Raw genomic sequence first — 58,138 nt, 5'->3', positions numbered from 1 at the left:
AACAGTTTGTCATCGCAACTCCTCTGAAACCATACAACATAATTTCATGAAACTTTGTAGATAATAAGGAAATACTATGTAGATGTGCATATTGACAGGAAATTATGATTCATTTTTTTTTTCTTATACAATTTTTTTTTCTTACACATATTTTATTTCTCCAATGACAATGTGGGGACGTGGGGTATGTGAGCGCGCTCACTAAGGTTCTTTAATTTTATATTAACTCATTGAATCTATCCAAAGCACAAAAATACTAACAACACCAGAAAAGACACAAAGTACAGATCTGAGAGTACTCGTTACTGAAAACTAGTTCAAAGCCCATAACAACTAATAAAACAATCATGCATCTAAGACTAAAATATCAGTCAGTACATATCCAATAGATTTAGTATAAAGACGTCATTTACAGTCAGAGAAAAGCATGACCTTGTGCAATGCCAAGATACAGATTTTGACAGATTGTAGGACCGTGAATGTACATATATGTGTATAACAATTATATTTAGTTCGGCTTTAATCAATACTTATTAAAATTTCAGATCTATCTTAACTCGCGTGCTCGTATATATAATGAGGATAACGAAATCAAAGATCTATATTTTGCTTAGATTGGGTTTTAATTTATCGATAACAAAATCAATTTTTATACCGATAAAACAATATTCAAAGATCTAACTACAGTGTTGAATTGTCCACCTTTTAGATTAAGTTTATTTAAAGAATCGATAAGTTTACCCGGATCGTATTTAAATTTACAGGCTCGGTAATCCGGTACTGTAAAATTAGGATGTACTAACCCGTTAAGACTGTATGTTGCTCTCGATTTGTCTCAGTTCGGTTTTTTGTGTCGTTGGGCTACTGTCATATTGACATACCTACTGTTTTTTTTATTCAGTGGAGTAGAAGGGAGGGAACGGAAAAGTAGGGGGGCAAAATTATAAAAGCGAAAACAAGCTTATCTTGTGTTGTGAGTTAGTGTCTCTATCATTTTCATTTTCAATAAATGCAGTTGTCCCCTTCCCATCGACTACTAAGACAATATTTATTATATATATACGGCATTGTTTTTTAATACTAATGGTCAGATTTAAAAGCCACTATTTCAATCTGTTTTTATCTCTTAGCCAACTAGATACTCAATGTATCTCTGATTCTCGAAATATTAACGCTGTGGATTTAAAGGAAGCATATTCTGTGTGTGAAAATAACATAGAAATATACACAAAATGTTTGTTCCAATACTTAAACTATTCACAGACTAGAGCAGACCAATGAATGCATCATAGGGCCTGGGTTCATACACTCGATCACAGTTTTAATAAGAATCTGATAACGACCTTACTCATATCATTAAAGTCAAGGAAGTTAAGTATATATATATTACATCTATTTAGGAAGATATGTTATTTATGTTTTCAAATCTAATTTTATGTATCTGCATGGGGTTTTACGTGTACCTGCATTATACAAGCTAAAGTTTTTCGTTGTAACCTGATTGTAAATCTTACCGACCTTGTATGGGGCCACTTAAGATCACTTAATGTCAGATTGGACAATTTAAAAAAAAAAATCCAAAACTGTTCATTTGCATCCTTGTATCGTTTAACTACACAATAATTGGTCGCAAAAACTTTGAAACTGTTTACTAAAGGACGAGATTACCGAGATATGATAATATAATTCCCAATTAGACATTCTTCGGCCGAAATCGATTATAAATACAAATCGGCTGACGTGTCCATCAAGAAGTCACTTAAATAGTTTAAACCGTTGCAAACAAGAAGGGAGACTTATCTCCCTTGCCCTTCATGTGAACAAGAAGGGGAGACTTATCTCACTTGCCTTTTATGTGAACAAAAAGGGGGTGACTTATCTCCCTTGCCCTTCATGTGAACAAGAAGGGGGTGACTTATCTCACTTTGTGAACAAGAAGGGGGTGGCTTATCTCACTTGACTTCATGCGTTCTTTTTAATTGTTACATTGTGTTGTGTACCATTTAACAGAAATAAGAATAAAGACTATAAAAATAAAATATATTTTCGACAGATTTAAAACATTTGTAATTCAGACAATGCTTCCAACAGAAGATTGAAAGGATTAAGCAAGTAACACTAAAATTAACATGGGAATAAAACGAAAGGCACAAATTAAAATGTACAAGTACAATTCGTTCAACATGTTCAAGCTAATGTGTGTACCCGATATGTTACTTTGAATAAAACGTAAAAGATTATTACAACCGTAAAATGTGATTTCTATTGTACATGTGTTGTTTTAAAATTAAACAAAACGCTTTAAAAACAAGGAATGTATGTCCGATGATTTCCCGTATAAAATACAGGTCACTTATCTACTGACACGATTTACTGACACCATCTTATCGAATAAGTACTGAAAAGAACTGTAAAAGTTTGTTAAGGAACAGTCATGAACACTTCCGGTCAAGAAAGACGGCATTAAGTCTATCAGCAGATTTAAGTGTGAATAAAGTTGGACAAAGTTCTCCTTTCTCAATAATGTGAGTAAAACTATGGAAGCGGATAGGATTTCGTCACAGCAAACCATACTTTCTATAGAAGAATGTCGCTTTCTAGACTTTAATTTAGTGACTTTTCTGTTGACCAGTCGATAGGCCCTGGTCATGCATTTTAATTTTTCCACAACTGCGGCTGTCTCGATGCAGTGGTCAAGCTCCTTACCTGCTGGCTGTAGCACCTCGTTGATAGTTGGTTGTTCACCGGAAACTTTCGCGTACAAACTTGCCCTATCGTTCTCATTAATGTCCGAGCATTTTTCTAGTCCGTTTTCGAATAAACTTGATGGGTTGCTTTCACTCTCCTCTTGATCATAAAAAACATCGCTATTTCTTTCATCGTCAAGGGGACAATCTATGAACGAAGGAATGTCCTGACAGTCATTTTTCGCGGACTGATACAACTCGTCAAGAGTCATACGCCCAAGGGTAATGCTCAATCCAGATTTGAGAGAGGCACCCTTTTTGGCAATTGCGCATGCCCCTCTATTTGATTCAAATCGGTCCGGTTGGCTTTCAATACACTCCTCATTTAACCACGGCTCGTCTATACCAAGTTCTAGTAAACTCTTCTTCAACAGGAATTCATAAAGTTTATTTGCCACATCACTGTAAGACTCATGATAAAGCTGTGCCAACGGATTCATTATTTGACCGTAAAGTTGCACTTCATAACAAATCCATACTTTATGCGGAAGTTCCACATTGAGTATTTTCCCCTTCTCCATGTATGAGTTTATGTCCATTGTAGTCATTAACCATCTACTCTGCTCTTCGATATGTTTCAGTATATCTTCTTTGATAGCATTTGTGAATGGTCGGTATCCGCTCGATATTCTGCTGTCTATAGTCTGACTGTGTTGGATGGCAATACTGTCCAAGTATGAAATGTTTACAAATTCATCATTGTCTTCGCCATCATTACCTTTAATGCAGGTCTCGTCGGGATCGCGAGAATTTAGAAAGAATTCGTTTTCCTTCATAAAAGCTGTGATTTTAGTTGTAACAGAATCACAGAAAGATTTGAATGCCAATGCAGGACCCGAAGACCCATCAAAAAGAGTGCTTTTGACTTTGTCTTCAACGGTTTGCCATTTTGATGGCTTTTCGTCGCTTGTTTCAAGGACATCTGTTGAAGTTCCTGGACCTTCCCGTGATGTTTGAAAACCACAGCTTTCACCTCTTTGTAACAATTCGTCACGGACCTGCATTATTGCCTCTCGAACTGACGCAATCTTCAACTTCTGATCGCAGCAGTTTTTAACAATCTTTTTTTCTTTCATTAGTCTACCTTTAAGTTCCAAGTATATTTCATGAAAGACATTCGGTTTAACCTTACTGCGTCTCTTTGATCGATTTTCTCGCACTGTCACGTTTTTTATTGTCTCTCGGACACTTTGATATTTCTGAACAGAAATGAAAATCTCATCTCTCACATTCCGAATTTTTTGGAGGTTTTCTTTCCCCTCATCTGTCACAGCATCTCGAATTCTTTCAACTTCAGCCTGTCGAGACTCCAGTTCATAATTCATGGATTCGATATCTCTTTCAACATCGACTAAAACTTCACGCAGGAAGTTATCATTGCAAGTAATTAAATACTTTTCACTCTCGAAATTATCTAAACTAAATAACTTATCACGTTGTGTTCTAAGCGAATTTTCGGTCAAACAAATTCCACGGTCTTTTCTTTGTATATCTTCAGAAATAATGCCTATACTATGTTCAACATTTTCTAACGCATCTTGTAGAAGAGTGACATCTTGGAGTTTCAATACAATTTCTGGCAGGACGTATAGGTGTAAAATTCTCAAGATTTCTTGTGCTCGCTGTCCTTCACTCAGCGATTTACTTTCTACTTTATTCAGAAGTTTTACAACTGAGTCAAACAGTTCAAAGTCTTCACAATCCCCTTCATCATAGACTGCCCTTGTCATACGAGGAACAACCCGAGTAGATTCCGTGTCTAATTCGATTTCGGATTCGTCGTGCGTACATTTTTCTCGCCAATATACGTTTCTAACATCGCACTCAATTAAAACTGAGTTAATAATCAATGTTTTGAACCAAATGGCTGGTTCAACAGTGTGGTCAATTTCGATTTGCTCGACTGCTGGTGTGTGGAAATCTTTAAGATGAATGCCAGATATTGAAGATAATTTCTTACCATGCTGTAGGTAGAGATACATTTTACGTAAGTTGATCTTTGAAATCATACAACATAGCGGACATCTATGTAACCTACTATTTCCGATGACATAAGTTGTCGTTTTACTTAGTACACTTAGTATGGGAAAAACCAACAAGGAAGTAAACAAAACAATCATAATATACAAATCGTCACTGGTGTGTATGACTTCGGAAAAATATTATGGAGCTTAATCTAGCCTGTGACGTAGTCAAACAAACAATGATAAATTAAAAAAATGATAAATAATAGTTTAAAAAATCACTGTTAAGTAAATAATGTGATGAGATTACTACAGAACACATTTAAGACCCGGGTAGCCGTTACAGCTCATTTTTAATTCAGTAATGTATAAATTTACTAACTTAATTTACGACATTTACAAACCGCGTTAAACTCTAATGATGAATCACTTTTTCAATCATTGTATCCGTTCTCATGTTCATGTTGCCATCTTGGACTCGGATGCTTATCAAAAACCTTTCGGAATTTAGGTCATCCTTGCTCTTTTAGAGTTTATAATTTGGCCTTTTTAAACCTTTTTTGATTCGAGCGTCACTAATGAGTCTTTTGTAGACGAAAAGCGCGTCTAGCGTACACAAATTTTAAGCTTGGTATCTATGATGAGTTTATGATCTGTCGGGAATTGTTCAATGTTTACTCTTTAATCGATGAAATTTTCTACATACACATTAAGAGATGTGGTTGATTGCCTATGAGACAACTATACCAACCAAGTTCAAATGAGGTTTATGTAGGCAAATGTAGGTCTCCGTAACAACTTTCAGCCATGAGAAATGCCCATCTACAAAAGGCCGCGGCATGACAAAATGTGAAACAGTTCGAACGAGAAAACGAAGACTTGATTTATTTAAAACAATAAAGGAAAAATCAATAATGACAGACATAAACCAACTTAGTTTATTACAATGTGATTCCAATTGTTTTTGTTTTGTTTTTTATTTTCTCTTTAGGTTAATTGAAAAAAAACTGTTTAAAAATATAAAGCTTTAAATTGACTCTAACATATTTTTTTTCAAAATATCTTCGGAAAAAAATAACAGATCACTTCCAATGCTGAGCTTTGAGTTCAAGAATGCACCAGAACCGTAATTAAACAAACAGAAACCTGTCAATTTTCAAAAAGCCGTCTTTCCGAACCTATGAATGGGATATATGATTCTGATATCTTAACTGGACAAATTAACGGGTACATGTCCGTTGCAAACTTTATAGGTGTCAGACCACCAATTCAAAATCCCTATCTATTCAACCAAAATTTGCAATTTTCATAGCTTTCTTAATATTTTACCATAAGTTAACTTCATAGAAATCAGGTATATCGCGAATTGTACATGTATCACCTTTCTACATTCCAATTTTCAACCCATGTTTAAAGACTGCTAAGAAAGAACTGCCTTTCGGAAGACAAGTACTACTAAAAATAACCCCTGGTTTTCTGGAAATCTTAAATTAGGATACTATGGAGCGCATTAATCCTCAATTTTTAATGCAAACTCAAAGTAAATTTTGGATCAGAATGGTCTAAATATATTTCTCTTTCACCAAAAGTTTCATTTCTGCAAATTTGTTGGTTAGTTTAAGTTAATGGCAGTGACATCAAACACAATATTTTGTGTCAGAGTAGGGCTACTTTTACATACGTTCTAAATTGGAGGGAGTGAATTGGTGGTCTGACACCTTTATAGGAAATTCGATGTTCTTGATGAGGGGTGGACAGGGGTGTACCCTTCTCCCACCTCCCGCCCCTATCTCCCACCTCCCACTTTTAGAATTTTTTTTTCACTCCCACCTATTTTTTGTCTCCCACCTCCCTCAAAAGCTGTCCACCCCCTCCTTGATAGATCAGTTCTAAAGGGGGTGTTCTGAAAGATATTTGTTATTTCCAGCTTTTGTTAATTTTTTTATTTAAAATGTTATTCGAATTGACCTTTATTACTTCCACCAATCTTCTAAAACTTTTCTCTGAATACACCTGGTTAAGTTTTCACCCGTTCCACAGAATTTGGGTAGTATAGAATTACGAGATACATTAATTAATCTTGTACACGATCTGAGATTACTTTATTGTTATAGTAATTTGAGACACGATGTAAGATTCTTTTTAACAGATTTCACATATGTATAATGCGAATATAAATTTAAGACATATTACATAAATATTCAGATGGCATATTTTATGCTTATGTCCCTCTATGAGATCTGGATGGGGGATTCTCCATTTCTGTATTCTTTTATTTTTAGGCCATTTTTTTTTTCAATTCTTTATACTTTTTGCCCATTATTCTTTATATTTTAGCACCTAATTATTCTCTATTCTCTATTTCATTTTGGTCCATTTTTCTCTATTCTTTATATTTTTGTCCATTATTTCTATTCTGTAAACCCCCGTCCACACCCTCCTCCATAGAGTAGTTATAGTTCGTGTTGAATTAAGTTTGTGTTTGAGAAAACTTAGCGTAATTTTTTAAGCATAAGGTAAAAAATTCGAAATAATAATCGAATTATAGTAGCAGTTCGACTTAATGTGGAAGTTAAAACTTCAAACGACTGTTTGGGGTGCATTCTGGTAGTTAAATATCAATAATTTTGCAGAAGAGACACGTACGCTCTATTTATTGTGAGGACACATTAAACTATGCTACTTTTCGCATTTTAAGGGATATAACTTTGGTATTGACAATTTAACAGCTAGAAGATCGTTGCAACTCCTTTCAAAACCATGGATGGGCTGGTGCTGGGAGTGTAAAAATCAAAGTGCTGGATAGCACCTGTGGAAAGTTTGCAACGGTAGATGTGTATTATTTAAAATAGGTTGTAGATGTGTATTATTTAAAATAGGTTGTAGATGTGTATTATTTAAAATAGGTTGTAAATGTGTATTATTTCAACTATGTATTTAATCACATGTTTTTTTTTCCGAAACCATTGTTTAATCAGCAATTATCAAAAATCACTTTTTTCATATGTTTGTCATGTAAAATTTTTATAATTTCTATTGCAACCTTAAACTGTAGATTTAAAATAATCAAATATACAGAAAGCTCTGTTAATGTCTTTCAGTGCCCATCCCATGTAAACGGCCTGTGATTTTAGTTTTTTTTATTGATTTAGGTCCTTCATATTTGTTTTTAGTAAATTGTATTATTACTAATTAAGCAGTTAGTTTTCTTGTTTGAATTGTTCCACATTTATTTTTATATCAGGGCCTTTTATAGCTTACTATATGGTATGAGTTTAACTCATTGTTGACGACCTATGGTGACCTATAATTGTTTATATATCTTCCTCCTTTGAACTCTCTTGAATACCTGGTTCATTCGCAAAAATTACCACATCTCTTAATTTAAATAAGATAGCAAACTTAAATCAATACAACTGTAACGAAAGAGAATTTATATGAAAGGCTTTAATCAACAATGGCAATATGTAGACAGGAATAAAAAGTTAATATACACTAGATTCATAGCGGTACTTTATTTTATAACCATGTAATACATTTTAGTTGTTGCTGTGAAATTCAGCATTGAGGTAATGACATTTTGAGATTTTTGGTTTTCAGCCATTCATTTGATATTATCTTTGCCTCTGTGTTGAGTTGACACATTGTTTACAAGAAATAATTGTAACAGGATGCTGTTACGAAGTCTCCCAAACAAAGCTCCCATAATTCGTCATTCCCATGGTTGCCTGACATTCGGCAAAGTCCAGTACAAATTGGTTTGGTCTAGTAAAGTGATATGCGTAAGCTTAAGTGACGCCTAGGGATTGACCCTGTATGTCATTCAAATCTTCTTGAAATGACGAACAGGAATATATATGGTTTAGGGGTGGGGATCTCGACCGTTTACAAGTTCTTAAAAAGGGGGGATCCCCAGGGGACTCGCCCTTTATTTCATTTGATTCGGTTTTTTTTTGTCCCATATAAGAGTATATATGGTTTCGGGGTGGGGATCTCGACCGTTTACAAGTTTTCAAAAAGAAGGGGGGTGTTGTGACCCCCGTGGACTTCCCCTATATTTCATTTGATTTGTTTTATTGTCCCATACAAGAATATATATGGTTTTGGGGTGGGGATCTCGACCGTTCACAAGTTTTCAAACAGGAGGGGGTGGGGTGACCCCAAGGGACTCCCCTTATATTTAATTTGATTTGTTTTATTGTCCCATACAAGAATATATATGGTTTCGGGGTGGGGATCTCGACCGTTTGCAAGTTTTCAAACAGGAAGGGGTGGTAGTGACCCCAGGGGACTAAACTTTTATTTCATTTGATTTGTTTTATTGTCCCATACAAGAGTATATATGGTTTCGGGGTGGGGATCTCAACCGTTTACAAGTTTTCAAAACGGGGATTGGGGTGACCCCCTTGGACTTCCCCTATATTTCATTTGATTTTTTTTATTGTCCCATACAAGAGTATATATGGTTTCAGGGTGGGGATCTCGACCGTTTACAAGTTTTCAAACAGGAGGGGGTGGGGTGACCCCCAGGAACTCCTCTATATTTAATTTGATTTGTTTTATTGTCTCATACAAGAATATTTATGGTTTCGGGGTGGGGATCTCGACCGTTTACAAGTTTTCAAAAAGAGGGGGGGGGTGTGACCACCGTGGACTTCCACTATATTTTATTTGATTTGTTTTATTGTTCCATACAATAATATTTATGGCCAAAGGACACCCCCAATATTTCATTTGATTTGTTTTATTGTCCCATACAAGAATATATATGGTTTAGGGGTGGGGATCTCGACCGTTTACAAGATAAAAGCACATTTTTAAATTGAAGGGGGGTTGGGGTGACCCCCATGGACTCACCCTATATATTTTTATATTGTCCTGTGATCATTACTGAAGACCGTGTGTGTCTATCACTTACTGTTTTCAAGTTATAGTCATTTGAAAATTTAAAAAAAACTAGATATCATTAAGATGGGAGCCATCTCTGTGGGCCCTGCTATGAATAATGTGTGGTAAAAAATTTGTATCTTTATCATTGGACATGGGGTTGTCAAATGAAACCAAAGTTTTTGACCTTGACCTTTGACCTAGGAAGTTGTACATAAATTATGACACACCCTCTGGTGTTGGTTTATATACATATCAAGTATAAACTTTGAACTCATAACGGTTCTCAAGATATAGAGCGGACACGATATTTACCCTAACACATGGGGTTGTCAACTAAAACCAAGGTTTTTGACCTTGACCTTTGACCTAGGAAGTTGTACATACATTATGACACACCCTCTGGTGTTGGTTAATATACATATCAAGTATAAACTTTGAAATCATAACGGTTCTCAAGATATAGAGCAGACACGATCTTTACCATAGGACATGGGGTTGTCAACTAAAACCAAAGTTTTTGACCTTGACCTTTGACCTAGGAAGTTGAACATACATTATGACACACCCTCTGGTGTTGGTTAATATACATGTCAAGTATAAACTTTGAAATCATAACGGTTCTCTATAACTAGTATTCAAACACTAGTACTACATTATCTAGGAGTAGGACACACATCATATAGTAAGATAGTTCGTCCAACTTCCAGTTTGAGGCCGATGCCATAGGAAAGTTTATTGCTATAGCAAGCTATAGCAAACTTTCCAATTAGACAAAGGAGAAAGTATGATCAGGCCACTTTTTTGGCCACTTGGATGTAAAAAATAAATCTGTCAGATATCAGTATTTTATTTTTTAAATTTTGTCCTACATATTTGCGTTAGGGCTTCTAACTTCTTGAACAAACAGTCAAAATAGCCTCATTTTGAGATTTTGGAGTTACTATTTAGATATGAACAACATCTGTTCACCCAAACGGCAAACCATAATATAAAGATAAGAAAATTCTGACATCATTTATTATCTACAATCATGCTTATTGTTATGATTACAGTTATTCATTACAGCTCATATATATTTGCCAACAGAACAATCACCTGCAAAAAGAGATCTTCTAGCGGTTCAATTAAACTATATATCATGGTAGTCAATATATAAGGGTGCAATTTCAAGTGCCCCCACCCCCCAAAAAAAAGTTCAATAAAAAAGAAGTCATCTTTAAAGGCAAACATGATTATATGGCACAATTTCAGTATTTTTACTGCATGCTCAAATAAAAATAAATCTATGAACTTCTTTTATTGTGATTTATAATCTCACAGTAAACCTGAAGGCGCCGACATGAAAATGAAAAACAATTAAGAGAATACCAACAGCTTAATTTATAACAATATAATTTACGAAAAACAAATATGACAGGCATTAACAGGCTCCTAAAATGGGACGGTCACATAAAGAATGTGACGGAGTTACATGTTTGTGAGCGCTCAACCCTCCACTAAACCCTGGTCAGTGAGTGCCTGTGGTGTAACAGCATAAATTAAGAACAAACAGTTACTGTAAAATTCAGTTGCAAATGGCTTCACTCGATGGATCGATACGAAGCACAAAAAACTAACATAAAAATAATAGACACAATAAACTGTGTACACGAGTACTTGCAATTACTTAATTAAAGCTAGTTCACTAATAAATGACACATGCTCGTCCAGACTATCAAATAGTACACATCCAATGAATTTTTCTAAAAAAAAAGATTTTTTCATACACCGAAAATATATAGTTAAAGATTAATCTTGGTTTTTAAATAATCCACAGTAAACAAATGTTTTGTACGTTTTATCATGCAGTAACTTAATTTATACTTCAATTTTAAATATGGACAAAAGGAAAGAGGATATCTTTGAATAACAGTTTTAAAATTCACGTTTTTCTATCGACGTTTGCTTATACTTTACGTATGGATATTTATATCTCTATAACATCCTCTTACATAGGGGTAATATTGGCAAGTATAATGGTGTAAAATCAAAAGGGGCCTTAATTATCACTGCACAGGTGTGTAATCTAGACCCGATAGGTTGAACAATATGTAGAGCGTAGTAAAATTTATTAGACAGACATTATGATTACTTTAACCCGAATAATTCATTCCCGACTCGTAATCGATCTCTCCTACTTGCAAGTTAATGAAGAAATCGTAGATCAGCGGAATATAACGACTGAATTATTCGGGTTATAATTACTTGTGTACATCTTTAACGGGGCATTAGCTGTCAAATTCATGTTCACCGATTTGACTCAAACTCTCATATTTGATTTATAACATACTAAAACGTATATCTAAATTGCAAAAAAAGTGTAAGACAATTTACAATGCATGGGCTCGATAATATGTATCGTGTATTTCAGTCTAGACGCCATCTAACTAACTATTGAGGTCACTGGTGACCTCCGAAGACTGCCGACGGTCATATAACCCGATATAAACATAAATATACATATAAATAGATAGCGAGATCGTGCAATTGGATTTTTCTAGGTCTGTTTGATTTCATATAATAGATTAAAAATATATGTGAATCATCGTTTTTACCTTATAAGAATGAGTTTTTGTGAACGAATCAGTCAATCAAATGGTTTACCCTTGTTTCACTTTCAATGTTGGCATTCTTTTCCTTTTACTAACTGAACACGCCTAATTCATGTGTAACCCATCTCTAGCTAAGGGTTTAAATTGAAGGTCACATGAATACGGATTCAATGAGGTCGAATTATTCACTTGCAAGTGAATAATTCATCAGCGATGTTTCTAAGCTTATTTTGACAAAATTGATCCAAACTGGTTCTAAAAGCGAATTATTATTTCGCTATTTCACTTTCATTAATGATTGAACAAAAAAAACTTTTTTTATATCTTTTAGCTAATGCCCCTTTAAACAATGTACCAAACCATCTCTAAGAAGTTGGAGATGGAAAACATGTGTCGTGCCCTGAGAAATCGGCGAAGGAAAACTAATGTTGTGCGCTGAGAAAATTAGAGAACCAAAAAAAAACATGTGTCGTGCACTGAGGATTTGGAAAAGAAAAGAAAAAATGTGGATAGTGTCCACATGTGGACACAGATGATGCCCCCCGCTTGCATATCATATAGTTATAAAGGGACATAACTGAAGAACGGTAAAAGTGACGCTACCCAAATTTGAACTTGGTCTGAGTTTTGTGGTAATAAGCATTGTGTGTAAGTCTCATAACATTTGGTTGAGGCTAACTTAAGTAGAGAACAGAAACTAAAAATTCAGCAATTTTTCTATTTGTAAACACGCATAACTCTAGAAGGTTGTGTATAAGTTTTATAACATTTCGTTGAGAAAAACTAAAGTTAGAGAACGGAAACAAAAAAATCAGCAATTTTTATGTTAATTAATGGAAATAACTCCAGAATGGTAAAAGTGTCGCACCAAATTTCGTACTTAATCTGTATTATGTAGTAATAAGCATTGTGTATAAGTTTCATAACATTTGGTTGAGGCAAACTAAAGTTAGAAAACGGAAACAAAAAATTTGTACTTGATCTTAGTTTTGTGGTAATAAATACTGTGTATAGGTTTCATAATGTTTGGTTGGGGCAAACTTAAGTTCCAGAATGGAAACTCAAAATTTTGCAATCTTTCGATTTATAAAGGGCATAACTCAATAATGGTTAAAGTGACACTACCCAAATTCAACTTGATCTGTGTTTTATCAGTGGAAGTCAAAATTAAACATTGCATTGTGTAAAGTATTGGTTGTAGTTGATTCAACTATAATCATGGACAAAGGAAGATAACACCAATTTTAAAAATTACTTGATATTTAGAAGAAAATAAATATTTTGCAATTTTTCCATTTATAAAGGGGCATAACTCTAGAACAGTTAAAGTGACGCCACCAAAATTCAAACTTGATCTGTGTTTTGTGGTAATAAGCATTGTGTATAAGTTTCATAACATTTGGTTGAGGCAAACTTAAGTTAGAGAACGGAAATGAATAAAACCCCATAACTCTGAAGCGTAAAATCTACAATTTATAAAAAACGAAAGGGAGCTCATCATGGACATGTCAATAGATATAAACAATTCACCAAAATTTCTTGCAATTGGTGAAAGCATTTTTGAGTTATTGTCCGTAACTGGAAAACCCCCCTTTTTTTCATGAATAAAACCCCATAACTCTGAAACGTAAAATTTAAAAATTTTAAAATACGAAAGGGAGCTCACGTCAATAGATATAAACAACTCACCAAAATTATATGCAAATTGGTTAAAGCGTTTTTGAGTTAATGTCCGACATGTTGATGACAGACAGACGGACGGACAACGCTATACCATAATACGTCCCGTAAACGGGCGTATAAAAATGGAAAGATATCTTTTAAACTCAAAAGTACAGATAATAATACTATGCCATTGACATCTCATCAAAGTAAAGCATAATAATCCCTAGTTCCAATGTAGGAAGAGTACCAGATACTGGCAATGACATTTGGAAATATCCGTAGTTAACTGTGGGATAGATATTCCATAGCATTTAATTAAATCATGGTGGCGTCCAAAACAAAAAAAACTTTTGGAGGGTGGAACTCTTTGTTCAGAAGCTTCATTGTAAGCAGCAATCCGTTAACTAGGAAATCATGACAGGAAATGCAAGCTCTTGAATTTTGTATCAACTTGGAGATATATAATCCATTTGCAGGCGCTGCTTGAATGTTGATACATAGAAATGGAAAGTTCACAATAGGAAAACTTTATCTATTTTATCATAACGTTTAGTTCTCAACCGATTCTCGTCGCCAATTTCTAGATGTAAGTAAAGATATTTTTAAATTTTTCTTTATTTATTTTGCCCATTATTCTTTATACTTTATATTTCAGCACCCCATTATTCTTTTCTTTATTCTTTTTGCTTATTTTTCTCTACTCTTTATTTCATTTTACCCTTTATTCTGCACGTTTTGTCCATTATTCTCTATTCTTTAAACCCCGTCTAGATCCTCTTACATTATTAAGCGTAACTTATGTCAACTTTATGTCCTGTCTAAAGATGTTGATATTTCAATAAAATCTATTATCGCTATTTTACAAATTTTTCCTTTGATCTTGCTGACTGATAATTTCCGTTCTCAGCGGAGTCGAGTGATATGAAAACGGAGGCGAGTGATATGAAAATTATCGCTAGAAACTAAGGGAACACGTGCTGTTGTCAAGGAACATAACAATGTCTTCATATGTAAAATAGTGAGAAACAGATTATCATTGGTCATCTCAACTCGATTGCTTTTCTCACTTTCGCCGTATCGGCTCAAGTGAGAAAATCAATCTTGTTGAGATAACCAACGATAATCTATAACTATTCTTTGTATTCGGTAGATTCAATGACACATACAATGAATACACACTTTCTCCAGTAGACACTAATTAAATATATAATGAAAATTCTCTGAAGTTCTACCTATCTTCTACACAGGTAAGCATCTCTATGCAACAAAGCTTTTGATTGGTTAATTGATGAATGCTGATTTTCCAGCTTCAACTTTCACATGCATATTCAGATCTATATTATGTAAATGAGGTATCAATATACCTATCAATCTACTCAAACACATTTTTATGAATCCAAGCAGATTGCTCTTACAACTCTTCAATGCTATGTGCTTGGTAGAATACCATCCACAATGCAGTGGATACAATACCACCTCCAATGAATATTACTAAGATGCATAACAAAACATGATTTTTCAAATTTATTCAAAATTTGCAATGATATGGAACAAGTTGTGTACTTTTCTCAAATAAGTTTTTGACATAAATTATAAGAGAATACATTTTTGGCATAAACAAAGAAAAATTAAAATAATATGCATTTTTGTTTTTGCAATGATGAGTTTCCAAATTGAACTCATTTCTAAACAAACTTAACAAATACAACCATACCACACTTTTCAATATCACATTAAATTAAAACATTTTAAAAACTATTTAAAAACAAAATCCATTTCGTAATATCTTAACAAATATACTTAATATGAGGGTCTGGATGGGGTTTACAATATAGAGAATAATAAGCAAAATGTGCAGAATAAAGAGCAACATAAATAAAGAATAGAGAAAAATGGACCAAAAAAAATAAAGAATAGAGAATAATGTGCCAAAAAATATGAATAATGGAGAAAAACTGGCTAAAAAATAAAAAATACAGAAATGAAGGAACCCCCCCCCCATCCAGACCCTCAAATATCAAGTCTGGAACTTGACATAACAGATGTTTAATTTTAAAGCATTACATTTTGGTACCATGAATATCATTATTTTAAACATATAACCATTGACTAGAACAAAGTCTTTATCTCTTTCACCGTACATTGCATAACACTAATTTACTGTACACACAAAATTCAAACGGATTCAATCAAAATATCACCAGCCACAACTGTGAAAGCTTACCAACATCAATATTTTCACATTAAGCACCTTCTGTGTTCCGTATATTCTGTAAACCATGTTACCTCAGTATACAATGGAACGGAATCAACAGTGGAAGATAAGAATGTGGAACTTTTGCTTTGTAAAAGATGGTTAATATTTCTATGTTCAAGCCTTCAAAAGTCCTCTGTTTACTTTAGAGGACCCAACCCATATAAGGCTATACTAATTACTATACTGAATTTATCCTTACACTAAAACTTACAAATGTGAATGCTATAATAACTATTAGTTCAACTTTTATTACATGAATTTTGCATGCAATTGAAAGGCAATACTAATTAATGCAATATCAGAAAATGTTGCATTCAAATATGGGGCTCAAGTGGGGTTTCTCCCTTATGTCTCATTCAAAATTACCTCATTTTACCAGGTAACTTTAAGCAAATTTAAGATAGTAGTTTTAAACATTTTTTGAGCCAGAATATTGCCATTGCAATCTTTAATGCAAGTTTTTTTGCAGTAATGATACATCACAAAAAATTCAGAATTACAGTATTCTGGTGCATGTGGCAACACAATCACCTGAACTGAGATGCAAATATGTTTCATGATTGATTAGTAAGTTTTTACATAATGTACAATTCTGTATGTAAAGCAGAATCACATTTATTAAGAATATTTAGATTTATTTCCATTCAAAATATCACTTAGTGCATAGGAATCAAGTAAACCAAGATATTATTCATAGGTAATTCTAACACCTGACAATGATTTTTGTGCACAAGTCACATGGTCCTAAAAGTATATATTTACACTCAGATATAATTTTGGCTTTTTGTTTGGATTAACTTAAATGTGTAAAGAAAATAACCTAGAGGTTGATTCATAAAAAGCACTTTAAATCTCTTTATCTAGTAAATATGTTAACATGGAACAGTTTCAATCACTTGAAAGTTTTCCTATTAAAAAAAGTACAGTATTTGTTATTTTATTGGAAGAATTGGATACTGTTTTATATATATATATATTTATATTTATATGGGTTGATGAAATCCACTGTAATGTACTATAGCCTATCAACAATATGGTAAGGGTTAAGTCTGGATCCAGTATAATGACAATGTTATAGATGGGCCTCAACAATTTGTATGCATAATAATAATTAAAAAAAATATTCATGTTTTCTGTTTTTCAAATAACTCAAACCCTCTTGTAAACATTCAAAAGGAAAGTAATAAAATAATTTAAAAATAGCCATTATAATCATAGAGTCAATGCCTTGCAGGTTAGTGGTTTATCCCAGCCAATTTTGATTGGAATTTCTTTTACCACTACATGTACATGTATTAAGTTCAAATAAAGGAATTAAAAATTTGAAATATGAGATCTCATGTAATGTATACTTTTACGTAGCCGCCATATTGATTTATTTTTTATAACATACCATGTTACCAAACAATCAAGTAGTTCAAATTACGGAATTCAAAAATTTGAAGATTGAGATCTCATGTGATCTATAAAGCCACCATATTGATTTATTTTGTATGGCATACATTGTAGTCTAGTAGTACTAGTAGCATACTCTCTTTTCAGCATATATATATAACAAGCTTCTTTCTTTTAATTGACATAATTGATTTAACTATATCTTATATAGCTATGTGTTAAAATCCCCCTGTAACCATTCATCACAATTCATCATAATCTCCACTTGGTTGTGAAGGGACATCATTTAAAAAAGTTTCTAAATCTTCTTCATCTGAATCTTTCTTTTTCTTCTTCTTTTCTTTTTTTGTTTTACTTTTGTCTTTCTTTTTACTTTTTTTCTTGTCATCATCAACCTGAAAATGAAAGAGAATTTGATAAACAGTTGTTTGCATGGATGTTTAAAAGCTTACATTTTAAGGGTTTATCCACTTTGAATGAGATAATGGTAATAAGGAAAGTCTGTAAATTTCAACTGAAAAAAGCTAAGTCCATCTTTCAGTAAAATACTGAAAAATTAAAAATAAAATACACATATTTTCAAATTTTGCTTCAGACATTATCTCTTAATCATAAAATAAGGGATAATAGAAAAAAATATTTGCATTACTTTGCAGTGGAATTTTGATAATAAAAATAAGCTTCTGACCAATTTACGTAAAATTCTATGAGTTTTGACATAGTTATAAACTTATTGATGACTATGAAAAAAACATTTCTGTCACCCACTGTTTCTATATATATGTCACTAAACTCCGTAGAATACAATTTAAATTAGCCGATGTATACTGTGGAATCATTTTTATTCGTGGTATACCAATTTTTCGTGGGTTTCGTGGGTCACAGCGAACCACGAATTTAAGAATTCAACGAAGAATAATCCTGAGAAATGTGTATGGAGTTGGATGTTTATTTCCGGTTATGTTATGCAGTTCTAGTATAGTGTTGACTAGCGATAAACATTGTAACATAACACGTGTTTTTAATGAAAGAAGATACAAGTATTTTGATTAAATCAATAATAAAAATATCGAATATCAGTGATAATTTACTTTTTAAAATTGATTAAAACTGTTCATGGAAAATAACTGCAAGTTGTTAATTACCGTGTCATAGTTTGGTTTACTGGTGATTAAAAATCAATAGGATTAAGTACGGGGATATTGCCCGTAGGTAATATTGTTTATGACAGGAACATTTATTTTTACACCTTTTACTTATATGACTGTTTATTATATCGTGATTAGGGAAATGAGCTTTCAATCATAGAGTTTTGAATGCCTTATAAAATTCCGACAAGAATTTATAAATTGTAAAACAAACAAATAATTAGTTGTCTCTGTCCATTATTGTAATAGTTTTCAATGAACACTTTAACCTAGAATGACCAAGCGAGGATTTTGATAATTCAAAACTTTTTCAATGAATTCCTTCCTTCTTTTTTGTTTGTTTTATTATTGATCAAACCAAGGAGGTTATATGATCTCCTAAATCAAAAAGAAATCCACGAATTACGTATCTGATTTTTTTTTTTTTTTTGGTAATCAGCGATCCACGAATTTACGTATACCACGAAACGTCTTTTTTTCTCTATCCACGAAAATTGATACCCACAAAAATAAATGAATCCACAGTATATTCTTTAAATTGGAAATGAACTAACCCTCCCTGAGACGATCGAACATCATGGGTGTCGTGAATAGCGTATTGATTTCATAATTCTCTTTTATGATAAATTTGCTCCATTCTAAATGATGTAATTTAATGATTCTTTCATTGTCCTTTATATAACTCTGTTCATTTTATATGATTTCTTTTCAATGGAGAAATGGAATGGAAATTTTGTATACTATAAATGACATTATCCTGTGATTTGAGGGTTAGAGTTAAAATAAATGTAATAAAGTGATTTTGAGTTATGTCTATTTAATTCCATTGATTGTGTTAACAAGGACCTATGCAACAATGAGAGGATTGAAACCCAAAGTGGTACCTAACCCATCAAAAGATAAAACCTGCATGGTAAGGGTTAATAAACACATCATTTAGTATGACATGCTTTTTGACATGATACAGAGAATTGAAGAGATGAATTTCATAGAATACATATGGGAATTCAATGTTATCCTTCACAGGATTTAATACTGAATAAGTACAAACACCTGAAAGACTGAAGTTTGATTTTTTGCTTAAAATCATAACTTATTGCAAACACTCAATTCTATTTATTTTTTTTTAAAGTTGAATAAATACAAATGTGGATAACTTCCTATGGCTTTACCATTTCTTCTTTGTCTCTTTTCTTCTTTTTCTTTTTCTTTATTACATCAGTACCAAGCACATCAACTGAAACAAAACATTAATGGGTATTGTTAAACTTCCAGCAATAAGACCATGAGATTCCAAGATACTGATATTTTTGTTTGTTCTAACTTAGTAAAACATTCTTATGCATCGTAAAACATCAGCCACTCCACACACTATGAAACCTTTTGAATTGTTTCCAATAATCACAAGCATTGAAGCTTCACAGTGTAGCTCACAAATTATATTTTACAATGTCAATTGAAAGAATATCAGATAATCTATAATATCAGAGCTCTAGCTACATAAACTATATGGACACCATAAAACATAAAATTCTAACTTTTCATTACATTTAAAATTGGTGAACAATTCTTTATTATTTTCATTTTTTTTCTGTGTTCACACAGACATAAAAAAACAACCTTACCTCAAACCCTGGATCCACCCCTTCTCTAGGACATTTAAAACATTACTGTCATCACTGTGGAAAACAGCTCATAAATAATGCTGTGAGATTGTATTACATATTATGGTGTAGGTACATTGTTTTTTGTAAAAAGAAACATGAATTGAGAAATAATGGATTACTAGATGTCAATTTTTTGGCTGTTTTTATTCAAGCATGTTTACACAATGAACCTTTCCCATTCAAGGATGACAACTTCCTATTATGGCTTACATGCTGTCCACGAATTGAAGGAAATCTAAGGGCCTGCATAATCACTAGATAAAATAAAATAAAATCATCTGACTTCTCATTAAAAATCATCTGACTGCTCATTAAAAATCATCTGAATGCTCATTAAAAATCATCTCAGAAGAAGCAATTCAAACAGAAACTAAAAAAATGTTTTGTTTGGAGCTTGGAATATGTCACATATTGTAAAATCACAATATTATTTTTTTATCTGCATTGGTTTTTTTACACCTGTTAATATTATCTTACTCACTTTTGTCTTTTGAAACGTGACTAGTTTTTGCATCCTTTTTATTCTGCAATAAAAAAATGTATATTTCTATTTTGAATAATGATGTCCTGATGACGCCGATCTAATAGACGAAACATGTCGACAATAAAAGATGCAGTTTACTTAAGTGTTGTTGTCAATGTAGTGGTATTTTGAATAATGTAAGCTATGCATCCTTGTATAACTATTTATCTTTTATTCAGCAGCTCTGGCATTAGCCAATATGTTTGTTTTTTTATTAAATACTATAAATTAAACTTTCTATTGAAATTGGTATCAACATATATTTTGCATTTATACATATATATATCAATATATTTAAGTTCAAAGTACACCTTAAAAACCAAAATTTGAAAATTAGCTAGGTATCAGTCTGTCTGTCTTTCTGTCTGTCAGTTGGAACTTTTTCTATACATCTTATGGAATTATTTGACGCTTGAAATGGTATAAGCAATGCTTTGGATATATGTATGTTCTACTCCAGATCTTTTTTCTAATTCACATCAAAACATGAAACTTGGTAGATAGATCATATCAAAAATATATGTATGTAGTAATGGTTTAAAAGGATTTTAACTTTTTAATAAGTTTGGAAAAACCTGTTTCAAAATTAGCGAAATCTTCCATTATATAGAAAAAGTTTTATGAGCTGGATAAAAGTCCCCTCATTTATATTTACCGGATTTACAAATTTCCATTGTCTAAGCCAAAATGTTTTTACTAATACTTCCCACACTTACTTTACTTTCTAACGTATCTAGCCAATCACCAAAATCAGGTTGCTGTCCAAGGTCAGAATCACTTCTAAGTCGTTGGTCTGCTGTAGTATTTTCTGTCACATTATTCATTTCCTTGTCTTTATCTACAGTGTCATCGTCACTAATATCCTGATCAGCGGCAACAGTCACATGACTATCCAAATTTTCATCAATGTCTGACACATCGTCAGTAACTAACACTTGACTGTTCACATTTTCTTCTATGTCTGAATCATCAGCAGCAACTGTTACCTGAGTGACTGGATTATCATCAATATCTGATTCATCCTTAGTTACTGGAATGTTATGATCAGAGTCTTCACTCTCAATTTCTTTTGCGTTTGATTCAGTGTTATTAAAATGATTTACATCTGACTCAGTGCTCTGTTTCCTTTGAATGTTTGATTTAGATTGAATCTGCATATTATCATGATCAGAGTCACTATCATCACTTGCAACTTGTGTAGGAATAAAATTATCATCAGAGTCTAAATCATCTTGGAATCCTGCTACCATTGGATTACCTTCATCCTCACTGTGGAATGAAAAATCATTATTACTTAAGAGCTGCAACTTTTGTAGTACTTGTGGAAAGTGTGACAAAAATTTAAAGTTTATTCATCATATTGAAAAATTGAAAATATCAGCAAATAGTAAGTAGGTGTCTGACAGATCTGAAAAGTGCCGAAACGTCACAACTTATCCTTGTCAAGCTGCTGACTAAACATGAGGTCATCCTGTTCAGTAGTACCTGAGAAAAGTGTGACGATAAATATAAATTCTTCAACATATTGAAAATTCAAAGTGTGGGCAAACAAGAAGTGGTGTTTGACAGATCCAAAAGGTCCTCACACGTTACAACTCAGCACTGACAAGCTGCTGACATAATATGAAGTCATTCTGTTCAGTAGTATCTGATAAAAGTGTGACAAAAATATTTGTTGGACAATCAGACAGAATAATGGACAAACGAGCAAGGCGAATGTTAAGAGTAGGAGTATAATAATTACAGACTTAAAGCAGTCAGTATCAATTATTTTGAACTGTATTTGATGGTTGCAATATTACAACGATCTTAGCTCATAGCTAACTAATTTTATCGTCCTGAAACCAGTTGAGGGCAATTTAAGTGTCTCAACTCCCAAAAACCAATTGGTCATCAGTGAATTTCAAACTTGACCTGTATTTCATGCATTTCATGGTAGGTACATGTATTAGTTTTGTACCCAAAAAGTAATTTATAAAAATCTGCAAATAATTTGCTTCAGGGGGATAGAAAGACAAAGCAGTGTCTATATGCTCACTTAGAATTATGCTAGGAATATTATAAAAATTCAATGAAACCAGAGATAAAAGAATCTTATCTCAAAATTTTCTGAAACAATTTGGATAAAACACAATACCTATCACTTTCTTCCACATTCTTAATTTTTCCACTATCCTTAGTGTCTTTGGAATCATCCAAGAAGCTAGCATCAATTGCCCCTCCATCTGGAATGAACTCATCCACATTTGTAACTGGATCATCTTCCTTTATTTTTTCTGAAACACCAAATGTAAACTAAATACTATACACATACATTTTCTTAAACAGAATTCCACATGAAAATCATGCTTCTAATCTTAATTTTTGTTGTTTGAGGTTGGTGTCCATCAGAAACTCTTTTTACACAACACAAAAGATTAAATAAGGGGACTATCAAATGTGAATGTCTTTTCAGGCATTATTAAGAACTGTCATGGGCTTGATCATATTTAAAAAAAATCTTATGCCTATGGGAATAAATTCTCCATAAAACAAGCATTCTGAGAGTATTGCATGGCAATACATAGTCCCCTACCGGGTAAAAATACATTATACTGGAACAAAATGCTAACTTGTTCTATAACTTGTCATGGTGTAAACAAAAAGTAAATATCATGTCAATATCTTCAAGCATGACTAAAAACAGTGTGGAAAACTGATTATATAAGTGAATTTTTCAAGTCCAAGGACCATAACTCTGCACAAAATTTTAAGACCGAAACAAAAATTTGAACTTGATCTGTAACTTGTCATGATAAAACTATATACCAATTATCAATCAATATCTTATAAGCATGATGAAAAAAACATTAGATATGATTAATAGTTCTCTAAAATCCAATATGATGTAATACAGTGTATATCTATTTTCAAATTATAATCAGATATAATTAATAGTTCCAAATATTTTTTTCTTTCATTTGTCACAAACTAATATAGATTTGTAACTTATCTATAAAATGTCAACAATTTTTATCTACACAATGTAATGTATTGAAATATATACATTAAATAAAATAGATTATTATCTAATTAAAGGATTTCTCTTCATAATTTTTTTTTTATATATAGCATTCAGAAAATTAGTTTATAATAACTAACAAACAAACCTGTCAAAAAATTCTTCAAATAATTTAACAAAGAATGTCTTTTAAAAAATGAGTTATCTCCCTTTGTACAGAAATATGGTTTAACATAGTACTCTCATTAGATATGGTCTAGAGTTATGGTCCATAACTCTGGACTAAATCATCAGACAGGAACAAAATTTGAACTTGGTCTATAACTTGTCATGATAAAACTATATACCAAATATCAAATCAATATCTTCAAAAACGAAGAAAAAAAGTGTGGAAAGCTGATTTGCCGGACTGACGGATGGACAGACGGACAGACGGACGGAGTGCAAACCTAAAGTCCCTTTCGACTTCGTCGGTAGGGGACTAAAAAACTTGAACATCATGGTGATGTACGTGAAAAATAAAGAAAGTAATCACCTTTACCCTTTTATATAGCAGTGGTCGGCACTAGTAACATCTAAAGGATTAGGTCAAGCTATTTATTGCAGAAGCTTTGATGAAAAAATGTTCATCGTCTAATTGAATATATTGGGGAAATTGGATATTTTTGGCTGACATTTTGAGAATCTAAAGTCTACTGTATATAACAGCCTCATAACAATTAAAAACCCTTAAACATTTTTTTTCAAAGAAATTTTATTCTCATCAATCATAGTGCAGTAGACTCCAGCAAATCGGATACCCAAAATGTCAGCTAAAAATATCCCATTACTCGATATATTCAAATAGACGATAAATGTATATTCATTGAATATTCTGCAATAATGAGTAGACCTGATCCTGAGATGGTACTAGCCCTGACCACTGCTATTTATATGAAAGGGCTGGAGTGATTTTTATCAGTTACATCACCACGATGTTTGTGTAAAAAATTATCAGCTGGTTATGTAATGCTCATATTTGTTTTCAGTTTTTAAATCCTATATTTATTAAAATAAATCAAATGTCCTAAAATATTTATGTGAATAAATATCTACCATCCATAGTTTGCGTCTTTATTTGTTTTGTAAACAAATAAATATCCATTATTTACATTATCACAGGTAAGCCAATTTCGGCTATAAATAGATCAAAGCATGTTCTGTGTTGTCTCTAAACTAAAATCGTATTTGTTAGATATTTAATTTTTTTTAAATAATCAAATTTAAATTTATGAAAATAATCAGGATTGATAAAGTATTATAGCATCAAGTTTAAGTTTTCTGAAGACTGTTTATGTTTAGGTCATGGTTCTAGAGGCTTCCTTCAAATTTTGTAAACAATGCACATGTAACAAAATTTTATCTGACAAAAGTCTAATTTCTCTTGTCAAAAGGGATTTATATGTATATTGCAATAAATCATTCAGAAGGAGGTACATTCAGTTTAAATTATATTTCTGATTCTGTGAGCATTTAGAGTTTTATCAAAATTCTCCCAACAGCAACGTACTGCTCTTGATATTTTATAAATAAATTCAAACCATTTGAATTTAAAGGGCATCTAATTCACATAACAAAGGAAGACAATGAATAAAGACAACAATTTATTAAGAAATAGTTCCTTTTTATTTAGTCAAAACTAAATTTTCTTGTCTGCAAGACTGTAATTTCATAACTTCCGGGTACATTTCCTGTCAGAAAAAACATTGAAATATCCGATTGTGCATGGTTTTGAACAAAATTTCCTGAATATTCTTATCCTATTTGCCAATATATTCTTATATCTGATATTCGATTACATGATAAAATTAACATGAAACATATAGGGAAGGGTTTGGTGTTTTGAAATAATATTACAATAACCGATATATTCGTTTAGCCAATATCCGATTAGGTGGAGTCTACTGTACAATCATATGTATGCTATCACATTTTCTGCATAAGGTGGTAAGAAAGTTGTACCATTTGTCATTACCTTTTACATCTTTTTTCTCCACATGAGTTTCTTTACTCTTAAAAAGTCTGGAAAAGAAACCAGTTTTTTGCTCTGGTTCTGTTGGTTTGGCCGGAGTCTGATTTGGTGATTTGACTTGTTTTGCTGGTTTTTCTTCAGGAGAACTAACGGGAGGAACTGATTCCTGGTTTGTTGGTGTTTTTGATTCAGATTTATTAGAAATAGTTGTCTGTTGTAAAGCCGGCATAGATAATGATTTTGGCACTGAAATTAACATCAATTATGTAATTATTAGAAACTTTATTTAATGTGATTACAAGTAAATTAATACAAATAAAAAAGTCAATATTTTCTTTAATTCAGTTATCACATTGATCTATATTTAGAATCCCAGATTATCTTTTTTTAAAGTCATCTATAAAACTATTACATAATCATACTTTTTACTGTAAAATTAGATTTAACTCTCACCATATATTTTTTTATCAGATTTTATTTTGATTACATATTATGCATAATATTGTCACTGCATTTACTGAACAATATGCACTTTTATAGACTCAGGAAGATTAAGAAGTTAACATATATTGTTAATTGTATGTTGCCCTTTAAATGTCTTGTGTTCTGAATCATTGGTGTATAACCCACATCTCCTTATAAAATATAAAGATAAAAGGAAATTTGCAAATATGGCTACACAACAAAAAATATTATTTTCTTTCTTATGTAGACAAGATGTGCCATATTCAATCTAAAAAAATCACCAAATCAAAATTAACAACACGTTAATTAGAACACACAATACTTAATAACAGTTGCACATGTACATTAGAAGCTACATAAGTCGCAAATCCATGCCAGTAAAATTTTCTTACCTCCACTGGCTGAAGAGTTCTCTATGATAACCTCTTGTTTGAGATCAGACTCTGACGTAGCTGACCCAGAAAATTTGTCTTGTTGCTGTCTTCTTTTATTGCTTAAATTATCAATGAACCTGAATAATAATGTACATATAATATATAACTTATAAGTTATGATAAACTAAATTTAATCAAGTTATACAGTTATCATGGTACAGATTACCATATTCTTTATTTCCTGAAAACTTTACTTTGTATTTAATATACAGTCAATAGAAAATATATGTGTCTGTACATAAAAGCATAACAAATCACCATTAGAGGGTATAAATATTTTATAACAGTGTACAGGGTAGAATAAGTTTAAAATTAGTACGAAAACCTGGAATGACATTGCACAGCGAAGCATGTCTCCATCTGTTACACCAAATATTATAAATGTTAGTTTACTGGTATGCAATTTTCGTCTACCCAAACTTACACATCATAATTTTGTTCTTCTGATTCTTCATGGATATCCAATTCTTCTACAGTTGACCTAAAGTCTTCTGAATTGACCTCTAGCTGCTTCAATAAGGATTCTCTCTGCAATATAGCATTTTGTTTCATGTTATAATATTTTGTGTTTTTGTTTTAAGATATAAGATATGATAATATTGCCCTCATTTCTGTTACAATAAAGAACAATTAGTCCTGCAACATGTTTATGTTAATTTATGACAAAGCATGTTTTCATTTCCTAAACCATTAAACAGTATGTGAAAAATATTGTGTGTGCTGCAATTATTGTTCGAAATAACTTTAGAAATTTCAACTCAAAATTGGAGAATAATGTCCAGTGTTTAAAAGATCATTTCCTTAGTCAATTCGAATGAATAATATTGACCGGTGAAAAAATGTTACATAATATTTTAGTACCCATCAAAAACAATCTTATTTCATAGTTTGGGAAAACTTTTGTTTTAGATAGCCTTGACACAAAATCATTTAACCCTATACTGATATGCCCATCGAGTGGATGTACATATGTACAGAAATCTACATTAGATATAGTTCAGATATCAACAACTCCTCTCCAATGGTTTCTGGTATCCTTCTTCAAAATATTTAAAGTTTTCTGTAACTTGTCTTAATTTTTTTCACTTCTTTGTTGATTTGTAAATTACTGACCTAACCAAAAGGTGTTGTTGTGTTTCCCAAATCTCTAGCTTCTTAAAATGAATGGTGCTTTGTTGAACCCTTTCAAATGATACAAGTTGAAGGTTTTGATACCACAATGATAAGTAAAGCTGACAGCCTGACAGTTAAAGAACGTTTTTCATACAAAATTGAGATATGACCGTCATTAGTAGACTCATTACCCATTTAGACTATCAGCTGTTAAGCTTGATTTTATATTGGCATTGGTTTGGACTTCGGACTCGAGAAATTACTTTGGAGTTTACTTAAATTGTTATTTCCTAATTTTTACTGATTTAGACTAGGGTTTTGCTAATTGCTGAAGGCTGTACAGTGACCTATATTTGTTAACCTCGGTGTTAGGTCTCTGATGGAGAGTTGTCCCATTGGCAATTATACCACATCGTCTTATTTTTATATAACAAGAAAAGTTTATGAATTTATAAGATATATGGTATAATTGCCAACCAGACATCTATTTAACATAGTCCAAATGGCATGGATTTAAGCAACTTCAGTTACAGAATTTCTGAAAGTCTTCAAAGGAAAACTATACCTGGAGCTGTAGATAAGGCAGATTGAAGAACTTGTGCAGATATCTCAGACCAAAGCCATTACACATAGACGATTCAGCATACCTCACTTCACCTGAACCCTCTGGTCTGAAAACAAAAATCATTAAATGAAATAAACTGTTGACACAGAGATAGCTCAGAACAAAGCCATTACAAATAGAAGATTCAGCATACCTCACCTCAACTGAACCCTCTGGTCTGAAAACAAAAATCATTAAATGTAAAAAACTGTTGACACAGAGATATCTCAGACCAAAGCTATTACACATAGAAGATTCAGCATACCTCACTTCACCTGAACCCTCTGGTCTGAAAACAAAAATCATTAAATGAAATAAACTGTTGACACAGAGATATCTCAGACCAAAGCCATTACACATAGAAGATTCAGCATACCTCACTTCACCTGAACCCTCTGGTCTGAAAACAAAAATCATTAAATGAAATAAACTGTTGACACAGAGATATCTCAGACCAAAGCCATTACACATAGAAGATTCAGCATACCTCACTTCACCTGAACCCTCTGGTCTGAAAACAAAAATCATTAAATGTAATAAATGTTGACACAGAGATATCTCAGACCAAAGCCATTACACATAGAAGATTCAGCATACCTCACTTCACCTGAACCCTCTGTTCTTTAAATGAAATCATTATATAGAAAAAGATAAGTTTTAACAATTTCTTATATAAAAGCTGTTAAACCTTTTTATGATGGACATAACATTGATGTGATACTGTATTATATGTTATTCAGGATCTTCACAGGGGATATGGACCTTTGTCAACATACTAATACTGAGCTGATCCATTATGGTTTTGACAATCTTATACATAAAAATATAAAATTTGTGTATACTTCACACATACAGGTTTACTGACATATTATATTACATGGATTTTATGTTATCGTAATATTATCCCCGTTAATCACATATCCAAAAATACATTATAAAGCTGAAATACTGTTTTTTTGCTTTTATGTAATCTTGTCACAAATTCGATGATCATCTGCATAAATATAAAGTAGATTTTGGAACTGCATAGAAAGATGTGAAAATAACACTTTATAAATTTTGTGTGTCTGAAACACTTTTCTTGATTCACCCTCATCAGATTGATTTGATTTTTGGTGTTTTAACGCCAATTTTAAGCATCGCTTTTGGGCTATTTCGTGGCGGCCAGTTTTTATTGGTGGAGGAAGCCGGAGTGCCCGGAGAAAACCACTGACCTTCGATAGGAAAACTGACAATCCTAGTCAATTAAGATTGGAGTCGAGTGCATCTGCACGAGCGGGGTTCGAACTCACAACCTGAGTGTTGACTGGCTAGTGATTACAGTAGTAACTACTTAGACCACTCGGCCACCGAGGCCCCCTACCCTCATCAGGAATGCTCAAACATTAACATTCTTCTTACAGTTGTAGTGTTTATTTTCCCTAACACAAATGATATGTGCTGTACTGAAGTGATCGACACATAAATAAATTGTGTGATAATTATACCCACACAAAATGTACAAGACATAAGTTTGTGAAAACTTCTGTGGTATATTCTTAAAGAATATTAACCTGTGATAATGCTGGCAGTAATAGCGAGCTTTATCTTCTGTGACTGTACGATGATGTCCCATGTCCCTATGGTTACCTAGAACTAACCTGTCATAATGCTGGCAGTAATAGCGAGCTTTATCTTCTGTGACTGTAAGATGATGTCCCATGTCCCTATGGTTACCTAGAACTTACCTGTCATAATGCTGGCAGTAATAGCGAGCTTTATTTTCCGTGACTGTATGATGATGTCCCATGTCCCTATGATTACCTAGAACTAACCTGTCATAATACAGGCAGTAATAGCGAGCTTTATCTTCCGTGACTGTAAGATGATATCCCATGTCCCTATGATTACCTAAAACTAACCTGTCATAATGCTGGCAGTAATAGCCAGCTTTATCTTCTGTGACTGTACGATGATGTCCCATGTCTCTATGATTAACTAGAACTAACCTGTGATAATGCTGGCAGTAATAGCGAGCTTTATCTTCCGTGATTGTACGATGATGTCCCATGTCCCTATGATTACCTAGAACTAACCTGTCATAATGCTGGCAGTAATAACGAGCTTTATCTTCCGTGACTGTACGATGATGTCCCATGTCCCTGTGGTTACCTAGAACTAACACTGGGATATGTGCTGGAACCTTCTCCATCTCTCTCTCTACATAAGTAAATGTCCTGTAAACAAATAAATGGAGGAATCATAACAACCATATCATAATTTCTTAGATGTGATATCAGAAAATTAAAAATTAAAAAACTATAATATGTATCCCAGTTCGCACATTTTTATGTTCAGTGAGCTTTTATATCTTGGTCAAAACACTAATTTAGTTTATATATATTAAACAGTTTACTGCATAATGAATATGTGTACTAAGTTTCAAGTTGATGTGACCACCCTAAATAGAAACATTAACCTGATACAGTTTGGAAGGATATACAGACAACGGTAGCACATACATGAAAACATAATGCCTTTCTTCTCTTGCCTACAGGGCATAAAAAAGCTCCCTTCAGCTATGATTAAGTAACTAAACAGCATTTGAACAAAGGAAAAAACACATGTAAAAAAAAAAAATCAAGAGTTCATTGTATTTTATAGTCAAGACACTATTTTGACATGGTCTTTAGCCAAAAAAAATTAAACAAAAAATCATTTAAAATTTTTTTTTTTTTATACATGTAATCCTAAACTTTTCACATTAAACATTTAATTGGGCTTGTTTACAAGACGATTCCTTAATATGTTGTAAAAGTTGATTGCCTAACATTGAATGACTTTGTGGAAAACTCCATTCTAGTCTATAAACTGTATTTGGAAATTAGATTATTGTAAAATAGACTACAGTAAACAGTTCTGTAATTACCATTGTTTTGTTATGTCATACATCAATATAACACCATGACTTCCTTTATATACATCCATAAACTCTGCATCCAAACATGGCTCATCAGGGGCATCCTAAAGAAAAAGCATATATTTCATAAACTGCTTCTGAACGGAAAACAATTGAAGTTTTTGATAACATAGAAGTGAACTATCCAGAAAAAAAAAATTCACAATACATTAACGGTGAATAAATACTATGATACTTAAAAATATTTATACACAGTCAAAAAAATCAGTTCTTAAACATATTTTTCTTTATATAAATGCTTAACAACATAATTCAAACATTGTCCACCAGGCATCAACAATCACATGAGAGAAAAAGAATAACATAAAAATATCAAGCAACATCAGCCAGTCCAAAATTGAAAGACAAGCATCCCAATCTAAATTGGATTTATACAGGAACCTGGATTGGTATTTTATTATGGAGCTGATAAGTTGAGAATTTTATGTTGTCACTGGGGCAAACTTTTGTGAAGGATTTTACTTGCCCAGAATAATTTTTGAAAGAGTTGGGTGACCTAGGGATCCACTATATTTCCCACTCATCCTGGAAATTGGTTTTTAATGAAAAACAAACAAACTAAAATTGTCAAGGGAATTGTATTTATAATTAAAAAGTTTCACAAGCCATTTAGATTTATAAACAACAGTGCGTTGACATTAACTATAATGGTGTACTGATGATTTTTTTTCCATAAACAAAATGCACATTTTTTGTGGGAAAATGCCGTTTTGAAAATGACTAGATGACCAACATTTTTAATATTTACAACTTGCTGCAAATTATTAAAGGTACAGTATAAATGTTAGTTCCTGTTTCTTTCCAGTGCACCAAATTTTTCACAAAACATCTATCTAGCAGTTGTTGGATATAGAGTAACATTTAACTTTATCTACTGAATTTCTTTGACAATAAGAATTAATATCAAAGATGTACACTATCTTACAATATGCATATCATTGTTGAAAATCATGTAAAACAGTACAATTTGTTTATCACCTTGACTGAGTTATCCATTTTAAGTCCTTCAGGTTTCTTTTTCTTTTTGCCTTTATCTACCACATCCCAAATTTCGACCTTTACTACATCATCTGTGGTTTTATAGTTCCATTGTATATTGCAAACCTAATTAGGAGATTGACAAAGAAAATAAGTCTGTAACACGCTGATTACTTGGATATTAGTGCGGTGACGGAATAGGAAAAAGTTGATTATTAAGAGTTTAATTTCACTTCATATTAAACGACTAAAAATTTGCTCAGTCCTAGAAAAATGATTTTACTTGAATTTAAGATTGGTCGTCAAGAAGTCGTATGGTGCAGTTTTTTAAAATTTTATTGTTTAGCTAGTAAATTTGACTAAAAATGCAGATCATGAGTGGCATGCAGTTTGACCTTTTTTCAATGGCTGCACTCAATCATATTTCCTTTTTTTTATTTTATTCAAACATCAAACACAATGCTTTGTTCATTATTCATAAAAGCTAATCACAAAAGCCTTTTGATGACAAATTATGAAGGTACAAAGTACTGTAAACGGGAATATTTTGTGTTTCACCGGATTCCAACACCATACAATAAAGCTCTAATGTATAAATTGTATCGTAACTACTATAAATTTATTACACTGTAATTCTCTTTTCATATACACAAGTTTTTATGGATCAAGATTCTTTAAAAAGAATTTTTTTTAAACTTTCAAAATATCTACTACCAAATCATTAACTTAGATAATTTCCGGAAAGTTGTGTGTGGCTCCTGATTGGGCAAAGTGTTTAGTTTTCCTCATATAGTTAGGACTTGATATTTTTTGTATTTGTTGATGTTTTATTGCTTCTTTGATTTTTTTGGATGTTCGTTATTCTTTCTGATGTTGTGTTGATATAGCTTTATTTATGTAAGAGTCAAAAATAAGTTTGGACGTTTGTTGCCAGTTTGGCATGTAACGAATTCAACCTATATGCCCAAAATTCAAATTTTCCACTTCCATTGAGGTATAATAGATAGTTATATAAACAAATACATATTTGTCTATACATTTTGTACAGTTATTTAAAAAAATACATCTTTTTAAAATGAAAATTACCCCCCTTTTTGTAAAATCGCATATGTTTACCCAGGAAACTCATTGAATGATGGGGGCCTCGGTGATTGAGTGGTCTAAGTAGTCGAACTACTGTGTCACTAGCCTGTCAACACTGAGGTTGTGATATTGAAATCCAGCACGGGGAAGGTGTACTCCAATCTGAATTGACTAGGATTGTCAGTTTTCCTACCTAAAATCGTGGTTCTCTCCGGGCACTCTGGCTCCCTCCATTGATAAAAACTGACCGCCACAAAATAGCACAATAGTGTTGAAAGTGGCGTTAAACACCAATCAATCAATCATTGAATGATGGTTTTTTAACTTTTTCGATGAAAACTTGAATAAGGAAGAAAACATATATATGCCAGTCTGCTATCATTCTGCTGCCAAAAGGGTATTTAAATTGGAAATATATATTCAATGTTTTTTTCTCACTAAAATGGTTAGTGACCTTTGATCTTGATTTCTGAAAAAACTGCACCATATTTTCTCTTGACGACCAAATTAATTTTAAAGTACACACGTTTTGGAAGTTGAATGATATATGATATAGCCATGTAGTAGTTTTGACCATTAAATTTTGAAAATTCTGACTGTGGTCACCAGGCTATATCATCTGCTTATATCTATATGTAAGTTTTTATATAGATTGAAAGTTAATCTTACAAAGAATCTTATCTTAATTTTATCGGATTTCAAGATCACTTTAATTTCAGTTTGCTAAAGAATTGACCTGAAAGAACAATTTAGAAATTCAGATTGCTAAGGTCTTTGATCCTCATGACTTTTAAAATTTTGTGATTTCAAGATTGTTTTGGTGTTTGTTTATTGTTGAAGGCCATATTGCAACCTCTTTATGTTTTTTTTCTGTAAACTTGTTTTGTTTGGTTGGTGTTTCTTAAACCTATTGGGAAAAGTTCAACTTCAAACCAATTTACTCTTTTCTTGAACACTTTTAGAATGAAAAACTGAAGCAGTCATTGATCTATGTTTATTGAAACACCTACTATATTCTTACACATTTTTTAAAAACATTTTCAGTGAACTTAATCATTCAATACTGAGATACATGTATCCACATTTTTAATATGAATGTATATTTGGTTTCATTTGCATGTATTTTAAAGACTAATTTCATTCAAATTCAACTCTATTTCAGCAGTAGGATTGTTTTTTTATAAATACCTGAATTTCTTCTGTCGGAATGTATTCTTCTTTAAACTTGTGACCTTGTAATCTATGAAATAAACATGATTTCCCAACATTTCTGTCTCCTCGAATCACTATTTTCACTAAAAAGAAAGAAACATTTATCAGAACACATACATGTACATACACATGTACTTACACTAACAAACAGATTAAGATGCAATATGTATTCATTTATTTTCATGAATACAATGTATCAATTTAAGTTGATTGAGAAAAAGCGCATTTTGATGGTTATATGAATTAAATGGTTGAGCAAATTCTGAATACATGTATATACCAGCCTAACAAAAGTTATATTTTTGTTGAACAGTTATATTGGTGGTCCACATATATCATGTATACCCATTATTGTCATTGCAACACTGATCTTTTCTTGGTCTCAATTACCAACAAAGTTTTTTCTTTGGCTTTTATTACAAAATTTCAAATATTCTTTCTGATAAACTGAATCAACGATATTATCTGTTTAGATACAGTAAATACAGTCTGGTCTTTAAAATTAATGCATCTTGTTGAATAGCTAGATAATTGGGTTTTTGTAGCATATCTTAATACCTTTGTTTTCTTCAAAACTGTAATATTAATTTCTATAATCTGGAAAACGACATGAATTATAGCTATACATTTACAAAGTGCACTTGTACTAGTCCTCATAAGAAATCCAAAACAAAGTCAATATATGAAATGAGGGTAAAGTTATCTTTCTGTGGCTATTAGGGAGAGAATTGTTTCTCAATATTATTGTTACTTAAAAATTCACTAAAACTGTATGCTATTTTAAACATGTCAAAATTTACTTAAGTTAACCTACTGTAGATATTTTGCCTTTCGTACAATGTGGTTCTCAATAAGCATGATACGACCAGTACATCAGACCTAAATTGATGACTCAAAAATGCATTTAGATTACATTACCTCAATTTAGCCATTATTATTTCATTATTAAAGTTTAACATGTTTAAGAAAGCAATCTCAATTTAGATTTGTTATTTTGTTCAACAAAAATATTTGAATGAAAAGTAAAGACACAATGACTGAAAGTCTTATATTTGAAAATTCTGAGTCCCAGGACTCATGTAAAAATATTTCATGAGATTCCTGCAACCTACTGTTATACTGGACTCCTCTAGCAAACTTCCTCTGTAGCTGTACTCCCATAGTCTGTAAACCAGATGGGGGTGCCTTCTGTCCACCCCCATCCTGATTCCCAAGTAACTTTCTAAACAAGGACATACTCTACCAGTCATTGCATTGTAGTCCTACCCTGAAAATGCACAGATGGATCATAGCAGTGAATAAAAAAAAATGAACTAGTCTTCTTTTATTTGTAGATCTTATCCAGTGTTTTCCCAGGCTTTTTCAAATAAAACCATGGGATTTGAAATAAAACTGTTTTCCCTAAATTTTAGCGCCACATTTATGTTATATTCTATTATAAAATGGTTTCAGATAGCACACTGTTATGCCAAAAGACCTTATAGTACCATGGTGCTAAGTATATATATGTATTTACCTGGTGCTATGTGAGGGTCGTAATGGGGGTACCTTCATGATGAATAACAGTAAAAATTCTTGCCAAATGACGTTAACGGTAATTTTTGGTGCATGACGATAAACTGTTAACTTTCTTTTGGACGATAAAAAAATCGACTGATTTTAACGAATCACGTTGAATTTTTTCCAAAAATAAAGGTAACGAAAATTATTTGAGACCTCTGACGAATCACGATAAGGATATTTTGACAAATCATTGTAAAATTTTAACCAATTTGACGCTAATTGTAGCCAAAAATGACCGTTTGACGCCTGACGTTAAAGGGCACTTCTACATTTTTATGTGGTTAGATTTAATAATAGAATGTACATGTATGTTAAATGGACATGTGGTGCTATAATTTGAGGGAAATATTATATTTCAAATCCCATGGAGGCAACCAAAATGTTTAAAGTCACTATCATATATATCAGAACAAATGTATATATATTTTATTTTTTTTGGGGGGGGGGGGGGGTTAGTTTGTAAATTACAAAAAAAAATAATAGTTGACATCCTGCAAATAATCTTCAATTAAATTAATAATTATGAAGGATTGCTTGAAACTGAAAGAACTTTTCCAGTATAAAATTATTAAAATTTGGAAATTCTGAAATAACACAGTCAAGACAGCTGGACAGTACAAATACTGTTAATAATTGAATGAAATAAGCATGATAAGTACATGAGTAACTTTGAACCTCCATGAATTTCTATGTGTATAATAACTCAACCACTCCAACCACAGAGGCGGAGTGGGGGCAGGGGTTCCCCCCTTATGAAGATTCATACATGTATATGATAAATGCATAAGACTTTTTACAAGTATCACTCTAAATATTGGCTTTCCAGGGGGACCCCCTTTTTCAAAATCCTGGATCCTCACCTGCACCAGGCATTTGTTCGAGTTTTATTTAACAATGCATGAGATGTAATCCTTTGAATTAAGGAAAACGTAGTTTTTTCTGGACTTTCAGAGTATTGTCCCCAACTTTTTCATTTAATTTTCCTCCCAACTTTTGGATCAACTGAACTTGGCGCCCACAATACTTGTATACTAGTATTGTCAACAATACTCGTATATAATTAATGTACAAGTATTGTACAAAAAATTTTAAAAAACAATAGGGTTTGTTATTATTCATTGATGTGTTTTATCAACAACTTGTTTGGTGTTTTTTTGTTCTTATGCATTTAGGCAGATATAAAAATTGAGACTATGTAAAAAAAAGTATGTTGCTTTATGAATGTCTGACAATCAAAATATACGTGAATAAACTGTACAATAAAAACGGCTAAGGTCAGCAAAAAATCTAGGATTTGTTGACAATTGAAATTTTGTGAAATTTTGACTAGCCCGTCGGACTACTGTGATGAAATCTTTACTAGCCCTCCCTAATTTTTACTAGCCTCGGGCTAGCGGACTAGCGTAAGTGTTGAACCCTGCCTCCCATTTCGTACCCTGGCAAAAACCATTCCTACCCTGACCATTTCGTTACAAAAAATGAATAAATGTTTCTAATTTTCTATCCTGAAATACATATTTTTCTAATCATTACATTACTTTTGAATATTTTTGAGTAAAGGCAGTAATAATTACTCTACTTCAATGTATTTATATTTTATATAAACAATACTATGACAATACTTGTATACAATACTTGTACATTAATTATATACGAGTATTGTTGACAATACTAGTATACAAGTATTGTGGTCGCCAAGTTCAGTTGATCCCAACTTTTTTTTTAGATTGCAGTACAGATCTGCTTTAAAATCGCATTTTTCCTCTCTCCTCATATGTTCATGAGTGTCAACTGAAAAGTCATTGCCATTGGTGGTGCAGAAAAAATCTCACATCTCTTGCGTTTGACTTTTCAAAATTACAAACAATAAATAGATCTTACTGTAATTCACAGTCTTTCGTTTAGCCTGGATTTATATGTTTAGGCTCTAAAATTGAATCAAGGACAGTACATAAATAAGGAGGCTCAAATAAGGCAATGATTAAAAAAATTGGACCAGATAATCATCCCCGGAAGTTCTGGTGGATAGATAATAAGTAATGCAAACCGGGCAATGTTTCGGACTTTTTCTGATTGAGCAACGCTCTCATAAATAGTGATATATATAAATTAATCAAATTAAAATCGACCCATTTATTTCATAAATCAGATACATATACATGTATCTGATTTACATATACATGTAATGCATTACCCCTGGAACCTAATATAGTAAGGTATCGGGTCCGTTCGCGCCCAATACACGTTCGCACCCTACACGTTCGCCCCCTGGGTCCGAACGCACCCTTTTTTTTTTATTCAAAAACCCGATGAATTATAAGATGTTTTTCAAGATGTTTATCTCAAAATAAAGAAAAATTCGGCAATTTTTGAATTTTTTAAATGAAATATTGTTTTAAATTGATTTGATGATTAATTATTTATGATTACTGTTAATTATATATGGTGTTTACACAGCTAAACTTGATGTAAATTCTGCATGTAGTTATATTAGCATGTATTTAACTTGGTATGAGTAAAAACAATTAAGATTCAAAATGTTATTGTTGTTGAGTTTAAAAGCGGTTTGGTATCTTAACATTTAAATAATATTCAACACAAAAAACCTTTTTTAGAAAGTAACTTTATTTTGAAACAATGAAAAAAAAATACAGCAATACACTAACCAAAACACGATTAAAAAGATATTCAACACAAAAAAACGTCACTTTATTTTGCATGTTTTGAAACAATGAAAAAAAACTTATTTATAGCAATACGTACACGATTAAAAAATTATTCAACACAAAAATCGTTTTTAGAAAGTCACTTCATTTTAAAACAATGAACAAAAAAAATATTTATAGCAATACACTAACCAAAATACGATTGAAAAATTATTTAAGACAAAATCAATAAAAAGGGTGCGAACGTGAATGGGCGCGAACGGACCCGGATTCATATAGTAACTATTATCAGAGATATATAATACAATATGTCTCTGCTTATGTTATGTCCTAGCAGAGACAAATATATATTAGGGTCTGGATGGGGTTTATCAGAAACAGAATATAAAATAAATTAATGGCCTAAAAAAATAGTGAATAGAGAAAAATTAACTAAAAAAATGTAAATAATAGAAAATAATTGTAGAATTCTTATTCTAAAGATGCATATTTGAAATTCATTTATCTTTTATTTGTTTTCTATACCTATTAGAATTTACTTTTCATTAGTGCTGGTTCAGTTAAATCGCATGCACGATTAGAGTGATTCATTTTTTCTCATTGGTTCAGTGAATTTTACATTTTACATAGCCGGTCCATTTCAATTGGTCCTGCTTGTAATTTCAAGTCTACTCAGTAAAGTTTTCCTTTCAATGATTACTATATTCGTATGGTCATTCTCCTCATCAGTTTTCTCTGAACAGGTCATAATTTTGATTTAGTTGATGCGTCAATCGACTTAGATTTATAATTCTTGAAATACCCGCCCACCCAGCCCCATTTATATTATATTTTTTATTCAGAACTTTCTCTCCCGTGTGTATAGCGGATTTTCTTAAAGATATGTTTTTGTACCTTCTGTTTGAGTAAGTTACATGTACTTGTATTGTGACCGTCATTTGTTTTTTTTTGTGTTGCCAGTGTGTATAGTTTATGTTGTGTAGACACGAAGTTTTTTTAAATATTGACCTAGACGGGTGTAAAAGTATAAAAAAAGAATTGTAGAAAATAAAAGAATTAGGTAGTAATATATACTGAATACAGAAACGAACGATGTACAGAATAAAGAAATTAGACTGACAAATCAATAGGACATTCAATTTTACAGATATAAGCCATAATCACGTACTTTCCACCTTAATCACTGATTCCTGAAATGAGGTCGAGGCAGAACCCTGTGTGACAGACGTGTATAGACCTTTCAAGGATCCCATTTACCAAATATAACTATCATATTACTCATAAAAAGTGAGGAGTTCCAGTGGCGGATACAGAAATTTCATAAAGGGTGGGGTGGGGGCACTGACGGCCAAAGAGGGGGTCCGCTCCAGTCATGCTTCAGTGATTTCCTAAATAATCAACCAAATTTTTCCCACAAATGGGGCGGGGGGGGGGGGGGGGGGGGGACAACAAAAACATATACTAGTACTGTAACAGTTTTTTCAGGCAGTCAATGAACCATGAAAATGAAGTCAAGGTCAATGGACATATGACAGACAGAAACTGCGTAACATTAGGCATGTATATACAAGGTATGACGCAACCAGGTCTTCTACCTTCTGGAATATAAAGCTTTATACAAATACTGTATGCCACTGCCGCCGCCGGATTAGAACACCTATGTCCCGTATTCTAAGACTTTCCCAAAAATATTTTTAAACATATACATGTATATTAGAATCGGGAGAGAGACTAACAACACTGAAAAAAAAACCTGAAAACAAGCTAATGTCTTTTGATTGAGTTAAGCCATTTCAATTGATATTTTATAGTGTGTCTTTCTTTGTTGTGATGTTACACTATTGTTTCAGATAAGGGTGAATGTTTGGTACCATTAAAACGTTTAAACCCGCTGCAATTCTTTGCACCTATCCTAAGTCAGGAATCTGATGTTCAGTAGTTGTCGTTTGTTGATGTGGTTCATAAGTGTTTCTCGTTTCTCGTTTTTTATATACGTTGGTTTTCCCGTTTGAATGGTTTTACACTAGTAATTTTTGGGGCCCTTTATAGCTTGCTGTGCGGTGTGAGCCAATGCTCTGTGTTGAAGACCGTACTTTGACCTATAATGGTTTACTTTTATAAATTGTGACTTAGATGGAGAGTTGTCTCATTGGCACTCATACCACATCTTCTTATATCTATACATAAGCCGATAGATTTTAACAGAAAAATATTAGCACGACGAACTATACATTGGAGGTGCACTCGAATGTAATGATAATTTGCCCACAGTGAAAAGAAGCACCGTCGGGTTACTCGTTCAATAAGAAGTTAGTAATTCGTATTTTGTGATAAATAAGAGAAAATGTATATTGTACTAAATTCTGCCCACAGTACATGTGTTTCTAGAAACGAAGAAAGGGATACAGATTTGTTGCTACGACAAATAGAATATATATGAGACGCAAATATTCTGGCGAATAATCAACCAAGTAACGATATATTCAACTTTTGAAGACGTGACTTTAAATTTATAATCAAGAAATATTGGTTCAGAACCTTTCCTGTCAGTAACGATCTATTACTTAAATGCTGGTATAGAAAAACGTGACTCTGAAATATATGCAGGTGCTGATAAAATGTGTCTGCATAAAAATGGTAAATTGAAATAGTCTGTGTTGTTGTCCCCAAGTAACCCTCACTGTTTATTTCCATGTGAAAGTTAGGATAAGAAACAGGTCTCTCTGTATCTGTGGTATCTCTATGGAATGTTTGCGATCAACAAAATCACCAAACTTTGAGTTTAATACTCAGTCAAATGAAACAATCCATATAACGAAACGTATAAATTACTAGCTTCTTTTCATTCTTTTCGAGTGGCATATAAGGTCAGCGAAAACAGGTGTACAGTTGGTTTCGTCTATATGTAAGGAAAACGTCCTTGAAACAAGACAGATATGCCGTCAATGAAAAACAAAAACAAGTACCTTAGTGGTGTCAGTTTTCGAGAACCTTTTCTTAGAATAAAACATTTTACCATGTACATTTATTCCTTTCCTAAACGTGACGAGACAGCATCTCAGCGATAAAAGAATATGTTTGAAAGAACTATGCACTTGGCTACCTTTTTTTCTTCAATTCGTTTTTAAAACGTCTTGGCTTCTTCAACTTGAATAATAGAAAATAAAACTATATATCAAACGAAAACTGGATAAAGTGAGAAACAAGTTTCTTTCATTAGTGAAAATTACTGCTACATTGCTTATCTCAGAGTTCGAACCCTACACGTGGTAGCTTGGTTCGACTCCAATCTTAATTGACTAGGATTGACAGTTTCCTTGCCGAAGGTCAGTGGTTCTCTCCGGGCGTCCCAGCTTTCTACACACAAAAAAAGTTGGTCACCATGAAATAGAAAATAATGATAAAAGTGGCGTTAAAGACCAACAATGAATACATCAATCATTGTATATCTTAGACGTTTCAAACACATCTCGTAGTTTTTTTAAACACGAATCTATTTTTTTAAATTGAATTTGACAATAGCAATTTTCCCGCATCGTATAATGGTGAATCCGGATAACACTGTAATATGTGCCGTTGGACATGAAAAAGCTTAACCTCTAATAATTTTGAATAACTAGGAGAATAGATGAATTTTAAAGCAGAACTACTATTTTAATTATTTGTCAGCTATTTTAGGGGAAAGCAATAAGTATTGAGCAGATATTTAAGATTTCCGAGGATAAGGCAACATTAAAGGGACCTGTCTTTAAAGGTTGGTGTGTCCATCATATTACATATGTGGCAACCTTTTGTTTAAGGCTTAAAACAAATTAAACTTTTCAAAGTTATTCAAGTTCCATTACTAACTTAATGTCGACACCTTATAATGTAGAATATCTATTTTAAGCAGAAAAGGGTAATTTCTATGTCAAAAGATTGCAAAATTTCTGAGAATGAATAGAACAGTCCCTATTCGAATGCAGCATTTGCTAACTTAGTAGACATGTCTTTGACAAGCAATACTTTGAACCACTGACAGTGTCTTTAACGATCCCATGCGCAAAAATGACAAAATTAAAAAAACAGAGTATTGTCCCTGCTAAACTGAAGAGTGTAGGTTTCAGCTGGAGAGTTCCCGATGAAGACATTTTTTTTTCAGTTAAAAAATTTGAGGTACACAGTCTACAAAATGAAACAAAAGTTGAAAATATGATGCTCGTCTTGGCGTATACTCAAAAATGTACTTATTTGGGACTGCTTAGACAAGAAATGATGTCACAAGACACATGCGACCAGTCACGGCTTTTATAGAACGAGTTGCCCCTCAATCATACACATTTGACACATAGTCCCACAATGCCCTAATGTTCTAAAGCATAATAAAAAATATCTTAAAATCCACTATAAAAGAAATCACATAACTAATAATTTTAACCATAAAATTTTATATGAAAAAAAACCCACAGATATTAAAGTTTACATTCATTACAAATGACAGGAACTATATTTGTAGACAATCGATTACGAGCGACCAAACAGGTCATTTTTCTAAAATCAAATCATTTCGTCTTTTTCTATTTAGTTCTTTGAGTCTCTTTTTTTGCTTTTTTTTCACTTTATTATTCATGACATGAAAGTTTTAACCTTAACTTCATGTTCTAAAACATATACGTGTGCATTGTGCTTCAATGAAAAAATATGGGGTAAACGTCAATGAGACAGCCACCTAGTGACAGAAATAACCAAAAGACATGTGCTCGGTTTGACGGTAAACCAGATATATGCGAGATTCCCTCACGTGATAAAGGAAGAAAGATCATTCACAATTTGTCTTACATTTGTTTTTCTCTCTTTTAATTAAATAAAAAAAAAAACTTTCGAATGTTGAGTTCATAAGATAAAAATATTCCCTGTGGAACCCCCCCCCCCCCCCTTTCTTTTTTTGGTGCTCTCCAATTTCAACCCCCAAATAAGGCTTTCCAATCTAATTAAAATTAAAATCTTGCTTTCTAACCAATCTACTCATGTACCGGACCGGGAACTTTCTTTATTTAATAAGAAAATCTACAGTGCCGTTATATAAATGCATGTTGTCTGCTTGGAGTCCCCGCCCGAAAAGAAAGAAATAGCCTAACTCTAAGATACTACATTCCTGCATCACGTGATGTTTGCCACGTGGAGGTTACATTAGAATGAATACCGAATATGGAAAGTGAAACTACAGTTCAAAACATAAAGTCCGAAGGCACATAGAAGAAAAAGAAGGATTTTTTTTTGCAAAGGGTGCCGGGGTAATCTTCTCTGTGTTCATAATATACACGAAATATTTGCCACTGCCCCTTGTCTGTTCTATAAATTGTAATCCTGAGTTTTCTATCTGTTACATGCCAAGAAATCCTCGCTAAAAATTCCGGTGGACCTCCTACGGCACCTATTAGTAGTTAAAGATTTGATTTCATTCAACAAATTAATTTATGACCTGCAAGTACGTGTCGCTTAGAACACGGCCATATACCAAATGGTCAATATTAATCATCCATGTAATTTGCTCTATGGGATGTTTGCAAAATTACAACGGAGGCAATTTCTTGGCATGACGAGACAGCATCTCAGCGATAAAAGAATATGTTTGAAAGAACTATGCACTTGGCTACCTTTTTTTCTTCAATTCGTTTTTAAAACGTCTTGGCTTCTTCAACTTGAATAATAGAAAATAAAACTATATATCAAACGAAAACTGGATAAAGTGAGAAACAAGTTTCTTTCATTAGTGAAAATTACTGCTACATTGCTTATCTCAGAGTTCGAACCCTACACGTGGTAGCTTGGTTCGACTCCAATCTTAATTGACTAGGATTGACAGTTTCCTTGCCGAAGGTCAGTGGTTCTCTCCGGGCGTCCCAGCTTTCTACACACAAAAAAAGTTGGTCACCATGAAATAGAAAATAATGATAAAAGTGGCGTTAAAGACCAACAATGAATACATCAATCATTGTATATCTTAGACGTTTCAAACACATCTCGTAGTTTTTTTAAACACGAATCTATTTTTTTTAAATTGAATTTGACAATAGCAATTTTCCCGCATCGTATAATGGTGAATCCGGATAACACTGTAATATGTGCCGTTGGACATGAAAAAGCTTAACCTCTAATAATTTTGAATAACTAGGAGAATAGATGAATTTTAAAGCAGAACTACTATTTTAATTATTTGTCAGCTATTTTAGGGGAAAGCAATAAGTATTGAGCAGATATTTAAGATTTCCGAGGATAAGGCAACATTAAAGGGACCTGTCTTTAAAGGTTGGTGTGTCCATCATATTACATATGTGGCAACCTTTTGTTTAAGGCTTAAAACAAATTAAACTTTTCTAAGTTATTCAAGTTCCATTACTAACTTAATGTCGACACCTTATAATGTAGAATATCTATTTTAAGCAGAAAAGGGTAATTTCTATGTCAAAAGATTGCAAAATTTCTGAGAATGAATAGAACAGTCCCTATTCGAATGCAGCATTTGCTAACTTAGTAGACATGTCTTTGACAAGCAATACTTTGAACCACTGACAGTGTCTTTAACGATCCCATGCGCAAAAATGACAAAATTAAAAAAACAGAGTATTGTCCCTGCTAAACTGAAGAGTGTAGGTTTCAGCTGGAGAGTTCCCGATGAAGACATTTTTTTTTCAGTTAAAAAATTTGAGGTACACAGTCTACAAAATGAAACAAAAGTTGAAAATATGATGCTCGTCTTGGCGTATACTCAAAAATGTACTTATTTGGGACTGCTTAGACATGAAATGATGTCACAAGACACATGCGACCAGTCACGGCTTTTATAGAACGAGTTGCCCCTCAATCATACACCTTTGACACATAGTCCCACAATGCCCTAATGTTCTAAAGCATAATAAAAAATATCTTAAAATCCACTATAAAAGAAATAACATAACTAATAATTTTAACCATAAAATTTTATATGAAAAAAAACCCACAGATATTAAAGTTTACATTCATTACAAATGACAGGAACTATATTTGTAGACAATCGATTACGAGCGACCAAACAGGTCATTTTTCTAAAATCAGATCATTTCGTCTTTTTCTATTTAGTTCTTTGAGTCTCTTTTTTTGCTTTTTTTTTACTTTATTATTCATGACATGAACGTTTTAACCTTAACTTCATGTTCTAAAACATATACGTGTGCATTGTGCTTCAATGAAAAAATATGGGGTAAACGTCAATGAGACAGCCACCTAGTGACAGAAATAACCAAAAGACATGTGCTCGGTTTGACGGTAAACCAGATATATGCGAGATTCCCTCACGTGATAAAGGAAGAAAGATCATTCACAATTTGTCTTACATTTGTTTTTCTCTCTTTTAATTAAATAAAAAAAAAAACTTTCGAATGTTGAGTTCATAAGATAAAAATATTCCCTGTGGAACCCCCCCCCCCCCCTTTCTTTTTTTGGTGCTCTCCAATTTCAACCCCCAAATAAGGCTTTCCAATCTAATTAAAATTAAAATCTTGCTTTCTAACCAATCTACTCATGTACCGGACCGGGAACTTTCTTTATTTAATAAGAAAATCTACAGTGCCGTTATATAAATGCATGTTGTCTGCTTGGAGTCCCCGCCCGAAAAGAAAGAAATAGCCTAACTCTAAGATACTACATTCCTGCATCACGTGATGTTTGCCACGTGGAGGTTACATTAGAATGAATACCGAATATGGAAAGTGAAACTACAGTTCAAAACATAAAGTCCGAAGGCACATAGAAGAAAAAGAAGGATTTTTTTTTGCAAAGGGTGCCGGGGTAATCTTCTCTGTGTTCATAATATACACGAAATATTTGCCACTGCCCCTTGTCTGTTCTATAAATTGTAATCCTGAGTTTTCTATCTGTTACATGCCAAGAAATCCTCGCTAAAAATTCCGGTGGACCTCCTACGGCACCTATTAGTAGTTAAAGATTTGATTTCATTCAACAAATTAATTTATGACCTGCAAGTACGTGTCGCTTAGAACACGGCCATATACCAAATGGTCAATATTAATCATCCATGTAATTTGCTCTATGGGATGTTTGCAAAATTACAACGGAGGCAATTTCTTGGCATGACGAGACAGCATCTCAGCGATAAAAGAATATGTTTGAAAGAACTATGCACTTGGCTACCTTTTTTTCTTCAATTCGTTTTTAAAACGTCTTGGCTTCTTCAACTTGAATAATAGAAAATAAAACTATATATCAAACGAAAACTGGATAAAGTGAGAAACAAGTTTCTTTCATTAGTGAAAATTACTGCTACATTGCTTATCTCAGAGTTCGAACCCTACACGTGGTAGCTTGGTTCGACTCCAATCTTAATTGACTAGGATTGACAGTTTCCTTGCCGAAGGTCAGTGGTTCTCTCCGGGCGTCCCAGCTTTCTACACACAAAAAAAGTTGGTCACCATGAAATAGAAAATAATGATAAAAGTGGCGTTAAAGACCAACAATGAATACATCAATCATTGTATATCTTAGACGTTTCAAACACATCTCGTAGTTTTTTTAAACACGAATCTATTTTTTTTAAATTGAATTTGACAATAGCAATTTTCCCGCATCGTATAATGGTGAATCCGGATAACACTGTAATATGTGCCGTTGGACATGAAAAAGCTTAACCTCTAATAATTTTGAATAACTAGGAGAATAGATGAATTTTAAAGCAGAACTACTATTTTAATTATTTGTCAGCTATTTTAGGGGAAAGCAATAAGTATTGAGCAGATATTTAAGATTTCCGAGGATAAGGCAACATTAAAGGGACCTGTCTTTAAAGGTTGGTGTGTCCATCATATTACATATGTGGCAACCTTTTGTTTAAGGCTTAAAACAAATTAAACTTTTCTAAGTTATTCAAGTTCCATTACTAACTTAATGTCGACACCTTATAATGTAGAATATCTATTTTAAGCAGAAAAGGGTAATTTCTATGTCAAAAGATTGCAAAATTTCTGAGAATGAATAGAACAGTCCCTATTCGAATGCAGCATTTGCTAACTTAGTAGACATGTCTTTGACAAGCAATACTTTGAACCACTGACAGTGTCTTTAACGATCCCATGCGCAAAAATGACAAAATTAAAAAAACAGAGTATTGTCCCTGCTAAACTGAAGAGTGTAGGTTTCAGCTGGAGAGTTCCCGATGAAGACATTTTTTTTTCAGTTAAAAAATTTGAGGTACACAGTCTACAAAATGAAACAAAAGTTGAAAATATGATGCTCGTCTTGGCGTATACTCAAAAATGTACTTATTTGGGACTGCTTAGACATGAAATGATGTCACAAGACACATGCGACCAGTCACGGCTTTTATAGAACGAGTTGCCCCTCAATCATACACCTTTGACACATAGTCCCACAATGCCCTAATGTTCTAAAGCATAATAAAAAATATCTTAAAATCCACTATAAAAGAAATAACATAACTAATAATTTTAACCATAAAATTTTATATGAAAAAAAACCCACAGATATTAAAGTTTACATTCATTACAAATGACAGGAACTATATTTGTAGACAATCGATTACGAGCGACCAAACAGGTCATTTTTCTAAAATCAGATCATTTCGTCTTTTTCTATTTAGTTCTTTGAGTCTCTTTTTTTGCTTTTTTTTTACTTTATTATTCATGACATGAACGTTTTAACCTTAACTTCATGTTCTAAAACATATACGTGTGCATTGTGCTTCAATGAAAAAATATGGGGTAAACGTCAATGAGACAGCCACCTAGTGACAGAAATAACCAAAAGACATGTGCTCGGTTTGACGGTAAACCAGATATATGCGAGATTCCCTCACGTGATAAAGGAAGAAAGATCATTCACAATTTGTCTTACATTTGTTTTTCTCTCTTTTAATTAAATAAAAAAAAAAACTTTCGAATGTTGAGTTCATAAGATAAAAATATTCCCTGTGGAACCCCCCCCCCCCTTTCTTTTTTTGGTGCTCTCCAATTTCAACCCCCAAATAAGGCTTTCCAATCTAATTAAAATTAAAATCTTGCTTTCTAACCAATCTACTCATGTACCGGACCGGGAACTTTCTTTATTTAATAAGAAAATCTACAGTGCCGTTATATAAATGCATGTTGTCTGCTTGGAGTCCCCGCCCGAAAAGAAAGAAATAGCCTAACTCCAAGATACTACATTCCTGCATCACGTGATGTTTGCCACGTGGAGGTTACATTAGAATGAATACCGAATATGGAAAGTGAAACTACAGTTCAAAACATAAAGTCCGAAGGCACATAGAAGAAAAAGAAGGATTTTTTTTTGCAAAGGGTGCCGGGGTAATCTTCTCTGTGTTCATAATATACACGAAATATTTGCCACTGCCCCTTGTCTGTTCTATAAATTGTAATCCTGAGTTTTCTATCTGTTACATGCCAAGAAATCCTCGCTAAAAATTCCGGTGGACCTCCTACGGCACCTATTAGTAGTTAAAGATTTGATTTCATTCAACAAATTAATTTATGACCTGCAAGTACGTGTCGCTTAGAACACGGCCATATACCAAATGGTCAATATTAATCATCCATGTAATTTGCTCTATGGGATGTTTGCAAAATTTCAACGGAGGCAATTTCTTGGCATGACGAGACAGCATCTCAGCGATAAAAGAATATGTTTGAAAGAACTATGCACTTGGCTACCTTTTTTTCTTCAATTCGTTTTTAAAACGTCTTGGCTTCTTCAACTTGAATAATAGAAAATAAAACTATATATCAAACGAAAACTGGATAAAGTGAGAAACAAGTTTCTTTCATTAGTGAAAATTACTGCTACATTGCTTATCTCAGAGTTCGAACCCTACACGTGGTAGCTTGGTTCGACTCCAATCTTAATTGACTAGGATTGACAGTTTCCTTGCCGAAGGTCAGTGGTTCTCTCCGGGCGTCCCAGCTTTCTACACACAAAAAAAGTTGGTCACCATGAAATAGAAAATAATGATAAAAGTGGCGTTAAAGACCAACAATGAATACATCAATCATTGTATATCTTAGACGTTTCAAACACATCTCGTAGTTTTTTTAAACACGAATCTATTTTTTTTAAATTGAATTTGACAATAGCAATTTTCCCGCATCGTATAATGGTGAATCCGGATAACACTGTAATATGTGCCGTTGGACATGAAAAAGCTTAACCTCTAATAATTTTGAATAACTAGGAGAATAGATGAATTTTAAAGCAGAACTACTATTTTAATTATTTGTCAGCTATTTTAGGGGAAAGCAATAAGTATTGAGCAGATATTTAAGATTTCCGAGGATAAGGCAACATTAAAGGGACCTGTCTTTAAAGGTTGGTGTGTCCATCATATTACATATGTGGCAACCTTTTGTTTAAGGCTTAAAACAAATTAAACTTTTCTAAGTTATTCAAGTTCCATTACTAACTTAATGTCGACACCTTATAATGTAGAATATCTATTTTAAGCAGAAAAGGGTAATTTCTATGTCAAAAGATTGCAAAATTTCTGAGAATGAATAGAACAGTCCCTATTCGAATGCAGCATTTGCTAACTTAGTAGACATGTCTTTGACAAGCAATACTTTGAACCACTGACAGTGTCTTTAACGATCCCATGCGCAAAAATGACAAAATTAAAAAAACAGAGTATTGTCCCTGCTAAACTGAAGAGTGTAGGTTTCAGCTGGAGAGTTCCCGATGAAGACATTTTTTTTTCAGTTAAAAAATTTGAGGTACACAGTCTACAAAATGAAACAAAAGTTGAAAATATGATGCTCGTCTTGGCGTATACTCAAAAATGTACTTATTTGGGACTGCTTAGACATGAAATGATGTCACAAGACACATGCGACCAGTCACGGCTTTTATAGAACGAGTTGCCCCTCAATCATACACCTTTGACACATAGTCCCACAATGCCCTAATGTTCTAAAGCATAATAAAAAATATCTTAAAATCCACTATAAAAGAAATAACATAACTAATAATTTTAACCATAAAATTTTATATGAAAAAAAACCCACAGATATTAAAGTTTACATTCATTACAAATGACAGGAACTATATTTGTAGACAATCGATTACGAGCGACCAAACAGGTCATTTTTCTAAAATCAGATCATTTCGTCTTTTTCTATTTAGTTCTTTGAGTCTCTTTTTTTGCTTTTTTTTTACTTTATTATTCATGACATGAACGTTTTAACCTTAACTTCATGTTCTAAAACATATACGTGTGCATTGTGCTTCAATGAAAAAATATGGGGTAAACGTCAATGAGACAGCCACCTAGTGACAGAAATAACCAAAAGACATGTGCTCGGTTTGACGGTAAACCAGATATATGCGAGATTCCCTCACGTGATAAAGGAAGAAAGATCATTCACAATTTGTCTTACATTTGTTTTTCTCTCTTTTAATTAAATAAAAAAAAAAACTTTCGAATGTTGAGTTCATAAGATAAAAATATTCCCTGTGGAACCCCCCCCCCCCCCTTTCTTTTTTTGGTGCTCTCCAATTTCAACCCCCAAATAAGGCTTTCCAATCTAATTAAAATTAAAATCTTGCTTTCTAACCAATCTACTCATGTACCGGACCGGGAACTTTCTTTATTTAATAAGAAAATCTACAGTGCCGTTATATAAATGCATGTTGTCTGCTTGGAGTCCCCGCCCGAAAAGAAAGAAATAGCCTAACTCCAAGATACTACATTCCTGCATCACGTGATGTTTGCCACGTGGAGGTTACATTAGAATGAATACCGAATATGGAAAGTGAAACTACAGTTCAAAACATAAAGTCCGAAGGCACATAGAAGAAAAAGAAGGATTTTTTTTTGCAAAGGGTGCCGGGGTAATCTTCTCTGTGTTCATAATATACACGAAATATTTGCCACTGCCCCTTGTCTGTTCTATAAATTGTAATCCTGAGTTTTCTATCTGTTACATGCCAAGAAATCCTCGCTAAAAATTCCGGTGGACCTCCTACGGCACCTATTAGTAGTTAAAGATTTGATTTCATTCAACAAATTAATTTATGACCTGCAAGTACGTGTCGCTTAGAACACGGCCATATACCAAATGGTCAATATTAATCATCCATGTAATTTGCTCTATGGGATGTTTGCAAAATTTCAACGGAGGCAATTTCTTGGCATGACGAGACAGCATCTCAGCGATAAAAGAATATGTTTGAAAGAACTATGCACTTGGCTACCTTTTTTTCTTCAATTCGTTTTTAAAACGTCTTGGCTTCTTCAACTTGAATAATAGAAAATAAAACTATATATCAAACGAAAACTGGATAAAGTGAGAAACAAGTTTCTTTCATTAGTGAAAATTACTGCTACATTGCTTATCTCAGAGTTCGAACCCTACACGTGGTAGCTTGGTTCGACTCCAATCTTAATTGACTAGGATTGACAGTTTCCTTGCCGAAGGTCAGTGGTTCTCTCCGGGCGTCCCAGCTTTCTACACACAAAAAAAGTTGGTCACCATGAAATAGAAAATAATGATAAAAGTGGCGTTAAAGACCAACAATGAATACATCAATCATTGTATATCTTAGACGTTTCAAACACATCTCGTAGTTTTTTTAAACACGAATCTATTTTTTTTAAATTGAATTTGACAATAGCAATTTTCCCGCATCGTATAATGGTGAATCCGGATAACACTGTAATATGTGCCGTTGGACATGAAAAAGCTTAACCTCTAATAATTTTGAATAACTAGGAGAATAGATGAATTTTAAAGCAGAACTACTATTTTAATTATTTGTCAGCTATTTTAGGGGAAAGCAATAAGTATTGAGCAGATATTTAAGATTTCCGAGGATAAGGCAACATTAAAGGGACCTGTCTTTAAAGGTTGGTGTGTCCATCATATTACATATGTGGCAACCTTTTGTTTAAGGCTTAAAACAAATTAAACTTTTCAAAGTTATTCAAGTTCCATTACTAACTTAATGTCGACACCTTATAATGTAGAATATCTATTTTAAGCAGAAAAGGGTAATTTCTATGTCAAAAGATTGCAAAATTTCTGAGAATGAATAGAACAGTCCCTATTCGAATGCAGCATTTGCTAACTTAGTAGACATGTCTTTGACAAGCAATACTTTGAACCACTGACAGTGTCTTTAACGATCCCATGCGCAAAAATGACAAAATTAAAAAAACAGAGTATTGTCCCTGCTAAACTGAAGAGTGTAGGTTTCAGCTGGAGAGTTCCCGATGAAGACATTTTTTTTTCAGTTAAAAAATTTGAGGTACACAGTCTACAAAATGAAACAAAAGTTGAAAATATGATGCTCGTCTTGGCGTATACTCAAAAATGTACTTATTTGGGACTGCTTAGACATGAAATGATGTCACAAGACACATGCGACCAGTCACGGCTTTTATAGAACGAGTTGCCCCTCAATCATACACCTTTGACACATAGTCCCACAATGCCCTAATGTTCTAAAGCATAATAAAAAATATCTTAAAATCCACTATAAAAGAAATAACATAACTAATAATTTTAACCATAAAATTTTATATGAAAAAAAACCCACAGATATTAAAGTTTACATTCATTACAAATGACAGGAACTATATTTGTAGACAATCGATTACGAGCGACCAAACAGGTCATTTTTCTAAAATCAGATCATTTCGTCTTTTTCTATTTAGTTCTTTGAGTCTCTTTTTTTGCTTTTTTTTTACTTTATTATTCATGACATGAACGTTTTAACCTTAACTTCATGTTCTAAAACATATACGTGTGCATTGTGCTTCAATGAAAAAATATGGGGTAAACGTCAATGAGACAGCCACCTAGTGACAGAAATAACCAAAAGACATGTGCTCGGTTTGACGGTAAACCAGATATATGCGAGATTCCCTCACGTGATAAAGGAAGAAAGATCATTCACAATTTGTCTTACATTTGTTTTTCTCTCTTTTAATTAAATAAAAAAAAAAACTTTCGAATGTTGAGTTCATAAGATAAAAATATTCCCTGTGGAACCCCCCCCCCCCCTTTCTTTTTTTGGTGCTCTCCAATTTCAACCCCCAAATAAGGCTTTCCAATCTAATTAAAATTAAAATCTTGCTTTCTAACCAATCTACTCATGTACCGGACCGGGAACTTTCTTTATTTAATAAGAAAATCTACAGTGCCGTTATATAAATGCATGTTGTCTGCTTGGAGTCCCCGCCCGAAAAGAAAGAAATAGCCTAACTCCAAGATACTACATTCCTGCATCACGTGATGTTTGCCACGTGGAGGTTACATTAGAATGAATACCGAATATGGAAAGTGAAACTACAGTTCAAAACATAAAGTCCGAAGGCACATAGAAGAAAAAGAAGGATTTTTTTTTGCAAAGGGTGCCGGGGTAATCTTCTCTGTGTTCATAATATACACGAAATATTTGCCACTGCCCCTTGTCTGTTCTATAAATTGTAATCCTGAGTTTTCTATCTGTTACATGCCAAGAAATCCTCGCTAAAAATTCCGGTGGACCTCCTACGGCACCTATTAGTAGTTAAAGATTTGATTTCATTCAACAAATTAATTTATGACCTGCAAGTACGTGTCGCTTAGAACACGGCCATATACCAAATGGTCAATATTAATCATCCATGTAATTTGCTCTATGGGATGTTTGCAAAATTTCAACGGAGGCAATTTCTTGGCATGACGAGACAGCATCTCAGCGATAAAAGAATATGTTTGAAAGAACTATGCACTTGGCTACCTTTTTTTCTTCAATTCGTTTTTAAAACGTCTTGGCTTCTTCAACTTGAATAATAGAAAATAAAACTATATATCAAACGAAAACTGGATAAAGTGAGAAACAAGTTTCTTTCATTAGTGAAAATTACTGCTACATTGCTTATCTCAGAGTTCGAACCCTACACGTGGTAGCTTGGTTCGACTCCAATCTTAATTGACTAGGATTGACAGTTTCCTTGCCGAAGGTCAGTGGTTCTCTCCGGGCGTCCCAGCTTTCTACACACAAAAAAAGTTGGTCACCATGAAATAGAAAATAATGATAAAAGTGGCGTTAAAGACCAACAATGAATACATCAATCATTGTATATCTTAGACGTTTCAAACACATCTCGTAGTTTTTTTAAACACGAATCTATTTTTTTAAATTGAATTTGACAATAGCAATTTTCCCGCATCGTATAATGGTGAATCCGGATAACACTGTAATATGTGCCGTTGGACATGAAAAAGCTTAACCTCTAATAATTTTGAATAACTAGGAGAATAGATGAATTTTAAAGCAGAACTACTATTTTAATTATTTGTCAGCTATTTTAGGGGAAAGCAATAAGTATTGAGCAGATATTTAAGATTTCCGAGGATAAGGCAACATTAAAGGGACCTGTCTTTAAAGGTTGGTGTGTCCATCATATTACATATGTGGCAACCTTTTGTTTAAGGCTTAAAACAAATTAAACTTTTCAAAGTTATTCAAGTTCCATTACTAACTTAATGTCGACACCTTATAATGTAGAATATCTATTTTAAGCAGAAAAGGGTAATTTCTATGTCAAAAGATTGCAAAATTTCTGAGAATGAATAGAACAGTCCCTATTCGAATGCAGCATTTGCTAACTTAGTAGACATGTCTTTGACAAGCAATACTTTGAACCACTGACAGTGTCTTTAACGATCCCATGCGCAAAAATGACAAAATTAAAAAAACAGAGTATTGTCCCTGCTAAACTGAAGAGTGTAGGTTTCAGCTGGAGAGTTCCCGATGAAGACATTTTTTTTTCAGTTAAAAAATTTGAGGTACACAGTCTACAAAATGAAACAAAAGTTGAAAATATGATGCTCGTCTTGGCGTATACTCAAAAATGTACTTATTTGGGACTGCTTAGACAAGAAATGATGTCACAAGACACATGCGACCAGTCACGGCTTTTATAGAACGAGTTGCCCCTCAATCATACACATTTGACACATAGTCCCACAATGCCCTAATGTTCTAAAGCATAATAAAAAATATCTTAAAATCCACTATAAAAGAAATCACATAACTAATAATTTTAACCATAAAATTTTATATGAAAAAAAACCCACAGATATTAAAGTTTACATTCATTACAAATGACAGGAACTATATTTGTAGACAATCGATTACGAGCGACCAAACAGGTCATTTTTCTAAAATCAAATCATTTCGTCTTTTTCTATTTAGTTCTTTGAGTCTCTTTTTTTGCTTTTTTTTCACTTTATTATTCATGACATGAAAGTTTTAACCTTAACTTCATGTTCTAAAACATATACGTGTGCATTGTGCTTCAATGAAAAAATATGGGGTAAACGTCAATGAGACAGCCACCTAGTGACAGAAATAACCAAAAGACATGTGCTCGGTTTGACGGTAAACCAGATATATGCGAGATTCCCTCACGTGATAAAGGAAGAAAGATCATTCACAATTTGTCTTACATTTGTTTTTCTCTCTTTTAATTAAATAAAAAAAAAAACTTTCGAATGTTGAGTTCATAAGATAAAAATATTCCCTGTGGAACCCCCCCCCCCCCCCCCCTTTCTTTTTTTGGTGCTCTCCAATTTCAACCCCCAAATAAGGCTTTCCAATCTAATTAAAATTAAAATCTTGCTTTCTAACCAATCTACTCATGTACCGGACCGGGAACTTTCTTTATTTAATAAGAAAATCTACAGTGCCGTTATATAAATGCATGTTGTCTGCTTGGAGTCCCCGCCCGAAAAGAAAGAAATAGCCTAACTCTAAGATACTACATTCCTGCATCACGTGATGTTTGCCACGTGGAGGTTACATTAGAATGAATACCGAATATGGAAAGTGAAACTACAGTTCAAAACATAAAGTCCGAAGGCACATAGAAGAAAAAGAAGGATTTTTTTTTGCAAAGGGTGCCGGGGTAATCTTCTCTGTGTTCATAATATACACGAAATATTTGCCACTGCCCCTTGTCTGTTCTATAAATTGTAATCCTGAGTTTTCTATCTGTTACATGCCAAGAAATCCTCGCTAAAAATTCCGGTGGACCTCCTACGGCACCTATTAGTAGTTAAAGATTTGATTTCATTCAACAAATTAATTTATGACCTGCAAGTACGTGTCGCTTAGAACACGGCCATATACCAAATGGTCAATATTAATCATCCATGTAATTTGCTCTATGGGATGTTTGCAAAATTACAACGGAGGCAATTTCTTGGCATGACGAGACAGCATCTCAGCGATAAAAGAATATGTTTGAAAGAACTATGCACTTGGCTACCTTTTTTTCTTCAATTCGTTTTTAAAACGTCTTGGCTTCTTCAACTTGAATAATAGAAAATAAAACTATATATCAAACGAAAACTGGATAAAGTGAGAAACAAGTTTCTTTCATTAGTGAAAATTACTGCTACATTGCTTATCTCAGAGTTCGAACCCTACACGTGGTAGCTTGGTTCGACTCCAATCTTAATTGACTAGGATTGACAGTTTCCTTGCCGAAGGTCAGTGGTTCTCTCCGGGCGTCCCAGCTTTCTACACACAAAAAAAGTTGGTCACCATGAAATAGAAAATAATGATAAAAGTGGCGTTAAAGACCAACAATGAATACATCAATCATTGTATATCTTAGACGTTTCAAACACATCTCGTAGTTTTTTTAAACACGAATCTATTTTTTTTAAATTGAATTTGACAATAGCAATTTTCCCGCATCGTATAATGGTGAATCCGGATAACACTGTAATATGTGCCGTTGGACATGAAAAAGCTTAACCTCTAATAATTTTGAATAACTAGGAGAATAGATGAATTTTAAAGCAGAACTACTATTTTAATTATTTGTCAGCTATTTTAGGGGAAAGCAATAAGTATTGAGCAGATATTTAAGATTTCCGAGGATAAGGCAACATTAAAGGGACCTGTCTTTAAAGGTTGGTGTGTCCATCATATTACATATGTGGCAACCTTTTGTTTAAGGCTTAAAACAAATTAAACTTTTCTAAGTTATTCAAGTTCCATTACTAACTTAATGTCGACACCTTATAATGTAGAATATCTATTTTAAGCAGAAAAGGGTAATTTCTATGTCAAAAGATTGCAAAATTTCTGAGAATGAATAGAACAGTCCCTATTCGAATGCAGCATTTGCTAACTTAGTAGACATGTCTTTGACAAGCAAT

General features: G+C 32.9%; 2 protein-coding genes across 2 annotated transcripts; both read right to left on the bottom strand.

The window, feature by feature from the left end:
- Positions 1-2,021: 2,021 nt before the first annotated feature.
- On the bottom strand, positions 2,022-4,836 carry LOC127729392 (uncharacterized). Its single transcript, XM_052237216.1, has one exon. The coding sequence runs from the start codon at positions 4,754-4,756 to the stop codon at positions 2,354-2,356; it is 2,403 nt and encodes an 800-aa protein (XP_052093176.1). The 5' UTR covers positions 4,757-4,836; the 3' UTR covers positions 2,022-2,353.
- Positions 4,837-15,368: 10,532 nt separating this feature from the next.
- LOC127729391 (rab-like protein 6) lies at positions 15,369-38,283 on the bottom strand. Its single transcript, XM_052237215.1, has 15 exons — positions 38,152-38,283; positions 35,820-35,974; positions 34,684-34,790; positions 32,413-32,538; positions 31,384-31,478; positions 30,551-30,691; positions 28,437-28,542; positions 27,183-27,286; positions 26,717-26,835; positions 25,863-26,105; positions 22,985-23,123; positions 21,564-22,116; positions 20,806-20,848; positions 19,830-19,894; positions 15,369-17,904 (listed from the first exon to the last, which is right to left on the bottom strand). Exons 2-15 carry the CDS (start codon positions 35,941-35,943, stop codon positions 17,752-17,754), a joined length of 2,118 nt encoding a protein of 705 aa, XP_052093175.1. The 5' UTR covers positions 35,944-35,974; positions 38,152-38,283; the 3' UTR covers positions 15,369-17,751.
- Positions 38,284-58,138: the final 19,855 nt, after the last annotated feature.

Source organism: Mytilus californianus, unplaced genomic scaffold (genome assembly GCF_021869535.1).
Source record: "Mytilus californianus isolate M0D057914Y unplaced genomic scaffold, xbMytCali1.0.p SCAF_2, whole genome shotgun sequence".
Taxonomy (NCBI): Eukaryota; Metazoa; Mollusca; class Bivalvia; order Mytilida; family Mytilidae; genus Mytilus; species Mytilus californianus.
Note: the sequence above shows the minus strand (reverse complement) of the source record. Positions and strands in the feature narration are given on the sequence as shown.

What these genes read in the sequence shown, in the direction of transcription:
- LOC127729392 (XM_052237216.1), bottom strand. Translation starts at nt 4,756, where the DNA reads ATGATTTCAAAGATCAACTTACGTAAAATGTATCTCTACCTACAGCAT.
- LOC127729391 (XM_052237215.1), bottom strand. Translation starts at nt 35,943, where the DNA reads ATGTCCTTGTTTAGAAAGTTACTTGGGAATCAGGATGGGGGTGGACAG. An exon ending in AATGTGGAAGAAAGTGATAG is followed by an intron (nt 22,117 to 22,984) that starts GTATTGTGTTTT and finishes TTCATTCCACAG; the next exon opens with TGAGGATGAAGGTAATCCAA. An exon ending in AAAGAGACAAAGAAGAAATG is followed by an intron (nt 17,905 to 19,829) that starts GTAAAGCCATAG and finishes TTTCATTTTCAG; the next exon opens with GTTGATGATGACAAGAAAAA.